Source organism: Syngnathus floridae, unplaced genomic scaffold (assembly GCF_059516105.1).
Source record: "Syngnathus floridae isolate MCC-2025c unplaced genomic scaffold, RoL_Sflo_1.0 HiC_scaffold_56, whole genome shotgun sequence".
In the NCBI taxonomy this organism is placed as follows: Eukaryota; Metazoa; Chordata; class Actinopteri; order Syngnathiformes; family Syngnathidae; genus Syngnathus; species Syngnathus floridae.
The window spans coordinates 181754-251440 of NW_028284085.1; the positions used below are offsets into that span (position 1 = coordinate 181754).

The window sequence follows — 69687 nt, forward strand, 5'->3', positions numbered from 1 at the left end:
CATAAATGTTATGGCTACTCACCATTGTAGCTCGCTCCTGGTCAATGATATGAGCCTCTTCTTGCAGTGGAAAACTTGCAGCCAACAAACACCGTGGAACCTAAAGGAATGAAATTAAACATTAACATTTCGCCCGGACCAACATTCACACGTACAACGCAACGCGGCTACACTTCTGCTATTACAAACGTAAATCTCCTTAAACACAACGAGTGTTACTTACCGTGTACGCTCTAGGCAAAATTGGATGTGATGCAATTCCAAATCTATCTGAAACGGCAGTTAAAAGTAGAGTTACATCAAGTTTTCTTTTTTAATCAACACAATCATTTACAACCGTTGACCAGAAAGAATCGTCGAAATTCGACGTCCCCCACAAACGCCACGCTCACTCGCTTTTCAGGGCAACAAAAGTACTTCTTTTTAAAAACGATGAGTTGTACTTACCGTGTACGCTCTGGACGGTCCAGTTGCAAGCAGAAAATAAAAATATTTCTCTTGTTAGTCGTATGTTACCATCCGCTGTGTCTTTGTCAACATCGCCGCCATTTTCCTACTTCCTGCTGCGAGCCACGCCCACGGATTTAAATTTGGGCGGAAGCTCTTTCCATTGGCGTCGTTTTCGCGTATAGCAAATCCGATTGGTTGGGAAGGGGGCACGGTTATGCAGCCGAGGAGTCCTGTGATCGGTGGGATGTAAAGTAGGCGTCGACGTCACGTCCGCGTCACGTGACCACGACGTGGCAGACGTCAAATAGCAACCGCTGTTTTGTTTAGTAGACTTACAGTTGTTATGCATTGACATAATGGCGCACACACCAAATAGATTTAAATAAATTAAATAATTCTTCTGCCCACTCTCTTTTAAACAAGTTAACTCTCCCCGCGGATTTGAATTCCGGCGAAAGTTACGCCCATCGACGTCACGTATGTCACGTGACCACGACGTGGCAGATGTCATATAGCAACCGCTGTTTTGTTTAGTAGATTTACAGTTGTTATGCATTGGCATAATGGTGTGCACTCAAAATAGATTTAAATAAATTAAATATTTCTTCTGCCTACTCCCTTTTAAACAAGTTAACTCTGCCCACGTCCATTGACGTCTTGTCTGCGTCACGTGACCACGACGTAGCGACGTCATATAGTAACCGCTGTTTTGACCAGTAGACTTAGTTATTATGCGTTGACATAATGGCGCACTGGTTAGCATGGCCACCTCTTAAGCATGATGATGCGGGTTCGACGCCTGATCAATGTTAGCATGGAGTGAGCTGAAGTGCATGGCGCTGAAGATTTGAATCTTTGAAATGCGCTGAGGTCTGACATATCAGGCAGAATGGTTTGCCATCACGTTCAACAAAAAATAGAAACTTTCCCACTCTGATTAAAACGTCCTGTGTTCATCTACGTATTTTCGTTTTGCTGTGCATCTTTTCCCTGCCATTTCGAGAGCCCAATTGACACTCATAGTTTAAAGAAATGTGTTTGCCCATCCTACTTTGTGGAATTTCACCACATGCGCTTTTGACCAAAATACCAAATTGAACTCAAGTGAAGCCAACACGCACAACCCCCCCCCCCCCCCCCCCCCCACACACACACACACAAATGTTGATATGAACATAAAAGAGCCGCATGCGGTTCGGGAGTTGCGGCTTGGCCAAACCTGTACTATACAACTTTATTTGTATAAAATTTTCACAACAGCTGTCACACAAACAAAGCGGGAAAAACCGAAGACGTGCGTGTTCCGCCCACGCTGGATTTATTTGCACCTTTGAAAAGACACCGTATTGCCGCAGATGTGGCAAAGAGTACTTTTGGGCATCTGAGACGGAAGGATGTCCAAAGCATCACGTCACCTGCTCTGGTAGGCATGGTGGTGGGACGTTGAGGTCAACCGCTTTGGGGTTGGCTGACTCTTTGATCGCAGGATGCCACACACTTGAAGACAGAAGCAGAAAAGCAGAGCTAAATGCAAAATGTACTCACCGGTGACTCCAATTTTTTTCCCCCCTGAAGAAACAGCTGGACGGGTGGCCCCGGCTGGCCAGTGGGACTCTTGTTATTCTGACCCTTTTTAGTGCGCGTTTGGGGCAACAACCGTTTTTTGTGGCGCTCTCTTCTGGTTCAAAAGTGCCCTGCATGTGAATTTGCTTTTCCTGCCTTCTGATTGGATGAGCGCCGGTGTGACGCGGTGCCTCTGTCACCGTGGCGGGGGGTATACGTTGGCATCGGAGCGTCTGCCAACGTCTGAGACCGGCTGGCAGTGTATCGGAGGTGTCGAGTGCGGTGCCGCTGGAGCTCACTCACCAGCTGGTGTTAGGGCCACAGAATGAAGGCCAAGGAGAAGAATAGAAAGAGAAACAGAAACTTCTCCTCCAATTGTTTGATTTGTCTCTTCTGAGCTTCGATGAATTCTTTCAGCTCTTTGTTCCTCTAGGACGGACAAATGGAAAGTGGCATTCAAAAGCCAGTAAGCGTGCAAGTAAGTGCCGGGCTGGCTTTGGGCCCTTACCTGTTGCGCGCTGTGCAGCAGATCCATTCTCTCTTGGAGGATGCAAGCGTCGCGCTCCCTCAACTCGCACATCAGGGCTCGCTTCCATTGGTCCACGGCGCTCCTAAGCTCTTCTCTCTGATCCGCCGTCAGCACGTCATTCACGCCAGCGTGGCTGGCTTTTTCGCCGTCCGTGGCGGGGCAGTCCCGCTGCGGTAGCGCCTCGTACAACATGGCCTCCAGCTCCAGGATCCTCTGGGCCGCAATCCTCGTCCATCAGTGGTCCGGCGGGAGATTTGAGGGCGGCTTACCTTATGAGCCTGGTCCATGGAACACTTCCTGAAGTCCAACTCTTCATCCAGGTAGCCCTTCTGCTTGCAGAACATATCCTAGCACAGCTCAAGGTCAGAATTGTTGGGGCACATTGCCGGAGTTCCCCTTGGCTGATGTCGCGTGTCTGTCTACCTTCTCACTTTCAATGTCCAACATCTTCTGTTGAAGTGCTGACTTGGTCACTTTGATGTATTCTAACCACTGAGGAAAGGCTGCTGTCACATAAGCAGAATGCGAGAGCGTGCGTGGACGTGCGCGTTACCTTCTCGGCTAGGGTGAGAAGGGTCCTGGCGTGAATCACGACCACCTGCTCCTCGTTGGTGAGATTCTGCAAGAGCCCAAAGGCACAGCGTCAACAAGCTTCTTTCAGCGCAAAGCCTTCCAAAAGTCACATTTGAGCCGCCGAGTCTCGTGGAGTGCGAACATAAGGAGTTCGACATACACTTACGGCGTTATAGCCCAGGATGTCCAGCTTCTTCATCAGATCACTGATGACGATGTCCGGGGGAAAGGCGCAAGGAGCAATGTAAGGTGTTCTGGGACCTCGGGTTAAGGTTAGGGTTGCGAGGGACGCCTTACGTACGCTCACGCCCTCGGCCTCGCAGTAAATCTGCAAAGGGCTGAGGCCGTCTGGGAAACGGACTTGCAGAAACTTCAAGACGGGGGAGCGCCACTCCCTCTCCTGAAAGGCAGAGGCATGCATCCGTCCGTCCGTCCGTCCGTCCGTCCGTCACATCTCTGGCCTCAACACGCTTGTGCGAGTCTTCCCACCTCCAGCTCCAGGATGCGGAACTCAAGCAGTTCGTTTTGGTCTCGGATATCCTGGATGTGCTCTTTCAGACGCGCTTCTTCCGCCTCCATCCGCCTGACCTGAAAAGACAGTCAGACCTCATCTGCGGGGCTTCCCGACAGGTGTGACGCCAAGCGACTCCGCCCAGCGCCTTTCTTTCCGTCACCTTTTCGGCCAACTGCTGATTGCTCTGACGCAGCAGCTGCTTCTCCTCCACCCACTTGACATTCTAGAAGAGACAAACGCGTGGACAGCTTTGGAATGTTGTGTCATTTTCATCCACAAATTCTTTGGTTGACTGGAAAATGACATTTGCTTTTCATCAGCGCTGACTCCAGATCTGCTACTCTGCTTTGATAGTGACCCATTTCTACCATCAGCTTTTCTCTGGTCTGAAAGGAGGAGGAGGGAGGCTCCTCCTCCTCCTTTCAGACCAGAGAACACCCGAGGCTGGGTGAGAACGGGGAGGCTGCGACCCGGCCGGGGGTTGCGGGAAGGGGCGCCACCTTGATCTCCTTCTCGGCGTCGTAGTCCCCTTTCGCTGGTCTGGGCTAGCAGAGCGTAGGCTCGTTGCAGCGCTTGATATTCTTGCGTCAGCTGGCGGTAGCGAAGCTCCGCCTCTTCATGCACACACCAATGCAACACAGCACTAGTACCAGAATCAGTCAGACCGGCGACAAAGCACCCGCGACGCAAAGACGAGTCCGATTCCAGGCTGAAGAGGAATGTTTGGTGCCAATACGCTGGCAGAAATGGCGGGCTACCTCTTCGGGTTCCGTGTCGGGGGTTCTGTCGGTGTGAAAAGACAAGGACGATCCGTCCGAGTCCACCAACACGTCTTCGTCGTAGCCGTAAAATGTTTCGATGACCTGCGGGCGCGGAAGCAAACATCTCTCTGAACAAACTGAAGCGACACCTCACGATGAATCGACGAGAGGAACGATAGCGAGAAAAAGGCCATTTCATCTTGCGCAACACCAAGCAGCCGCAAACAAACAGACTCACCTTGCAGGACCTCACGCTTTGTTCCTCCTCAGAGATTCTCGACGTCGGTATCGTGGCAGCAAATCTCTCTCCTGTCGACACAAATAATCCGCCTTTGAGATTCTTTGGATGCAAAGGGAACGAACGGCTCCGGCGCAGAAACAAACGCGACTCACAATGACATTTCTGACATGAGCTCCTGTCTCCAGAGCCTGAAAAACACGTCACCGGCGATGATTGGAGGGACGCTCGTCTTTTCCAAAAGTGACAACTACAGGGTGTGTCAGGGTTTTCCAGATTATCTTTATCGTATCATTGTGTTGCTTTGACTTTGACTGCGACCTGTAATAAATAATATTATTTATCCCTTATTTATCCCTATCGCTTATCCCTTCCTACACAAAGTCGTAAAACACCCCTTGCTATGTTTTGACTAGAGGTCAAGGGCTTCCTCTATTCAATCCACTCTTACACCCACCCTGTTTCTCTTAATTAAAATGCTCGTGCAGGAGCCGAGAGTCAGACTTCATTCGTACAACGGATGGACTCTCCACCTGCAGGTGTCCAAAAGAACTTACTTGTCTCCCGTGTGGTTCTTGCAAAATAAGTTGGAGCGAGCGCAACTCTAACAGGGTGCATTTTGCCACTAGCTGCCTACGGACAATGACGTCGCGCTCGCGGCTCATGGTTGACGGGCTGAGCAGCCGGGCAAGTCCGTCGTTTTCAGCGCACAGCGAGTGGCAAAGGCGCTGACAAAACGGGAGCTTTGAGCTGCTGAAAACGGCAAAACAAGTCTAAAGCGTGTTCAAACGCGTGCGCACAATGCTCCTGCTTGAAAGGTCGGAATTTAAGGGGCCAATTTTTTGGATGGCGGCCGCCGGCCAAGCTTTGGACGGAAAAGGTTTCCTGGCGACAGCGAGCGAGCGCGGCGCTGCCGTACGTGAACCGAGTCGCCTGCCTGAAGACCTTGGACAAGTCGTCGATGATGTGCCGCTGCTCCACAACTTGAAGAAACTCCATTTCACCGTCCTGCTGGCCGCAACCGCGGTCCAGGTCATTGAGCGAACTAGGCCTTCTCTGTGGAACACAAATGCAGTGGACTCTGTTGGCACGCCGCCGTTGTCCGCGTCGACTTACCAAGCTTGCCATCTCCTCGTTCTCCTGGGTGACAAAGCGCACTTTGTTTTCAAGGCGACACAGCACCAGCGAGAGTTCTTCATTCTTCCTGCTCAGGCGTTTGTTTTTGTACAGGAGTGGCAGAAACTGGCTTTCTGTTTCTCTCAGTCGCTTTAGCTGCAAGCATGAAGTGCGGGATGTGAAAGACGCACAACACGCGGGCCAGAACGTATCCATTCCTTTTGCATCGGTTTGAACGGAATCATGGCTTTGGCTCCCAATAAAAGACATCTACCAGGCAACCGACTCGCCGCGCCGCTCAACTAATAAGCAAGCGCAATGGGTGCCTCGCTGGATGGCGCGCATCAAACGTAGCGCAAACCTTCAAGCGTGCCGTCAATAAATTACCAGTTCATTGCGCTCTTCAGAAAGCAGGGCGTTTCGATCCTCCAGTTTCCTGATGACTGCGCTGAGCTCAGCGATTTTCAGATGAAACCGTCGCGTGTCCCGATCCTCCTGAGACTGAAAACGCCCCGCAACACACACACACGAGCACTCGTTCAAAGTTCAAAACTGTTTTTGTGCTACCTTCCTCCAGCAACGAACTAAGTCATGCGTACTGCAAGTGTGTGATGAGGTGGCTTACGCAATGAAGAGGATTGCTAGTAGCGGCGTTGACCCCACTTCCAGGGTAGTTTAGGCCCGCCCTTTGGGAATCCCTCAGGGCAGCGATCTGCTGCTCGGCAGCCTGAGTCTGCAGCTGAAGGCGGTGGACGTGGCCGGCCCCAAGGCTTCATCCAAAACACTAACCGCTCTGTCTTTCAGCTTGATCTCATCCGTCTGGATGTACAAACGGGGAGCGCTCAGGCAGGCGGGCAAACTCATTTGCCAGAATTGTGACAAAAACAAAGAGAGCAACCGGCCAATTTTTTTCTGGAATCGACTAGAACACCTTTGCTGTGACAAAAGCGAAGCGAGCAACCGGACATTTTCTTCTTGTGAAATAGAATAGAATAGAATGCCTTAGGTGTCATTGCACTGCAGGTATACAACGAAATTGGGAACATAGCCACGCACCGCGCATCTGATCAGTCCTACCAGTCGGCGGATCTCCCTCTCGCAGTCTCTCTTGGTTCGGCTCAGCTCCTCCCGATGCTGGTGATGAGCCGATCGGAGCTCGGCCGCTCGGGACTGCCAGGCCGCTGCCAGGGCTTCTTCCGCGCTCCTGGTGGAGGCGACACCGCTCGGTCTCCCGACACCGCCGCGTCTCCTCCACCTCCGCCAGCAAAGCGCCCCCCCTCCTCACCTGAGCAGACATTGCGCCACACCGGGCCGTTGAGACCGCAACGGAGCGCCGCGACGCTTACTGGGGACAAGCTACACAATACGGTAGCGGCCGCATCGAAGCCCGACGTGGCGTGCGGATAGTCAGACACGGATAGAGCGGATCACCTTGTCCATGGAGCCGTCCCTCAGGCTGAGGACCAAGGCATTCAGTCGCTGGATCTCTCCATCTTTGATTTTGATCACTCTCATCAGCTCCATTTCATGCTGCCGCAGTAATGTCTCCCTGGTAATGGCTAACTCTTTCTGCTTCTCCTCATGGAGTTTGCTTTTGAGTTCCGTCATGGCGGCGGTGGCACGGTGGTGCTCCGCCCGCAGGTCCTGACTTCTCTCTCTCTCCAGACAGCTGACCTGACATGACTTAGACTTAGACAAACTTTATTGTCATCTTGTCTGCACATGGTGCATACAAAACGAAATTCCGTTGCATACGTCTTACAACAAAGTAGTGATATTGCAGTTGAATAGAAGTAACATATCCTATGAAAATATATATATATACATATATACTATATATATATATATATATATATATTAAAAATAAGTATAAAGTGCAGCAGTGATAATTATGCAATAGTGCAAGTAGGCAAAACAGTATTCAAGAGTGTGCAGAGGAATGCTAAACCATGTATTAAACTTCTATTTAAAGGGTTTATACAAGTTCAGTAAAGTTGGTAGTGCGAGATAGTGCAAGATAGAGGTCCGTAGTGTCATAAAGTACAGTTCTGTGAATGTGTGATGCAGAGTTCAGTTTAGAGCTCAACAGTTCTAGTGTTCAACAGTCTGATGACAGCAGGGAAAAAGCTGTTGCAGAACCTGGTGGACCTGCAGCGGATGCTGCAAACCTCTTCCCAGAGGGCAGCAGGGAGAACAGTCCATGGTGGGGGTGTGATGGGTCATTGATGATGTTACGGGCACGGGACATGCAGCGCTGAGATGAAATGTCCTGAATGGAGGGAAGAGGAGCCCCTATGATCCTCTCTGCTGTCCTCACCACTCTCCTCACGTTCTTCCAATCGGAGGCGGTGCAGCCTCCACACCACACAGAGAGACAGCTTGTCAGAATGCTCTCTATGGTGCTCCTGTAGAACGTCCTCATGATGGGTGGGGGCAGGTGGGCTCTCCTCATCCTCCGCAGGAAGTACAAGCGCTTCTGTGCCCTCTTGACCAGTGCCGTAGTGTTCATAGTCCAGGTGAGGTCTTCTGTGATGTGGACCCCCAGGAATTTGGTGGTGCTGACCACCTCCACAGCTGAGCTGTTGATGATCAGTGGAGCGTGGTGAGGCTGTTTTTTCCTGAAGTCGACGATGATCTCCTTCATCTTCTCCTCATTCAGGATCAGGCTGTTTTCTCTGCACCAGCCCACCAGCTGCTCCACCTCCTCTCTGTAGTCCAGGTCGTTGTTGTCTCTGATGAGCCCCACCACCGTTGTGTCGTCTGCTGACTTCACGATGTGATTGGTGGTGAACCTGAGGACGCAGTCGTGTGTCATCAGGGTGCACAGCAGGGGGCTCAGGACGCAGCCCTGAAGGGAGCCTGTGCTGAGGGTGATGACATCAGAGGTGTTCTGTCCGACCCGGACTGACTGAGGTCTGTTGGTGAGGAAGTCTAGCAGCCAGTTGCGAAGGGGGGTGTTGAAGCCCAGGTGTTCCAATTTTCCTACCAGATGCTGTGGGATGATGGTGTTAAACGCTGAGCTGAAGTCCAGGAACAGCCTCCGCACATGGGTGTTCTTCTCCTCCAGGTGAGCCAGGCTCAGGTGAAGAACGGAGGAGATGGCGTCCTGAGTGGAGCGGTTTTGCCGGTCGGCAAACTGGAACGGGTCAAATAATAGGGGGAGTCTGGAAACGATGTGACCTTTAAGCAGCCTTTCGAAGCACTTCATCATAACCGGAGTCAGTGCAACAAGCCGGTAATCATTAAATGAGGTGATTTGAGGTTTCTTCGGCACCGGAATGATGGAGGCAGTCTTAAAGCACGCCGGCACTGTGGCTTGGCCCAGCGAGGTGTTAAAAATGTCTGTGATGACCCCAGCCAGATGACTTGCACATTCCCTGAACACACGCCCAGGAATGTTGTCGGGGCCAGGGGCCTTACAGGGGTTGACTCTCCTCAGGGTCTTCAACACATCGGCGGAGTCAAGGCAGAGTACCTCCTCTTCCTGATGGGGGACAGTTTTAACTGCTGGAGTGCCGTTTAGTGCCTCGAACCTCCCAAAGAAGTTATTTAGACCATTTAGAAAGTCAGCATCAACTACACCCACCGGGGGGGGGGGAGGGTGAGTTGTAGTCTGTAATCGCCCGTATGCCTTGCCACATACTCCTGATGTTTTTGACGTCGTGGAAACGATCCTGAAATTTTCGACTGCGGTCTCGCTTCGCTATCCTGATGGCACGGTTCAAGTTGGCTCTCGCTGTCCTCAGTGTCTCCTTGTCGCCAGACTTGAAGGCAGAGTTCCGCGCTCGTAGCGTTTGACGTACCTCCTCAGTCATCCAGGGTCGTTGGTTGCCCCGGGTGATGATATTCTTAGTGGTGCTGACGTCCTCGGTGCATTTGTTGATGTAGGCTGACACAGTCATGGCACACGCATGTCTAATCTACATCGGGAAAACTGGGAGGGAGGGAGGCAGGCAGGGAGGCAGGCAGGGAGGCAGGCAGTGTCTGTCTGTTGAGGTTTTCACCTTGTTCTTCTCCTGCTGAAGTTCTAACTGGACGTCCATCAGTTTGGTTCTCAGCTCGTCATTGGCGGCCTGAAGGGCGTCCGTTCGCTCCGCCTTGGCCCGCCCTGCCGGAGCTCGTTTGGACATCTCTTACTCGAGTCTCGCCCGGTCGTCAGTCAGAGATCACAACATTTGTACCTGGAGAGCACAAACGCAGCGCTGTTTTCCACTGGCTTCGAACTCAACTTCAATCGGTACCGTAACTTACAACATCATAAACATAGAACTAGCTTGACTTATTCATTGAATAAATGCATTTGGTTCTTCAAAACTGCATCACGCAACATAGCGTGACCGAGACGGCCGTTATCCACCTGCGTGAAGTTATTTGGTGAAATGAATGAGATGTTTAAGACACCATCGTTCTGTCTCTATGTAGATGAAGGTAAATAATCGATTGCTGAAGGTCCAAAGGTGTTGTGATAAACAAATAAACATATTAGTGATTAGTGACATATTTGTGATAAACATATTAGGCAGGATAATCACATATGTTAACGTGACTGCCCACACTGTATTTATTTATGGTTATTTGTTAAATCGAGTACTGTTAGACATGAAATAGGAAGTGTTTAACATAAATGGAAGACGAAAGGGGTACTCACCATTGTAGCTCCTGCTGGTCAATGATACGAGCCTCTTCTTGCAGTGGAAAACATACAGCCAACAAACACCGTGGAACCTAAAGGAATGAAATTAAACATTAACATTTAGCCTCAACCAACATTCACAGATACAACGCAACGCAAACTACACAAACGTAAATCTTTTTAAACACAATGAGTTGTACTTACCGTGTACGCTCTAGACGGTCCACTTGCAAGCGGAAAATAAAGATATTTCTGTTGATAATCGTCGTGTTTGTATCCGGTGTCTCGCTCAAGGCCATTGCGCCCACAGATTTGAATTTTGGCGAGAGTTCAGCCTATTGACGTCATTTCCGCGGTGTAATACCCGCATATCTGAAACGGCAAAGTTAAGAGTAGAGTTAAATAAAGTTTTTAGTCAACGCAATAATTTACAACCGTTGACCAGTCGAAATAATCGTCGAAATTTGGCGTCTGTGGCTGGAAGCAGACGCCGAGTTCGACATTCCTCCCAAACGCCACACTCCCTTGCTTTTCAGGGCTAAAAAAAAACAGTTGTAATTACCTTGTACGCTCTAGACGGTCAAGTTGCAAGCTGAAAACAAAAATATTTGCCTTGTTAGTCATCGTGTTACTAACAGCTGTGTCTTGTTTGCCAGAACTGCCGCTTTCCTACTTCCTGTTGCAAGCCACGCCCACAGATTATAATTTTGCCGTGAGTTCCGCCTATTGACGTCATGTCCGCGTCACATGACTGCGACGTAATATTATCTAAAACTGTTTGTGCGGTATTGTGTTGTTCTGTGCGGTATTGTGTTATTCTGTGCGGCGTCGTGTTGTTCTGTGCGGCGTCGTGTTGTTCAGTGCGACGTCGTGTTGTTCAGTGCGGCATGGTGTTGTTCAGTGCGGCATGGTGTTGTTCAGTGCGGCATGGTGTTGTTCAGTGCGGCATAATGTTGTTCAGTGCGGCATAATGTTGTTCAGTGCGGCATGGTGTTGTTCAGTGCGGCATGGTGTTGTTCAGTGCGGCATGGTGTTGTTCAGTGCGGCATAATGTTGTTCAGTGCGCCATAATGTTGTTCAGTGCGGCATGGTGTTGTTCAGTGCGGGATGGTGTTGTTCAGTGCAGGATGGTGTTGTTCAGTGCGGCATGGTGTTGTTCAATGCGGCATGGTGTTGTTCAGTGCGGGATGGTGTTGTTCAGTGCGGCATGGTGTTGTTCAGTGCGGCATAATGTTGTTCAGTGCGGCATGGTGTTGTTCAGTGCGGCATGGTGTTGTTCAGTGCGGCATGGTGTTGTTCAGTGCGGAATGGTGTTGTTCAGTGCGGCATGGTGTTGTTCAGTCCGGGATGGTGTTGTTCAATGCGGGATCGTGTTGTTCAGTGCGGGGTGGTGTTGTTCAGTGCGGGATGGTGTTGTTCAGTGCGGCATGGTGTTGTTCAATGCGGCATGGTGTTGTTCAGTGCGGGATGGTGTTGTTCATTGCGGCATGGTGTTGTTCAGTGCGGCATGGTGTTGTTCAGTGCGGCATGGTGTTGTTCAGTGCGGCATGGTGTTGTTCAGTGCGGCATAATGTTGTTCAGTGCGGCATGGTGTTGTTCAGTGTGGAAAGGTGTTGTTCAGTGCAGGATGGTGTTGTTCAGTGCGGCATGGTGTTGTTCAATGCAGGATCGTGTTGTTCAGTGCAGCATAATGTTGTTCAGTGCAGCATGGTGTTGTTCAGTGCGGCATGGTGTTGTTCAATGCGGCATGGTGTTGTTCACTGCGGGATGGTGTTGTTCAATGCGGGATCGTGTTGTTCAGTGCGGCATAATGTTGTTCAGTGCAGCATGGTGTTGTTCAGTGCGGCATGGTGTTGTTCAGTGCGACATAATGTTGTTTAGTGCGGCATAATGTTGTTCAGTGCGGCATAATGTTGTTCAGTGCGGCATGGTGTTGTTCAGTGCGGCATGGTGTTTTTCAGTGCGGCATGGTGTTGTTCAGTGCAGGATGGTGTTGTTCAGTGCGGCATGGTGTTGTTCAATGCGGCATGGTGTTGTTCAGTGCGGGATGGTGTTGTTCAGTGCAGGATGGTGTTGTTCAGTGCGGCATGGTGTTGTTCAGTGCGGAATGGTGTTGTTCAGTGCGGCATGGTGTTGTTCAGTGCGGCATGGTGTTGTTCAGTGCAGGATGGTGTTGTTCAATGCGGGATCGTGTTGTTCAGTGCGGCATGGTGTTGTTCAGTGCGGCATGGTGTTGTTCAGTGCGGCATAATGTTGTTCAGTGCGGCATGGTGTTGTTCAGTGCGGCATGGTGTTGTTCAGTGCGGCATGGTGTTGTTCAGTGCGGCATGGTGTTGTTCAGTGCGGCATAATGTTGTCCAGTGCGCCATAATGTTGTTCAGTGCGGCATGGTGTTGTTTAGTGCGGGATGGTGTTGTTCAGTGCAGGATGGTGTTGTTCAGTGCGGCATGGTGTTGTTCAATGCGGCATGGTGTTGTTCAGTGCGGGATGGTGTTGTTCAGTGCGGCATGGTGTTGTTCAGTGCGGCATAATGTTGTTCAGTGCGGCATGGTGTTGTTCAGTGCAGCATGGTGTTGTTCAGTGCGGCATGGTGTTGTTCAGTGCGGCATGGTGTTGTTCAGTGCGGAATGGTGTTGTTCAGTGCGGCATGGTGTTGTTCAGTGCGGGATGGTGTTGTTCAATGCGGGATCGTGTTGTTCAGTGCGGGGTGGTGTTGTTCAGTGCAGGATGGTGTTGTTCAGTGCAGGATGGTGTTGTTCAGTGCGGCATGGTGTTGTTCAATGCAGGATCGTGTTGTTCAGTGCAGCATAATGTTGTTCAGTGCAGCATGGTGTTGTTCAGTGCGGCATGGTGTTGTTAAATGCGGCATGGTGTTGTTCAGTGCGGGATGGTGTTGTTCAGTGCGGCATGGTGTTTTTCAGTGTGGCATAATGTTGTTCAGTGCGGCATGGTGTTGTTCAGTGCGGCATGGTGTTGTTCAGTGCAGGATGGTGTTGTTCAGTGCGGCATGGTGTTGTTCAATGCAGGATCGTGTTGTTCAGTGCAGCATAATGTTGTTCAGTGCAGCATGGTGTTGTTCAGTGCGGCATGGTGTTGTTCAATGCGGCATGGTGTTGTTCACTGCGGGATGGTGTTGTTCAATGCGGGATCGTGTTGTTCAGTGCGGCATAATGTTGTTCAGTGCAGCATGGTGTTGTTCAGTGCGGCATGGTGTTGTTCAGTGCGACATAATGTTGTTTAGTGCGGCATAATGTTGTTCAGTGCGGCATGGTGTTGTTCAGTGCGGCATGGTGTTGTTCAGTGCGGCATGGTGTTGTTCAGTGCGGCATGGTGTTGTTCAGTGCAGGATGGTGTTGTTCAGTGCGGCATGGTGTTGTTTAATGCGGCATGGTGTTGTTCAGTGCGGGATGGTGTCGTTCAGTGCAGGATGGTGTCGTTCAGTGCGGCATGGTGTTGTTCAGTGCGGAATGGTGTTGTTCAGTGCGGCATGGTGTTGTTCAGTGCGGCATGGTGTTGTTCAGTGCAGGATGGTGTTGTTCAATGCGGGATCGTGTTGTTCAGTGCGGCATGGTGTTGTTCAGTGCGGCATGGTGTTGTTCAGTGCGGCATAATGTTGTTCAGTGCGGCATGGTGTTGTTCAGTGCGGCATGGTGTTGTTCAGTGCGGCATGGTGTTGTTCAGTGCGGCATGGTGTTGTTCAGTGCGGCATAATGTTGTCCAGTGCGCCATAATGTTGTTCAGTGCGGCATGGTGTTGTTTAGTGCGGGATGGTGTTGTTCAGTGCAGGATGGTGTTGTTCAGTGCGGCATGGTGTTGTTCAATGCGGCATGGTGTTGTTCAGTGCGGGATGGTGTTGTTCAGTGCGGCATGGTGTTGTTCAGTGCGGCATAATGTTGTTCAGTGCGGCATGGTGTTGTTCAGTGCGGCATGGTGTTGTTCATTGCGGCATGGTGTTGTTCAGTGCGGCATGGTGTTGTTCAGTGCGGAATGGTGTTGTTCAGTGCGGCATGGTGTTGTTCAGTGCGGGATGGTGTTCAATGCGGGATCGTGTTGTTCAGTGCGGGGTGGTGTTGTTCAGTGCAGGATGGTGTTGTTCAGTGCAGGATGGTGTTGTTCAGTGGGGCATGGTGTTGTTCAATGCAGGATCGTGTTGTTCAGTGCAGCATAATGTTGTTCAGTGCAGCATGGTGTTGTTCAGTGCGGCATGGTGTTGTTCAATGCGGCATGGTGTTGTTCAGTGCGGGATGGTGTTGTTCAGTGCGGCATGGTGTTTTTCAGTGCGGCATAATGTTGTTCAGTGCGGCATGGTGTTGTTCAGTGCGGCATGGTGTTGTTCAGTGCGACATAATGTTGTTCAGTGCGGCATAATGTTGTTCAGTGCGGCATGGTGTTGTTCAGTGCGGCATGGTGTTGTTCAGTGCGGCATGGTGTTGTTCAGTGCGGCATGGTGTTGTTCAGTGCAGGATGGTGTTGTTCAGTGCAGGATGGTGTTGTTCAATGCGGCATGGTGTTGTTCAGTGCGGGATGGTGTTGTTCAGTGCAGGATGGTGTTGTTCAGTGCGGCATGGTGTTGTTCAGTGCGGAATGGTGTTGTTCAGTGCGGCATGGTGTTGTTCAGTGCGGCATGGTGTTGTTCAGTGCAGGATGGTGTTGTTCAATGCGGGATGGTGTTGTTCAGTGCGGGATGGTGTTGTTCAGTGCAGGATGGTGTTGTTCAGTGCGGCATGGTGTTGTTCAATGCGGCATGGTGTTGTTCAGTGCAGGATGGTGTTGTTCAGTGCGGCATGGTGTTGTTCAATGCGGCATGGTGTTGTTCAATGCGGCATGGTGTTGTTCAGTGCGGCATGGTGTTGTTCAGTGCGGCATGGTGTTGTTCAGTGCAGCGTAATGTTGTTCAGTGCGGCATGGTGTTGTTCAGTGCGGAATGGTGTTGTTCAGTGCGGCATGGTGTTGTTCAGTGCAGGATGGTGTTGTTCAGTGCGGCATGGTGTTGCTCAGTGCGGCATGGTGTTGTTCAGTGCGGGATGGTGTTGTTCATTGCGGCATGGTGTTGTTCAGTGCGGCATGGTGTTGTTCAGTGCGGCATGGTGTTGTTCAGTGCGGCATAATGTTGTTCAGTGCGCCATAATGTTGTTCAGTGCGGCATGGTGTTGTTCAGTGCGGGATGGTGTTGTTCAGTGCAGGATGGCGTTGTTCAGTGCGGCATGGTGTTGTTCAGTGCGGCATGGTGTTGTTCAGTGCGGCATAATGTTGTTCAGTGCGGCATAATGTTGTTCAGTGCGGGATGGTGTTGTTCATTGCGGCATGGTGTTGTTCAGTGCGGCATGGTGTTGTTCAGTGCGGGATGGTGTTGTTCAGTGCAGGATGGTGTTGTTCAGTGCGGCATGGTGTTGTTCAGTGCGGCATGGTGTTGTTCATTTCGGCATAATGTTGTTCAGTGCGGCATAATGTTGTTCAGTGCGGCATAATGTTGTTCAGTGCGGCATAATGTTGTTCAGTGCGGGATGGTGTTGTTCATTGCGGCATGGTGTTGTTCAGTGCGGCATGGTGTTGTTCAGTGCGGCATGGTGTTGTTCAGTGCGGCATAATGTTGTTCAGTGCGGCATAATGTTGTTCAGTGCGGCATGGTGTTGTTCAGTGCGGGATGGTGTTGTTCAGTGCGGGATGGTGTTGTTCAGTGCGGCATGGTGTTCAATGCGGAATGGTGTTGTTCAGTGCAGGATGGTGTTGTTCAGTGCGGCATGGTGTTGTTCAGTGCGGCATAATGTTGTTCAGTGCGGCATGGTGTTGTTCAGTGCGGCATGGTGTTGTTCAGTGCGGCATGGTGTTGTTCAGTGCGGCATAATGTTGTTCAGTGCGGCATGGTGTTGTTCAGTGCGGCATGGTGTTGTTCAGTGCGGCATGGTGTTGTTCAGTGCGGCATGGTGTTGTTCAGTGCGGGATGGTGTTGTTCAGTGCGGCATGGTGTTGTTCAGTGCGGCATGGTGTTGTTCAGTGCGGCATGGTGTTGTTCAGTGCGGGATGGTGTTGTTCAGTGCAGGATGGTGTTGTTCAGTGCGGCATGGTGTTGTTCAGTGCGGCATGGTGTTGTTCATTTCGGCATAATGTTGTTCAGTGCGGCATAATGTTGTTTAGTGCGGCATGGTGATGTTCAGTGCGGGATGGTGTTGTTCAGTGCGTTATAATGTTGTTCAGTGCGGCATGGTGTTGTTCAGTGCGGCATGGTGTTGTTCAGTGCGGCATGGTGTTGTTCAGTGCGGCATAATGTTGTTCAGTGCGGCATAATGTTGTTCAGTGCGGCATGGTGTTGTTCAGTGCGGGATGGTGTTGTTCAGTGCGGGATGGTGTTGTTCAGTGCGGCATGGTGTTCAATGCGGAATGGTGTTGTTCAGTGCAGGATGGTGTTGTTCAGTGCGGCATGGTGTTGTTCAGTGCGGCATAATGTTGTTCAGTGCGGCATGGTGTTGTTCAGTGCGGCATGGTGTTGTTCAGTGCGGCATGGTGTTGTTCAGTGCGGCATAATGTTGTTCAGTGCGGCATGGTGTTGTTCAGTGCGGCATGGTGTTGTTCAGTGCGGCATAATGTTCAGTGCGGCATAATGTTGTTCAGTGCGGCATAATGTTGTTCAGTGCGGCATGGTGTTGTTCAGTGCGGGATGGTGTTGTTCAGTGCAGGATGGTGTTGTTCAGTGCGGCATGGTGTCTTTCAGTGCGGCATGGTGTCGTTCAGTGCGGCATGGTGTCTTTCAGTGCGGCATGGTGTCGTTCAGTGAGGCATGGTGTTGTTCAGTGCGGCATGGTGTTGTTTAGTGCGGCATGGTGTTGTTCAGTGCGGGATGGTGTTGTTCAGTGTGGCATGGTGTTCAGTGCGGCATGGTGTTGTTCAGTGCGGTATCGTGTTGTTCAGTGCGGTATCGTGTTTCTCAGTGCGGTATCGTGTTGTTCAGTGCAGTATCGTTGTGTTGTTCGTATTGTGTTTAACACTTAGCCTCTAACACTTAGCCTCTAACACTTAGCCTCTAGCATCTAGAAGGTAAATAAATAGGAAGGAAGGACTCACCGGTGACGTCTTCGCCCACGTCCAAGCGTTGTACTTTGTATTTTCATCCTTCTGACAGTGGAAAACATAGCCAACAAACACCGTGGTACCTAAACGAATGAAAGAAAACTATCATTTGGCCACAACCAACATTCACAGATACAACACAATGTGACGTGCGGGGTTGAGGTTAAAGGTTGAGTGAAGGGCCCTCGTTTTAAACTACTTTTTTGAAAAGGATTGGGAACAAGTAAGACGTATTTAATTTATTTAATGGGAAGTAGTAAGAGCTATTGAATTTAATCTATGTATTATATTCTATTGTATTGTATTCTGTTGTATTCTTTTGGATTGTATTCACACTAACCCCACTAAAACTTCAGCCCACAAAAACTCGCCTCTGGCGCCTAGCCTCTGGCACTTAGCCTCTAACACTTAGCCTTTAACACTTAGCCTTTAACACTTAGCCTTTAACACTTAGCCTAGAAGGTGAATAAATAGGGTTAAAGGTTGAGTGAAGGGACCTCGTTTTAAACTACTTTTTTGTAAAGGAGTGGGAACAAGTAAGACGTATTTAATTTATTTAATGGGAAGTAGTAAGACTTATTAAATTTATTTAATCTACTTTTCTTCCCAGGCAAAATTTGATGTGCTGCAATTCCAAATTTCCAAAGTGAATGAAGGAATGAAGTCCTTTAAATTATGATTTTGTATAAATACTAGGCATTAACACAAAATCGACGGCACAAAATGGGCAGACTTTACTTGTTTGAAAAGGACTGGTTACAAGACAGACTTTTTTAATTTATTTAATGGGAAGAAGACTTATTTAGTTTAATTGATCTATTTTTGTTCCCTGGCAAAATTCGATTTGCTGCAATTCCAAATTTCCAAAGTGAATGAAGGAAAGAAGTCGTTTAAATTATGATTTTGTTTAAATACTAGGCATAGACACAAAATCTACGGCACAAAATGGGCAGACTTTACTTGTTTGAAGAGGACTGGTTACAAGACAGACTTTTCTGATTTATTTAATGGGAAGAAGACTTATTTAGTTTATTTAATCTATTTTTGTTCCCTGGCAAAATTGGATTTGCTGAAATTGTATTTTGCCAAATCTTGCCTTGAGACCTGATAGGAAGTATTAAACGCTTAGTTAAATCAATACAAGTTGGTAATAAGAGCGAGTAATGTTGGTTGAACCGATGAATGAAGGTTGAAAGCAATTTAAATTATGACTTTGTATAAATACTAGATATTAACAGAACATCTACTGCGCGAAATGGGCAGAGTTTACTTGTTTGAGAAGGAGTGGCTTATTCAAAACTAAGATTTATTTAATCTGTTTGTTCCCAGGCAAAATTGGATGTGATGCAATTCCAAATTTCACCACATGATGGTGCCCAATTTTGACTTCATAGGACATATTAAACACTTAGCTTGTTATTATGTTCAAGGTAATCAGATTTGTTTATTATTCTAATGGCCTCTTCAAAACTATTCTGGATTACTACTTTGGATCTATTCTACATTACTTGGCAACAACATACTCTGTAACAGATTAGGCAGTATAATCATATCTGTTAACTTGAGAGTGCCCACACTCAATCTACTTATCGTGATGTGTTAAATCAATTACTGTTAGACATTATTTGTCTGATAATCTACCAAATCTTTGAATTGAAGAATTTGTGATTTAATTAATAGCTTGTTGTTATGTTAAGGGTAATCAGACTTGTATATAATTCTAATGGCCTTCTTTTGAAAACTATTCTGAATTACAACTTTGGATCTTATATTACTTTGCAACAATCTACTCCGTGACAGATTAGGCAGTATAATCACATATGTTACCTTCAGTGCCCACACTGTATTTATTTATGGTTATTTGTTAAATCAAGTACTGTTAGACATGAAATAGGAAGTGTTTAACATAAATGTTATGGCTACTCACCATTGTAGCTCGCTCCTGGTCAATGATACGAGCCTCTTCTTGCAGTGGAAAACTTGCAGCCAACAAACACCGTGGAACCTAAAGGAATGAAATTAAACAGTAACATTTCGCCTCGACCAATTTTCACACGTACAACGCAACGCGGCTACACTTCTGCTATTACAAACGTAAATCTCCTTAAACACAATGAGTGTTACTTACCGTGTACGCTCTAGACGGTCCAGTTGCAAGCAGAAAATAAAGATATTTCTGTTGATAATCGTCGCTGCTCAGTGGCTCACGGCCATCGCGCCAACAGATTTGAATTTTGGCGGAGGTTCGGGCAATTACGTCATATCCACGGCACATGACTGCGACGTAATACCCGCTTATCTGAAACGGCAGTTAAAAGTAGAGTTACATCAAGTTTTCTTGGAACCTAAACGAATGAAAGAAAACTATCATTTGGCCACAACCAACATTCACAGATACAACACAACGTGCGGGGTTGGGGTTAAAGATTGAGTGAAGGGCCCTCGTTTTAAACTACTGTTTTGAAAAGGAGTGGGAACAAGTAAGACGTATTTAATTTATTTAATGGGAAGTAGTAAGACTTATTAAATTTATTTAATCTACTTTTCTTCCCAGGCAAAATTTGATGTGCTGCAATTCCAAATTTCCAAAGTGAATGAAGGAATGAAGTCCTTTAAATTATGATTTTGTATAAATACTAGGCATTAACACAAAATCGACGGCACAAAATGGGCAGACTTTACTTGTTTGAAAAGGACTGGTTACAAGACAGACTTTTTTAATTTATTTAATGGGAAGAAGACTTATTTAGTTTAATTGATCTATTTTTGTTCCCTGCCAAAATTCGATTTGCTGCAATTCCAAATTTCCAAAGTGAATGAAGGAAAGAAGTCGTTTAAATTATGATTTTGTTTAAATACTAGGCATAGACACAAAATCTACGGCACAAAATGGGCAGACTTTACTTGTTTGAAGAGGACTGGTTACAAGACAGACTTTTCTGATTTATTTAATGGGAAGAGGACTTATTTAGTTTATTTAATCTATTTTTGTTCCCTGGCAAAATTGGATTTGCTGAAATTGTATTTTGCCAAATCTCGATTTGAGACCTGATAGGAAGTATTAAACGCTTAGTTAAATCAATACAAGTTGGTAATAAGAGTAATGTTGGTTGAACCGATGAATGAAGGTTGAAAGCAATTTAAATTATGACTTTGTATAAATACTAGATATTAACAGAACATCTACTGCGCAAAATGGGCAGAGTTTACTTGTTTGAGAAGGAGTGGCTTATTCAAAACTAAGATTTATGTAATCTGTTTGTTCCCAGGCAAAATTGGATGTGATGCAATTCCAAATTTCACCACATGATGGTGCCCAATTTTGACTTCATAGGACATATTAAACACTTAGCTTGTTATTATGTTCAAGGTAATCAGATTTGTTTATCATTCTAATGGCCTCTTCAAAACTATTCTGGATTACTACTTTGGATCTATTCTACATTACTTGGCAACAACATACTCTGTAACAGATTAGGCAGTATAATCACATATGTTAACTTGAGAGTGCCCACACTCAATCTACTTATCGTGATGTGTTAAATCAATTACTGTTAGACATTATTTGTCTGATAATCTACCAAATCTTTGAATTGAAGAATTTGTGATTTAATTAATAGCTTGTTCAGGGTAATCAGACTTGTATATAATTCTAATGGCCTTCTTTTGAAAACTATTCTGAATTACAACTTTGGATCTTATATTACTTTGCAACAATCTACTCCGTGACAGATTAGGCAGTATAATCACATATGTTAACTTCAGTGCCCACACTGTATTTATTTATGGTTATTTGTTAAATCAAGTACTGTTAGACATGAAATAGGAAGTGTTTAACATAAATGTTATGGCTACTCACCATTGTAGCTCGCTCCTGGTCAATGATACGAGCCTCTTCTTGCAGTGGAAAACTTGCAGCCAACAAACACCGTGGAACCTAAAGGAATGAAATTAAACATTAACATTTCGCCTCGACCAATTTTCACACGTACAACGCAACGCGGCTACACTTCTGCTATTACAAACGTAAATCTCCTTAAACACAATGAGTGTTACTTACCGTGTACGCTCTAGACGGTCCAGTTGCAAGCAGAAAATAAAGATATTTCTGTTGATAATCGTCGCTGCTCAGTGGCTCACGGCCATCGCGCCAACAGATTTGAATTTTGGCGGAGGTTCGGGCAATTACGTCATATCCGCGGCATTTGACTGCGACGTAATACCCGCTTATCTGAAACGGCAGTTAAAAGTAGAGTTACATCAAGTTTTCTTGGAACCTAAACGAATGAAAGAAAACTATCATTTGGCCACAACCAACATTCACAGATACAACACAACGTGCGGGGTTGAGGTTAAAGATTGAGTGAAGGGCCCTCGTTTTAAACTACTGTTTTGAAAAGGAGTGGGAACAAGTAAGACGTATTTAATTTATTTAATGGGAAGTAGTAAGACTTATTAAATTTATTTAATCTACTTTTCTTCCCAGGCAAAATTTGATGTGCTGCAATTCCAAATTTCCAAAGTGAATGAAGGAATGAAGTCCTTTAAATTATGATTTTGTATAAATACTAGGCATTAACACAAAATCGACGGCACAAAATGGGCAGACTTTACTTGTTTGAAAAGGACTGGTTACAAGACAGACTTTTTTAATTTATTTAATGGGAAGAAGACTTATTTAGTTTAATTGATCTATTTTTGTTCCCTGCCAAAATTCGATTTGCTGCAATTCCAAATTTCCAAAGTGAATGAAGGAAAGAAGTCGTTTAAATTATGATTTTGTTTAAATACTAGGCATAGACACAAAATCTACGGCACAAAATGGGCAGACTTTACTTGTTTGAAGAGGACTGGTTACAAGACAGACTTTTCTGATTTATTTAATGGGAAGAGGACTTATTTAGTTTATTTAATCTATTTTTGTTCCCTGGCAAAATTGGATTTGCTGAAATTGTATTTTGCCAAATCTCGATTTGAGACCTGATAGGAAGTATTAAACGCTTAGTTAAATCAATACAAGTTGGTAATAAGAGCGAGTAATGTTGGTTGAACCGATGAATGAAGGTTGAAAGCAATTTAAATTATGACTTTGTATAAATACTAGATATTAACAGAACATCTACTGCGCAAAATGGGCAGAGTTTACTTGTTTGAGAAGGAGTGGCTTATTCAAAACTAAGATTTATGTAATCTGTTTGTTCCCAGGCAAAATTGGATGTGATGCAATTCCAAATTTCACCACATGATGGTGCCCAATTTTGACTTCATAGGACATATTAAACACTTAGCTTGTTATTATGTTCAAGGTAATCAGATTTGTTTATCATTCTAATGGCCTCTTCAAAACTATTCTGGATTACTACTTTGGATCTATTCTACATTACTTGGCAACAACATACTCTGTAACAGATTAGGCAGTATAATCACATATGTTAACTTGAGAGTGCCCACACTCAATCTACTTATCGTGATGTGTTAAATCAATTACTGTTAGACATTATTTGTCTGATAATCTACCAAATCTTTGAATTGAAGAATTTGTGATTTAATTAATAGCTTGTTCAGGGTAATCAGACTTGTATATAATTCTAATGGCCTTCTTTTGAAAACTATTCTGAATTACAACTTTGGATCTTATATTACTTTGCAACAATCTACTCCGTGACAGATTAGGCAGTATAATCACATATGTTAACTTCAGTGCCCACACTGTATTTATTTATGGTTATTTGTTAAATCAAGTACTGTTAGACATGAAATAGGAAGTGTTTAACATAAATGTTATGGCTACTCACCATTGTAGCTCGCTCCTGGTCAATGATATGAGCCTCTTCTTGCAGTGGAAAACTTGCAGCCAACAAACACCGTGGAACCTAAAGGAATGAAATTAAACATTAACATTTCGCCCGGACCAACATTCACACGTACAACGCAACGCGGCTACACTTCTGCTATTACAAACGTAAATCTCCTTAAACACAACGAGTGTTACTTACCGTGTACGCTCTAGGCAAAATTGGATGTGATGCAATTCCAAATCTATCTGAAACGGCAGTTAAAAGTAGAGTTACATCAAGTTTTCTTTTTTAATCAACACAATCATTTACAACCGTTGACCAGAAAGAATCGTCGAAATTCGACGTCCCCCACAAACGCCACGCTCACTCGCTTTTCAGGGCAACAAAAGTACTTCTTTTTAAAAACGATGAGTTGTACTTACCGTGTACGCTCTGGACGGTCCAGTTGCAAGCAGAAAATAAAAATATTTCTCTTGTTAGTCGTATGTTACCATCCGCTGTGTCTTTGTCAACATCGCCGCCATTTTCCTACTTCCTGCTGCGAGCCACGCCCACGGATTTAAATTTGGGCGGAAGCTCTTTCCATTGGCGTCGTTTTCGCGTATAGCAAATCCGATTGGTTGGGAAGGGGGCACGGTTATGCAGCCGAGGAGTCCTGTGATCGGTGGGATGTAAAGTAGGCGTCGACGTCACGTCCGCGTCACGTGACCACGACGTGGCAGACGTCAAATAGCAACCGCTGTTTTGTTTAGTAGACTTACAGTTGTTATGCATTGACATAATGGCGCACACACCAAATAGATTTAAATAAATTAAATAATTCTTCTGCCCACTCTCTTTTAAACAAGTTAACTCTCCCCGCGGATTTGAATTCCGGCGAAAGTTACGCCCATCGACGTCACGTATGTCACGTGACCACGACGTGGCAGATGTCATATAGCAACCGCTGTTTTGTTTAGTAGATTTACAGTTGTTATGCATTGGCATAATGGTGTGCACTCAAAATAGATTTAAATAAATTAAATATTTCTTCTGCCTACTCCCTTTTAAACAAGTTAACTCTGCCCACGTCCATTGACGTCTTGTCTGCGTCACGTGACCACGACGTAGCGACGTCATATAGTAACCGCTGTTTTGACCAGTAGACTTAGTTATTATGCGTTGACATAATGGCGCACTGGTTAGCATGGCCACCTCTTAAGCATGATGATGCGGGTTCGACGCCTGATCAATGTTAGCATGGAGTGAGCTGAAGTGCATGGCGCTGAAGATTTGAATCTTTGAAATGCGCTGAGGTCTGACATATCAGGCAGAATGGTTTGCCATCACGTTCAACAAAAAATAGAAACTTTCCCACTCTGATTAAAACGTCCTGTGTTCATCTACGTATTTTCGTTTTGCTGTGCATCTTTTCCCTGCCATTTCGAGAGCCCAATTGACACTCATAGTTTAAAGAAATGTGTTTGCCCATCCTACTTTGTGGAATTTCACCACATGCGCTTTTGACCAAAATACCAAATTGAACTCAAGTGAAGCCAACACGCACAAACCCCCCCCCCCCCCCCCACACACACACACACACACACACACAAATGTTGATATGAACATAAAAGAGCCGCATGCGGTTCGGGAGTTGCGGCTTGGCCAAACCTGTACTATACAACTTTATTTGTATAAAATTTTCACAACAGCTGTCACACAAACAAAGCGGGAAAAACCGAAGACGTGCGTGTTCCGCCCACGCTGGATTTATTTGCACCTTTGAAAAGACACCGTATTGCCGCAGATGTGGCAAAGAGTACTTTTGGGCATCTGAGACGGAAGGATGTCCAAAGCATCACGTCACCTGCTCTGGTAGGCATGGTGGTGGGACGTTGAGGTCAACCGCTTTGGGGTTGGCTGACTCTTTGATCGCAGGATGCCACACACTTGAAGACAGAAGCAGAAAAGCAGAGCTAAATGCAAAATGTACTCACCGGTGACTCCAATTTTTTTCCCCCCTGAAGAAACAGCTGGACGGGTGGCCCCGGCTGGCCAGTGGGACTCTTGTTATTCTGACCCTTTTTAGTGCGCGTTTGGGGCAACAACCGTTTTTTGTGGCGCTCTCTTCTGGTTCAAAAGTGCCCTGCATGTGAATTTGCTTTTCCTGCCTTCTGATTGGATGAGCGCCGGTGTGACGCGGTGCCTCTGTCACCGTGGCGGGGGGTATACGTTGGCACTTCCTGAAGTCCAACTCTTCATCCAGGTAGCCCTTCTGCTTGCAGAACATATCCTAGCACAGCTCAAGGTCAGAATTGTTGGGGCACATTGCCGGAGTTCCCCTTGGCTGATGTCGCGTGTCTGTCTACCTTCTCACTTTCAATGTCCAACATCTTCTGTTGAAGTGCTGACTTGGTCACTTTGATGTATTCTAACCACTGAGGAAAGGCTGCTGTCACATAAGCAGAATGCGAGAGCGTGCGTGGACGTGCGCGTTACCTTCTCGGCTAGGGTGAGAAGGGTCCTGGCGTGAATCACGACCACCTGCTCCTCGTTGGTGAGATTCTGCAAGAGCCCAAAGGCACAGCGTCAACAAGCTTCTTTCAGCGCAAAGCCTTCCAAAAGTCACATTTGAGCCGCCGAGTCTCGTGGAGTGCGAACATAAGGAGTTCGACATACACTTACGGCGTTATAGCCCAGGATGTCCAGCTTCTTCATCAGATCACTGATGACGATGTCCGGGGGAAAGGCGCAAGGAGCAATGTAAGGTGTTCTGGGACCTCGGGTTAAGGTTAGGGTTGCGAGGGACGCCTTACGTACGCTCACGCCCTCGGCCTCGCAGTAAATCTGCAAAGGGCTGAGGCCGTCTGGGAAACGGACTTGCAGAAACTTCAAGACGGGGGAGCGCCACTCCCTCTCCTGAAAGGCAGAGGCATGCATCCGTCCGTCCGTCCGTCCGTCCGTCCGTCACATCTCTGGCCTCAACACGCTTGTGCGAGTCTTCCCACCTCCAGCTCCAGGATGCGGAACTCAAGCAGTTCGTTTTGGTCTCGGATATCCTGGATGTGCTCTTTCAGACGCGCTTCTTCCGCCTCCATCCGCCTGACCTGAAAAGACAGTCAGACCTCATCTGCGGGGCTTCCCGACAGGTGTGACGCCAAGCGACTCCGCCCAGCGCCTTTCTTTCCGTCACCTTTTCGGCCAACTGCTGATTGCTCTGACGCAGCAGCTGCTTCTCCTCCACCCACTTGACATTCTAGAAGAGACAAACGCGTGGACAGCTTTGGAATGTTGTGTCATTTTCATCCACAAATTCTTTGGTTGACTGGAAAATGACATTTGCTTTTCTCCGCATTTTCCCAGCCACGTTCGGGGGGGGGGGGGGGGGGGTTGGTCCAGTAATGCCAGACGGATGAGTGACTGAAGAATGTAGCTATTTTGTCTGAGAAAAAGGTGTGCTCATTGATGAGCTTACCTGTCCTTGTTGCTTCAGCGCTGACTCCAGATCTGCTACTCTGCTTTGATAGTGACCCATTTCTACCATCAGCTTTTCTCTGGTCTGAAAGGAGGAGGAGGGAGGCTCCTCCTCCTCCTTTCAGACCAGAGAACACCCGAGGCTGGGTGAGAACGGGGAGGCTGCGACCCGGCCGGGGGTTGCGGGAAGGGGCGCCACCTTGATCTCCTTCTCGGCGTCGTAGTCCCCTTTCGCTGGTCTGGGCTAGCAGAGCGTAGGCTCGTTGCAGCGCTTGATATTCTTGCGTCAGCTGGCGGTAGCGAAGCTCCGCCTCTTCATGCACACACCAATGCAACACAGCACTAGTACCAGAATCAGTCAGACCGGCGACAAAGCACCCGCGACGCAAAGACGAGTCCGATTCCAGGCTGAAGAGGAATGTTTGGTGCCAATACGCTGGCAGAAATGGCGGGCTACCTCTTCGGGTTCCGTGTCGGGGGTTCTGTCGGTGTGAAAAGACAAGGACGATCCGTCCGAGTCCACCAACACGTCTTCGTCGTAGCCGTAAAATGTTTCGATGACCTGCGGGCGCGGAAGCAAACATCTCTCTGAACAAACTGAAGCGACACCTCACGATGAATCGACGAGAGGAACGATAGCGAGAAAAAGGCCATTTCATCTTGCGCAACACCAAGCAGCCGCAAACAAACAGACTCACCTTGCAGGACCTCACGCTTTGTTCCTCCTCAGAGATTCTCGACGTCGGTATCGTAGCAGCAAATCTCTCTCCTGTCGACACAAATAATCCGCCTTTGAGATTCTTTGGATGCAAAGGGAACGAACGGCTCCGGCGCAGAAACAAACGCGACTCACAATGACATTTCTGACATGAGCTCCTGTCTCCAGAGCCTGAAAAACACGTCACCGGCGATGATTGGAGGGACGCTCGTCTTTTCCAAAAGTGACAACTACAGGGTGTGTCAGGGTTTTCCAGATTATCTTTATCGTATCATTGTGTTGCTTTGACTTTGACTGCGACCTGTAATAAATAATATTATTTATCCCTTATTTATCCCTATCGCTTATCCCTTCCTACACAAAGTCGTAAAACACCCCTTGCTATGTTTTGACTAGAGGTCAAGGGCTTCCTCTATTCAATCCACTCTTACACCCACCCTGTTTCTCTTAATTAAAATGCTCGTGCAGGAGCCGAGAGTCAGACTTCATTCGTACAACGGATGGACTCTCCACCTGCAGGTGTCCAAAAGAACTTACTTGTCTCCCGTGTGGTTCTTGCAAAATAAGTTGGAGCGAGCGCAACTCTAACAGGGTGCATTTTGCCACTAGCTGCCTACGGACAATGACGTCGCGCTCGCGGCTCATGGTTGACGGGCTGAGCAGCCGGGCAAGTCCGTCGTTTTCAGCGCACAGCGAGTGGCAAAGGCGCTGACAAAACGGGAGCTTTGAGCTGCTGAAAACGGCAAAACAAGTCTAAAGCGTGTTCAAACGCGTGCGCACAATGCTCCTGCTTGAAAGGTCGGAATTTAAGGGGCCAATTTTTTGGATGGCGGCCGCCGGCCAAGCTTTGGACGGAAAAGGTTTCCTGGCGACAGCGAGCGAGCGCGGCGCTGCCGTACGTGCACCGAGTCGCCTGCCTGAAGACCTTGGACAAGTCGTCGATGATGTGCCGCTGCTCCACAACTTGAAGGAACTCCATTTCACCGTCCTGCTGGCCGCAACCGCGGTCCAGGTCATTGAGCGAACTAGGCCTTCTCTGTGGAACACAAATGCAGTGGACTCTGTTGGCACGCCGCCGTTGTCCGCGTCGACTTACCAAGCTTGCCATCTCCTCGTTCTCCTGGGTGACAAAGCGCACTTTGTTTTCAAGGCGACACAGCACCAGCGAGAGTTCTTCATTCTTCCTGCTCAGGCGTTTGTTTTTGTACAGGAGTGGCAGAAACTGGCTTTCTGTTTCTCTCAGTCGCTTTAGCTGCAAGCATGAAGTGCGGGATGTGAAAGACGCACAACACGCGGGCCAGAACGTATCCATTCCTTTTGCATCGGTTTGAACGGAATCGTGGCTTTGGCTCCCAATAAAAGACATCTACCAGGCAACCGACTCGCCGCGCCGCTCAACTAATAAGCAAGCGCAATGGGTGCCTCGCTGGATGGCGCGCATCAAACGTAGCGCAAACCTTCAAGCGTGCCGTCAATAAATTACCAGTTCATTGCGCTCTTCAGAAAGCAGGGCGTTTCGATCCTCCAGTTTCCTGATGACTGCGCTGAGCTCAGCGATTTTCAGATGAAACCGTCGCGTGTCCCGATCCTCCTGAGACTGAAAACGCCCCGCAACACACACACACAAGCACTCGTTCAAAGTTCAAAACTGTTTTTGTGCTACCTTCCTCCAGCAACGAACTAAGTCATGCGTACTGCAAGTGTGTGATGAGGTGGCTTACGCAATGAAGAGGATTGCTAGTAGCGGCGTTGACCCCACTTCCAGGGTAGTTTAGGCCCGCCCTTTGGGAATCCCTCAGGGCAGCGATCTGCTGCTCGGCAGTCTGCAGCTGAAGGCGGTGGACGTGGCCGGCCCCAGGGCTTCATCCAAAACACTAACCGCTCTGTCTTTCAGCTTGATCTCATCCGTCTGGATGTACAAACGGGGAGCGCTCAGGCAGGCGGGCAAACTCATTTGCCAGAATTGTGACAAAAACAAAGAGAGCAACCGGCCAATTTTTTTCTGGAATCGACTAGAACACCTTTGCTGTGACAAAAGCGAAGCGAGCAACCGGACATTTTCTTCTTGTGAAATAGAATAGAATAGAATGCCTTAGGTGTCATTGCACTGCAGGTATACAACGAAATTGGGAACATAGCCACGCACCGCGCATCTGATCAGTCCTACCAGTCGGCGGATCTCCCTCTCGCAGTCTCTCTTGGTTCGGCTCAGCTCCTCCCGATGCTGGTGATGAGCCGATCGGAGCTCGGCCGCTCGGGACTGCCAGGCCTGCTGGGCCGCTGCCAGGGCTTCTTCCGCGCTCCTGGTGGAGGCGACACCGCTCGGTCTCCCGACACCGCCGCGTCTCCTCCACCTCCGCCAGCAAAGCGCCCCCCCTCCTCACCTGAGCAGACATTGCGCCACACCGGGCCGTTGAGACCGCAACGGAGCGCCGCGACGCTTACTGGGGACAAGCTACACAATACGGTAGCGGCCGCATCGAAGCCCGACGTGGCGTGCGGATAGTCAGACACGGATAGAGCGGATCACCTTGTCCATGGAGCCGTCCCTCAGGCTGAGGACCAAGGCATTCAGTCGCTGGATCTCTCCATCTTTGATTTTGATCACTCTCATCAGCTCCATTTCATGCTGCCGCAGTAATGTCTCCCTGGTAATGGCTAACTCTTTCTGCTTCTCCTCATGGAGTTTGCTTTTGAGTTCCGTCATGGCGGCGGTGGCACGGTGGTGCTCCGCCCGCAGGTCCTGACTTCTCTCTCTCTCCAGACAGCTGACCTGACATGACTTAGACTTAGACAAACTTTATTGTCATCTTGTCTGCACATGGTGCATACAAAACGAAATTCCGTTGCATACGTCTTACAACAAAGTAGTGATATTGCAGTTGAATAGAAGTAACATATCCTATGAAAATATATATATATACATATATACTATATATATATATATATATATATATTAAAAATAAGTATAAAGTGCAGCAGTGATAATTATGCAATAGTGCAAGTAGGCAAAACAGTATTCAAGAGTGTGCAGAGGAATGCTAACCCATGTATTAAACTTCTATTTAAAGGGTTTATACAAGTTCAGTAAAGTTGGTAGTGCGAGATAGTGCAAGATAGAGGTCCGTAGTGTCATAAAGTACAGTTCTGTGAATGTGTGATGCAGAGTTCAGTTTAGAGCTCAACAGTTCTAGTGTTCAACAGTCTGATGACAGCAGGGAAAAAGCTGTTGCAGAACCTGGTGGACCTGCAGCGGATGCTGCAAACCTCTTCCCAGAGGGCAGCAGGGAGAACAGTCCATGGTGGGGGTGTGATGGGTCATTGATGATGTTACGGGCACGGGACATGCAGCGCTGAGATGAAATGTCCTGAATGGAGGGAAGAGGAGCCCCTATGATCCTCTCTGCTGTCCTCACCACTCTCCTCACGTTCTTCCAATCGGAGGCGGTGCAGCCTCCACACCACACAGAGAGACAGCTTGTCAGAATGCTCTCTATGGTGCTCCTGTAGAACGTCCTCATGATGGGTGGGGGCAGGTGGGCTCTCCTCATCCTCCGCAGGAAGTACAAGCGCTTCTGTGCCCTCTTGACCAGTGCCGTAGTGTTCATAGTCCAGGTGAGGTCTTCTGTGATGTGGACCCCCAGGAATTTGGTGGTGCTGACCACCTCCACAGCTGAGCTGTTGATGATCAGTGGAGCGTGGTGAGGCTGTTTTTTCCTGAAGTCGACGATGATCTCCTTCATCTTCTCCTCATTCAGGATCAGGCTGTTTTCTCTGCACCAGCCCACCAGCTGCTCCACCTCCTCTCTGTAGTCCAGGTCGTTGTTGTCTCTGATGAGCCCCACCACCGTTGTGTCGTCTGCTGACTTCACGATGTGATTGGTGGTGAACCTGAGGACGCAGTCGTGTGTCATCAGGGTGCACAGCAGGGGGCTCAGGACGCAGCCCTGAAGGGAGCCTGTGCTGAGGGTGATGACATCAGAGGTGTTCTGTCCGACCCGGACTGACTGAGGTCTGTTGGTGAGGAAGTCTAGCAGCCAGTTGCGAAGGGGGGTGTTGAAGCCCAGGTGTTCCAATTTTCCTACCAGATGCTGTGGGATGATGGTGTTAAACGCTGAGCTGAAGTCCAGGAACAGCCTCCGCACATGGGTGTTCTTCTCCTCCAGGTGAGCCAGGCTCAGGTGAAGAACGGAGGAGATGGCGTCCTGAGTGGAGCGGTTTTGCCGGTCGGCAAACTGGAACGGGTCAAATAATAGGGGGAGTCTGGAAACGATGTGACCTTTAAGCAGCCTTTCGAAGCACTTCATCATAACCGGAGTCAGTGCAACAAGCCGGTAATCATTAAATGAGGTGATTTGAGGTTTCTTCGGCACCGGAATGATGGAGGCAGTCTTAAAGCACGCCGGCACTGTGGCTTGGCCCAGCGAGGTGTTAAAAATGTCTGTGATGACCCCAGCCAGATGACTTGCACATTCCCTGAACACACGCCCAGGAATGTTGTCGGGGCCAGGGGCCTTACAGGGGTTGACTCTCCTCAGGGTCTTCAACACATCGGCGGAGTCAAGGCAGAGTACCTCCTCTTCCTGATGGGGGACAGTTTTAACTGCTGGAGTGCCGTTTAGTGCCTCGAACCTCCCAAAGAAGTTATTTAGACCATTTAGAAAGTCAGCATCAACTACACCCACCGGGGGGGGGGGAGGGTGAGTTGTAGTCTGTAATCGCCCGTATGCCTTGCCACATACTCCTGATGTTTTTGACGTCGTGGAAACGATCCTGAAATTTTCGACTGCGGTCTCGCTTCGCTATCCTGATGGCACGGTTCAAGTTGGCTCTCGCTGTCCTCAGTGTCTCCTTGTCGCCAGACTTGAAGGCAGAGTTCCGCGCTCGTAGCGTTTGACGTACCTCCTCAGTCATCCAGGGTCGTTGGTTGCCCCGGGTGATGATATTCTTAGTGGTGCTGACGTCCTCGGTGCATTTGTTGATGTAGGCTGACACAGTCATGGCACACGCATGTCTAATCTACATCGGGAAAACTGGGAGGGAGGGAGGCAGGCAGGGAGGCAGGCAGGGAGGCAGGCAGGGAGGCAGGCAGTGTCTGTCTGTTGAGGTTTTCACCTTGTTCTTCTCCTGCTGAAGTTCTAACTGGACGTCCATCAGTTTGGTTCTCAGCTCGTCATTGGCGGCCTGAAGGGCGTCCGTTCGCTCCGCCTTGGCCCGCCCTGCCGGAGCTCGTTTGGACATCTCTTACTCGAGTCTCGCCCGGTCGTCAGTCAGAGATCACAACATTTGTACCTGGAGAGCACAAACGCAGCGCTGTTTTCCACTGGCTTCGAACTCAACTTCAATCGGTACCGTAACTTACAACATCATAAACATAGAACTAGCTTGACTTATTCATTGAATAAATGCATTTGGTTCTTCAAAACTGCATCACGCAACATAGCGTGACCGAGACGGCCGTTATCCACCTGCGTGAAGTTATTTGGTGAAATGAATGAGATGTTTAAGACACCATCGTTCTGTCTCTATGTAGATGAAGGTAAATAATCGATTGCTGAAGGTCCAAAGGTGTTGTGATAAACAAATAAACATATTAGTGATTAGTGACATATTTGTGATAAACATATTAGGCAGGATAATCACATATGTTAACGTGACTGCCCACACTGTATTTATTTATGGTTATTTGTTAAATCGAGTACTGTTAGACATGAAATAGGAAGTGTTTAACATAAATGGAAGACGAAAGGGGTACTCACCATTGTAGCTCCTGCTGGTCAATGATACGAGCCTCTTCTTGCAGTGGAAAACATACAGCCAACAAACACCGTGGAACCTAAAGGAATGAAATTAAACATTAACATTTAGCCTCAACCAACATTCACAGATACAACGCAACGCAAACTACACAAACGTAAATCTTTTTAAACACAATGAGTTGTACTTACCGTGTACGCTCTAGACGGTCCACTTGCAAGCGGAAAATAAAGATATTTCTGTTGATAATCGTCGTGTTTGTATCCGGTGTCTCGCTCAAGGCCATTGCGCCCACAGATTTGAATTTTGGCGAGAGTTCAGCCTATTGACGTCATTTCCGCGGTGTAATACCCGCATATCTGAAACGGCAAAGTTAAGAGTAGAGTTAAATAAAGTTTTTAGTCAACGCAATAATTTACAACCGTTGACCAGTCGAAATAATCGTCGAAATTTGGCGTCTGTGGCTGGAAGCAGACGCCGAGTTCGACATTCCTCCCAAACGCCACACTCCCTTGCTTTTCAGGGCTAAAAAAAAACAGTTGTAATTACCTTGTACGCTCTAGACGGTCAAGTTGCAAGCTGAAAACAAAAATATTTGCCTTGTTAGTCATCGTGTTACTAACAGCTGTGTCTTGTTTGCCAGAACTGCCGCTTTCCTACTTCCTGTTGCAAGCCACGCCCACGGATTATAATTTTGCCGTGAGTTCCGCCTATTGACGTCATGTCCGCGTCACATGACTGCGACGTAATATTATCTAAAACTGTTTGTGCGGTATTGTGTTGTTCTGTGCGGTATTGTGTTATTCTGTGCGGCGTCGTGTTGTTCTGTGCGGCGTCGTGTTGTTCAGTGCGACGTCGTGTTGTTCAGTGCGGCATGGTGTTGTTCAGTGCGGCATGGTGTTGTTCAGTGCGGCATGGTGTTGTTCAGTGCGGCATAATGTTGTTCAGTGCGGCATAATGTTGTTCAGTGCGGCATGGTGTTGTTCAGTGCGGCATGGTGTTGTTCAGTGCGGCATGGTGTTGTTCAGTGCGGCATAATGTTGTTCAGTGCGCCATAATGTTGTTCAGTGCGGCATGGTGTTGTTCAGTGCGGGATGGTGTTGTTCAGTGCAGGATGGTGTTGTTCAGTGCGGCATGGTGTTGTTCAATGCGGCATGGTGTTGTTCAGTGCGGGATGGTGTTGTTCAGTGCGGCATGGTGTTGTTCAGTGCGGCATAATGTTGTTCAGTGCGGCATGGTGTTGTTCAGTGCGGCATGGTGTTGTTCAGTGCGGCATGGTGTTGTTCAGTGCGGAATGGTGTTGTTCAGTGCGGCATGGTGTTGTTCAGTCCGGGATGGTGTTGTTCAATGCGGGATCGTGTTGTTCAGTGCGGGGTGGTGTTGTTCAGTGCGGGATGGTGTTGTTCAGTGCGGCATGGTGTTGTTCAATGCGGCATGGTGTTGTTCAGTGCGGGATGGTGTTGTTCATTGCGGCATGGTGTTGTTCAGTGCGGCATGGTGTTGTTCAGTGCGGCATGGTGTTGTTCAGTGCGGCATGGTGTTGTTCAGTGCGGCATAATGTTGTTCAGTGCGGCATGGTGTTGTTCAGTGTGGAAAGGTGTTGTTCAGTGCAGGATGGTGTTGTTCAGTGCGGCATGGTGTTGTTCAATGCAGGATCGTGTTGTTCAGTGCAGCATAATGTTGTTCAGTGCAGCATGGTGTTGTTCAGTGCGGCATGGTGTTGTTCAATGCGGCATGGTGTTGTTCACTGCGGGATGGTGTTAATCAATGCGGGATCGTGTTGTTCAGTGCGGCATAATGTTGTTCAGTGCAGCATGGTGTTGTTCAGTGCGGCATGGTGTTGTTCAGTGCGACATAATGTTGTTTAGTGCGGCATAATGTTGTTCAGTGCGGCATAATGTTGTTCAGTGCGGCATGGTGTTGTTCAGTGCGGCATGGTGTTGTTCAGTGCGGCATGGTGTTGTTCAGTGCAGGATGGTGTTGTTCAGTGCGGCATGGTGTTGTTCAATGCGGCATGGTGTTGTTCAGTGCGGGATGGTGTTGTTCAGTGCAGGATGGTGTTGTTCAGTGCGGCATGGTGTTGTTCAGTGCGGAATGGTGTTGTTCAGTGCGGCATGGTGTTGTTCAGTGCGGCATGGTGTTGTTCAGTGCAGGATGGTGTTGTTCAATGCGGGATCGTGTTGTTCAGTGCGGCATGGTGTTGTTCAGTGCGGCATGGTGTTGTTCAGTGCGGCATAATGTTGTTCAGTGCGGCATGGTGTTGTTCAGTGCGGCATGGTGTTGTTCAGTGCGGCATGGTGTTGTTCAGTGCGGCATGGTGTTGTTCAGTGCGGCATAATGTTGTCCAGTGCGCCATAATGTTGTTCAGTGCGGCATGGTGTTGTTTAGTGCGGGATGGTGTTGTTCAGTGCAGGATGGTGTTGTTCAGTGCGGCATGGTGTTGTTCAATGCGGCATGGTGTTGTTCAGTGCGGGATGGTGTTGTTCAGTGCGGCATGGTGTTGTTCAGTGCGGCATAATGTTGTTCAGTGCGGCATGGTGTTGTTCAGTGCAGCATGGTGTTGTTCAGTGCGGCATGGTGTTGTTCAGTGCGGCATGGTGTTGTTCAGTGCGGAATGGTGTTGTTCAGTGCGGCATGGTGTTGTTCAGTGCGGGATGGTGTTGTTCAATGCGGGATCGTGTTGTTCAGTGTGGGGTGGTGTTGTTCAGTGCAGGATGGTGTTGTTCAGTGCAGGATGGTGTTGTTCAGTGCGGCATGGTGTTGTTCAATGCAGGATCGTGTTGTTCAGTGCAGCATAATGTTGTTCAGTGCAGCATGGTGTTGTTCAGTGCGGCATGGTGTTGTTAAATGCGGCATGGTGTTGTTCAGTGCGGGATGGTGTTGTTCAGTGCGGCATGGTGTTTTTCAGTGTGGCATAATGTTGTTCAGTGCGGCATGGTGTTGTTCAGTGCGGCATGGTGTTGTTCAGTGCAGGATGGTGTTGTTCAGTGCGGCATGGTGTTGTTCAATGCAGGATCGTGTTGTTCAGTGCAGCATAATGTTGTTCAGTGCAGCATGGTGTTGTTCAGTGCGGCATGGTGTTGTTCAATGCGGCATGGTGTTGTTCACTGCGGGATGGTGTTGTTCAATGCGGGATCGTGTTGTTCAGTGCGGCATAATGTTGTTCAGTGCAGCATGGTGTTGTTCAGTGCGGCATGGTGTTGTTCAGTGCGACATAATGTTGTTTAGTGCGGCATAATGTTGTTCAGTGCGGCATGGTGTTGTTCAGTGCGGCATGGTGTTGTTCAGTGCGGCATGGTGTTGTTCAGTGCGGCATGGTGTTGTTCAGTGCAGGATGGTGTTGTTCAGTGCGGCATGGTGTTGTTTAATGCGGCATGGTGTTGTTCAGTGCGGGATGGTGTCGTTCAGTGCAGGATGGTGTCGTTCAGTGCGGCATGGTGTTGTTCAGTGCGGAATGGTGTTGTTCAGTGCGGCATGGTGTTGTTCAGTGCGGCATGGTGTTGTTCAGTGCAGGATGGTGTTGTTCAATGCGGGATCGTGTTGTTCAGTGCGGCATGGTGTTGTTCAGTGCGGCATGGTGTTGTTCAGTGCGGCATAATGTTGTTCAGTGCGGCATGGTGTTGTTCAGTGCGGCATGGTGTTGTTCAGTGCGGCATGGTGTTGTTCAGTGCGGCATGGTGTTGTTCAGTGCGGCATAATGTTGTCCAGTGCGCCATAATGTTGTTCAGTGCGGCATGGTGTTGTTTAGTGCGGGATGGTGTTGTTCAGTGCAGGATGGTGTTGTTCAGTGCGGCATGGTGTTGTTCAATGCGGCATGGTGTTGTTCAGTGCGGGATGGTGTTGTTCAGTGCGGCATGGTGTTGTTCAGTGCGGCATAATGTTGTTCAGTGCGGCATGGTGTTGTTCAGTGCGGCATGGTGTTGTTCATTGCGGCATGGTGTTGTTCAGTGCGGCATGGTGTTGTTCAGTGCGGAATGGTGTTGTTCAGTGCGGCATGGTGTTGTTCAGTGCGGGATGGTGTTCAATGCGGGATCGTGTTGTTCAGTGCGGGGTGGTGTTGTTCAGTGCAGGATGGTGTTGTTCAGTGCAGGATGGTGTTGTTCAGTGGGGCATGGTGTTGTTCAATGCAGGATCGTGTTGTTCAGTGCAGCATAATGTTGTTCAGTGCAGCATGGTGTTGTTCAGTGCGGCATGGTGTTGTTCAATGCGGCATGGTGTTGTTCAGTGCGGGATGGTGTTGTTCAGTGCGGCATGGTGTTTTTCAGTGCGGCATAATGTTGTTCAGTGCGGCATGGTGTTGTTCAGTGCGGCATGGTGTTGTTCAGTGCGACATAATGTTGTTCAGTGCGGCATAATGTTGTTCAGTGCGGCATGGTGTTGTTCAGTGCGGCATGGTGTTGTTCAGTGCGGCATGGTGTTGTTCAGTGCGGCATGGTGTTGTTCAGTGCAGGATGGTGTTGTTCAGTGCAGGATGGTGTTGTTCAATGCGGCATGGTGTTGTTCAGTGCGGGATGGTGTTGTTCAGTGCAGGATGGTGTTGTTCAGTGCGGCATGGTGTTGTTCAGTGCGGAATGGTGTTGTTCAGTGCGGCATGGTGTTGTTCAGTGCGGCATGGTGTTGTTCAGTGCAGGATGGTGTTGTTCAATGCGGGATGGTGTTGTTCAGTGCGGGATGGTGTTGTTCAGTGCAGGATGGTGTTGTTCAGTGCGGCATGGTGTTGTTCAATGCGGCATGGTGTTGTTCAGTGCAGGATGGTGTTGTTCAGTGCGGCATGGTGTTGTTCAATGCGGCATGGTGTTGTTCAATGCGGCATGGTGTTGTTCAGTGCGGCATGGTGTTGTTCAGTGCGGCATGGTGTTGTTCAGTGCAGCGTAATGTTGTTCAGTGCGGCATGGTGTTGTTCAGTGCGGAATGGTGTTGTTCAGTGCGGCATGGTGTTGTTCAGTGCAGGATGGTGTTGTTCAGTGCGGCATGGTGTTGCTCAGTGCGGCATGGTGTTGTTCAGTGCGGGATGGTGTTGTTCATTGCGGCATGGTGTTGTTCAGTGCGGCATGGTGTTGTTCAGTGCGGCATGGTGTTGTTCAGTGCGGCATAATGTTGTTCAGTGCGCCATAATGTTGTTCAGTGCGGCATGGTGTTGTTCAGTGCGGGATGGTGTTGTTCAGTGCAGGATGGCGTTGTTCAGTGCGGCATGGTGTTGTTCAGTGCGGCATGGTGTTGTTCAGTGCGGCATAATGTTGTTCAGTGCGGCATAATGTTGTTCAGTGCGGGATGGTGTTGTTCATTGCGGCATGGTGTTGTTCAGTGCGGCATGGTGTTGTTCAGTGCGGGATGGTGTTGTTCAGTGCAGGATGGTGTTGTTCAGTGCGGCATGGTGTTGTTCAGTGCGGCATGGTGTTGTTCATTTCGGCATAATGTTGTTCAGTGCGGCATAATGTTGTTCAGTGCGGCATAATGTTGTTCAGTGCGGCATAATGTTGTTCAGTGCGGGATGGTGTTGTTCATTGCGGCATGGTGTTGTTCAGTGCGGCATGGTGTTGTTCAGTGCGGCATGGTGTTGTTCAGTGCGGCATAATGTTGTTCAGTGCGGCATAATGTTGTTCAGTGCGGCATGGTGTTGTTCAGTGCGGGATGGTGTTGTTCAGTGCGGGATGGTGTTGTTCAGTGCGGCATGGTGTTCAATGCGGAATGGTGTTGTTCAGTGCAGGATGGTGTTGTTCAGTGCGGCATGGTGTTGTTCAGTGCGGCATAATGTTGTTCAGTGCGGCATGGTGTTGTTCAGTGCGGCATGGTGTTGTTCAGTGCGGCATGGTGTTGTTCAGTGCGGCATAATGTTGTTCAGTGCGGCATGGTGTTGTTCAGTGCGGCATGGTGTTGTTCAGTGCGGCATGGTGTTGTTCAGTGCGGCATGGTGTTGTTCAGTGCGGGATGGTGTTGTTCAGTGCAGGATGGTGTTGTTCAGTGCGGCATGGTGTTGTTCAGTGCGGCATGGTGTTGTTCATTTCGGCATAATGTTGTTCAGTGCGGCATAATGTTGTTTAGTGCGGCATGGTGATGTTCAGTGCGGGATGGTGTTGTTCAGTGCGTTATAATGTTGTTCAGTGCGGCATGGTGTTGTTCAGTGCGGCATGGTGTTGTTCAGTGCGGCATGGTGTTGTTCAGTGCGGCATAATGTTGTTCAGTGCGGCATAATGTTGTTCAGTGCGGCATGGTGTTGTTCAGTGCGGGATGGTGTTGTTCAGTGCGGGATGGTGTTGTTCAGTGCGGCATGGTGTTCAATGCGGAATGGTGTTGTTCAGTGCAGGATGGTGTTGTTCAGTGCGGCATGGTGTTGTTCAGTGCGGCATAATGTTGTTCAGTGCGGCATGGTGTTGTTCAGTGCGGCATGGTGTTGTTCAGTGCGGCATGGTGTTGTTCAGTGCGGCATAATGTTGTTCAGTGCGGCATGGTGTTGTTCAGTGCGGCATGGTGTTGTTCAGTGCGGCATAATGTTCAGTGCGGCATAATGTTGTTCAGTGCGGCATAATGTTGTTCAGTGCGGCATGGTGTTGTTCAGTGCGGGATGGTGTTGTTCAGTGCAGGATGGTGTTGTTCAGTGCGGCATGGTGTCTTTCAGTGCGGCATGGTGTCGTTCAGTGCGGCATGGTGTCTTTCAGTGCGGCATGGTGTCGTTCAGTGAGGCATGGTGTTGTTCAGTGCGGCATGGTGTTGTTTAGTGCGGCATGGTGTTGTTCAGTGCGGGATGGTGTTGTTCAGTGTGGCATGGTGTTCAGTGCGGCATGGTGTTGTTCAGTGCGGTATCGTGTTGTTCAGTGCGGTATCGTGTTTCTCAGTGCGGTATCGTGTTGTTCAGTGCAGTATCGTTGTGTTGTTCGTATTGTGTTTAACACTTAGCCTCTAACACTTAGCCTCTAACACTTAGCCTCTAGCATCTAGAAGGTAAATAAATAGGAAGGAAGGACTCACCGGTGACGTCTTCGCCCACGTCCAAGCGTTGTACTTTGTATTTTCATCCTTCTGACAGTGGAAAACATAGCCAACAAACACCGTGGTACCTAAACGAATGAAAGAAAACTATCATTTGGCCACAACCAACATTCACAGATACAACACAATGTGACGTGCGGGGTTGAGGTTAAAGGTTGAGTGAAGGGCCCTCGTTTTAAACTACTTTTTTGAAAAGGATTGGGAACAAGTAAGACGTATTTAATTTATTTAATGGGAAGTAGTAAGAGCTATTGAATTTAATCTATGTATTATATTCTATTGTATTGTATTCTGTTGTATTCTTTTGGATTGTATTCACACTAACCCCACTAAAACTTCAGCCCACAAAAACTCGCCTCTGGCGCCTAGCCTCTGGCACTTAGCCTCTAACACTTAGCCTTTAACACTTAGCCTTTAACACTTAGCCTTTAACACTTAGCCTAGAAGGTGAATAAATAGGGTTAAAGGTTGAGTGAAGGGACCTCGTTTTAAACAACTTTTTTGTAAAGGAGTGGGAACAAGTAAGACGTATTTAATTTATTTAATGGGAAGTAGTAAGACTTATTAAATTTATTTAATCTACTTTTCTTCCCAGGCAAAATTTGATGTGCTGCAATTCCAAATTTCCAAAGTGAATGAAGGAATGAAGTCCTTTAAATTATGATTTTGTATAAATACTAGGCATTAACACAAAATCGACGGCACAAAATGGGCAGACTTTACTTGTTTGAAAAGGACTGGTTACAAGACAGACTTTTTTAATTTATTTAATGGGAAGAAGACTTATTTAGTTTAATTGATCTATTTTTGTTCCCTGGCAAAATTCGATTTGCTGCAATTCCAAATTTCCAAAGTGAATGAAGGAAAGAAGTCGTTTAAATTATGATTTTGTTTAAATACTAGGCATAGACACAAAATCTACGGCACAAAATGGGCAGACTTTACTTGTTTGAAGAGGACTGGTTACAAGACAGACTTTTCTGATTTATTTAATGGGAAGAAGACTTATTTAGTTTATTTAATCTATTTTTGTTCCCTGGCAAAATTGGATTTGCTGAAATTGTATTTTGCCAAATCTTGCCTTGAGACCTGATAGGAAGTATTAAACGCTTAGTTAAATCAATACAAGTTGGTAATAAGAGCGAGTAATGTTGGTTGAACCGATGAATGAAGGTTGAAAGCAATTTAAATTATGACTTTGTATAAATACTAGATATTAACAGAACATCTACTGCGCGAAATGGGCAGAGTTTACTTGTTTGAGAAGGAGTGGCTTATTCAAAACTAAGATTTATTTAATCTGTTTGTTCCCAGGCAAAATTGGATGTGATGCAATTCCAAATTTCACCACATGATGGTGCCCAATTTTGACTTCATAGGACATATTAAACACTTAGCTTGTTATTATGTTCAAGGTAATCAGATTTGTTTATTATTCTAATGGCCTCTTCAAAACTATTCTGGATTACTACTTTGGATCTATTCTACATTACTTGGCAACAACATACTCTGTAACAGATTAGGCAGTATAATCATATCTGTTAACTTGAGAGTGCCCACACTCAATCTACTTATCGTGATGTGTTAAATCAATTACTGTTAGACATTATTTGTCTGATAATCTACCAAATCTTTGAATTGAAGAATTTGTGATTTAATTAATAGCTTGTTGTTATGTTAAGGGTAATCAGACTTGTATATAATTCTAATGGCCTTCTTTTGAAAACTATTCTGAATTACAACTTTGGATCTTATATTACTTTGCAACAATCTACTCCGTGACAGATTAGGCAGTATAATCACATATGTTAACTTCAGTGCCCACACTGTATTTATTTATGGTTATTTGTTAAATCAAGTACTGTTAGACATGAAATAGGAAGTGTTTAACATAAATGTTATGGCTACTCACCATTGTAGCTCGCTCCTGGTCAATGATACGAGCCTCTTCTTGCAGTGGAAAACTTGCAGCCAACAAACACCGTGGAACCTAAAGGAATGAAATTAAACAGTAACATTTCGCCTCGACCAATTTTCACACGTACAACGCAACGCGGCTACACTTCTGCTATTACAAACGTAAATCTCCTTAAACACAATGAGTGTTACTTACCGTGTACGCTCTAGACGGTCCAGTTGCAAGCAGAAAATAAAGATATTTCTGTTGATAATCGTCGCTGCTCAGTGGCTCACGGCCATCGCGCCAACAGATTTGAATTTTGGCGGAGGTTCGGGCAATTACGTCATATCCACGGCACATGACTGCGACGTAATACCCGCTTATCTGAAACGGCAGTTAAAAGTAGAGTTACATCAAGTTTTCTTGGAACCTAAACGAATGAAAGAAAACTATCATTTGGCCACAACCAACATTCACAGATACAACACAACGTGCGGGGTTGGGGTTAAAGATTGAGTGAAGGGCCCTCGTTTTAAACTACTGTTTTGAAAAGGAGTGGGAACAAGTAAGACGTATTTAATTTATTTAATGGGAAGTAGTAAGACTTATTAAATTTATTTAATCTACTTTTCTTCCCAGGCAAAATTTGATGTGCTGCAATTCCAAATTTCCAAAGTGAATGAAGGAATGAAGTCCTTTAAATTATGATTTTGTATAAATACTAGGCATTAACACAAAATCGACGGCACAAAATGGGCAGACTTTACTTGTTTGAAAAGGACTGGTTACAAGACAGACTTTTTTAATTTATTTAATGGGAAGAAGACTTATTTAGTTTAATTGATCTATTTTTGTTCCCTGCCAAAATTCGATTTGCTGCAATTCCAAATTTCCAAAGTGAATGAAGGAAAGAAGTCGTTTAAATTATGATTTTGTTTAAATACTAGGCATAGACACAAAATCTACGGCACAAAATGGGCAGACTTTACTTGTTTGAAGAGGACTGGTTACAAGACAGACTTTTCTGATTTATTTAATGGGAAGAGGACTTATTTAGTTTATTTAATCTATTTTTGTTCCCTGGCAAAATTGGATTTGCTGAAATTGTATTTTGCCAAATCTCGATTTGAGACCTGATAGGAAGTATTAAACGCTTAGTTAAATCAATACAAGTTGGTAATAAGAGCGAGTAATGTTGGTTGAACCGATGAATGAAGGTTGAAAGCAATTTAAATTATGACTTTGTATAAATACTAGATATTAACAGAACATCTACTGCGCAAAATGGGCAGAGTTTACTTGTTTGAGAAGGAGTGGCTTATTCAAAACTAAGATTTATGTAATCTGTTTGTTCCCAGGCAAAATTGGATGTGATGCAATTCCAAATTTCACCACATGATGGTGCCCAATTTTGACTTCATAGGACATATTAAACACTTAGCTTGTTATTATGTTCAAGGTAATCAGATTTGTTTATCATTCTAATGGCCTCTTCAAAACTATTCTGGATTACTACTTTGGATCTATTCTACATTACTTGGCAACAACATACTCTGTAACAGATTAGGCAGTATAATCACATATGTTAACTTGAGAGTGCCCACACTCAATCTACTTATCGTGATGTGTTAAATCAATTACTGTTAGACATTATTTGTCTGATAATCTACCAAATCTTTGAATTGAAGAATTTGTGATTTAATTAATAGCTTGTTCAGGGTAATCAGACTTGTATATAATTCTAATGGCCTTCTTTTGAAAACTATTCTGAATTACAACTTTGGATCTTATATTACTTTGCAACAATCTACTCCGTGACAGATTAGGCAGTATAATCACATATGTTAACTTCAGTGCCCACACTGTATTTATTTATGGTTATTTGTTAAATCAAGTACTGTTAGACATGAAATAGGAAGTGTTTAACATAAATGTTATGGCTACTCACCATTGTAGCTCGCTCCTGGTCAATGATACGAGCCTCTTCTTGCAGTGGAAAACTTGCAGCCAACAAACACCGTGGAACCTAAAGGAATGAAATTAAACATTAACATTTCGCCTCGACCAATTTTCACACGTACAACGCAACGCGGCTACACTTCTGCTATTACAAACGTAAATCTCCTTAAACACAATGAGTGTTACTTACCGTGTACGCTCTAGACGGTCCAGTTGCAAGCAGAAAATAAAGATATTTCTGTTGATAATCGTCGCTGCTCAGTGGCTCACGGCCATCGCGCCAACAGATTTGAATTTTGGCGGAGGTTCGGGCAATTACGTCATATCCGCGGCATTTGACTGCGACGTAATACCCGCTTATCTGAAACGGCAGTTAAAAGTAGAGTTACATCAAGTTTTCTTGGAACCTAAACGAATGAAAGAAAACTATCATTTGGCCACAACCAACATTCACAGATACAACACAACGTGCGGGGTTGAGGTTAAAGATTGAGTGAAGGGCCCTCGTTTTAAACTACTGTTTTGAAAAGGAGTGGGAACAAGTAAGACGTATTTAATTTATTTAATGGGAAGTAGTAAGACTTATTAAATTTATTTAATCTACTTTTCTTCCCAGGCAAAATTTGATGTGCTGCAATTCCAAATTTCCAAAGTGAATGAAGGAATGAAGTCCTTTAAATTATGATTTTGTATAAATACTAGGCATTAACACAAAATCGACGGCACAAAATGGGCAGACTTTACTTGTTTGAAAAGGACTGGTTACAAGACAGACTTTTTTAATTTATTTAATGGGAAGAAGACTTATTTAGTTTAATTGATCTATTTTTGTTCCCTGCCAAAATTCGATTTGCTGCAATTCCAAATTTCCAAAGTGAATGAAGGAAAGAAGTCGTTTAAATTATGATTTTGTTTAAATACTAGGCATAGACACAAAATCTACGGCACAAAATGGGCAGACTTTACTTGTTTGAAGAGGACTGGTTACAAGACAGACTTTTCTGATTTATTTAATGGGAAGAGGACTTATTTAGTTTATTTAATCTATTTTTGTTCCCTGGCAAAATTGGATTTGCTGAAATTGTATTTTGCCAAATCTCGATTTGAGACCTGATAGGAAGTATTAAACGCTTAGTTAAATCAATACAAGTTGGTAATAAGAGCGAGTAATGTTGGTTGAACCGATGAATGAAGGTTGAAAGCAATTTAAATTATGACTTTGTATAAATACTAGATATTAACAGAACATCTACTGCGCAAAATGGGCAGAGTTTACTTGTTTGAGAAGGAGTGGCTTATTCAAAACTAAGATTTATGTAATCTGTTTGTTCCCAGGCAAAATTGGATGTGATGCAATTCCAAATTTCACCACATGATGGTGCCCAATTTTGACTTCATAGGACATATTAAACACTTAGCTTGTTATTATGTTCAAGGTAATCAGATTTGTTTATCATTCTAATGGCCTCTTCAAAACTATTCTGGATTACTACTTTGGATCTATTCTACATTACTTGGCAACAACATACTCTGTAACAGATTAGGCAGTATAATCACATATGTTAACTTGAGAGTGCCCACACTCAATCTACTTATCGTGATGTGTTAAATCAATTACTGTTAGACATTATTTGTCTGATAATCTACCAAATCTTTGAATTGAAGAATTTGTGATTTAATTAATAGCTTGTTCAGGGTAATCAGACTTGTATATAATTCTAATGGCCTTCTTTTGAAAACTATTCTGAATTACAACTTTGGATCTTATATTACTTTGCAACAATCTACTCGGTGACAGATTAGGCAGTATAATCACATATGTTAACTTCAGTGCCCACACTGTATTTATTTATGGTTATTTGTTAAATCAAGTACTGTTAGACATGAAATAGGAAGTGTTTAACATAAATGTTATGGCTACTCACCATTGTAGCTCGCTCCTGGTCAATGATATGAGCCTCTTCTTGCAGTGGAAAACTTGCAGCCAACAAACACCGTGGAACCTAAAGGAATGAAATTAAACATTAACATTTCGCCCGGACCAACATTCACACGTACAACGCAACGCGGCTACACTTCTGCTATTACAAACGTAAATCTCCTTAAACACAACGAGTGTTACTTACCGTGTACGCTCTAGGCAAAATTGGATGTGATGCAATTCCAAATCTATCTGAAACGGCAGTTAAAAGTAGAGTTACATCAAGTTTTCTTTTTTAATCAACACAATCATTTACAACCGTTGACCAGAAAGAATCGTCGAAATTCGACGTCCCCCACAAACGCCACGCTCACTCGCTTTTCAGGGCAACAAAAGTACTTATTTTTAAAAACGATGAGTTGTACTTACCGTGTACGCTCTGGACGGTCCAGTTGCAAGCAGAAAATAAAAATATTTCTCTTGTTAGTCGTATGTTACCATCCGCTGTGTCTTTGTCAACATCGCCGCCATTTTCCTACTTCCTGCTGCGAGCCACGCCCACGGATTTAAATTTGGGCGGAAGCTCTTTCCATTGGCGTCGTTTTCGCGTATAGCAAATCCGATTGGTTGGGAAGGGGGCACGGTTATGCAGCCGAGGAGTCCTGTGATCGGTGGGATGTAAAGTAGGCGTCGACGTCACGTCCGCGTCACGTGACCACGACGTGGCAGACGTCAAATAGCAACCGCTGTTTTGTTTAGTAGACTTACAGTTGTTATGCATTGACATAATGGCGCACACACCAAATAGATTTAAATAAATTAAATAATTCTTCTGCCCACTCTCTTTTAAACAAGTTAACTCTCCCCGCGGATTTGAATTCCGGCGAAAGTTACGCCCATCGACGTCACGTATGTCACGTGACCACGACGTGGCAGATGTCATATAGCAACCGCTGTTTTGTTTAGTAGATTTACAGTTGTTATGCATTGGCATAATGGTGTGCACTCAAAATAGATTTAAATAAATTAAATATTTCTTCTGCCTACTCCCTTTTAAACAAGTTAACTCTGCCCACGTCCATTGACGTCTTGTCTGCGTCACGTGACCACGACGTAGCGACGTCATATAGTAACCGCTGTTTTGACCAGTAGACTTAGTTATTATGCGTTGACATAATGGCGCACTGGTTAGCATGGCCACCTCTTAAGCATGATGATGCGGGTTCGACGCCTGATCAATGTTAGCATGGAGTGAGCTGAAGTGCATGGCGCTGAAGATTTGAATCTTTGAAATGCGCTGAGGTCTGACATATCAGGCAGAATGGTTTGCCATCACGTTCAACAAAAAATAGAAACTTTCCCACTCTGATTAAAACGTCCTGTGTTCATCTACGTATTTTCGTTTTGCTGTGCATCTTTTCCCTGCCATTTCGAGAGCCCAATTGACACTCATAGTTTAAAGAAATGTGTTTGCCCATCCTACTTTGTGGAATTTCACCACATGCGCTTTTGACCAAAATACCAAATTGAACTCAAGTGAAGCCAACACGCACAACCCCCCCCCCCCCCCCCCCACACACACACACACACACAAATGTTGATATGAACATAAAAGAGCCGCATGCGGTTCGGGAGTTGCGGCTTGGCCAAACCTGTACTATACAACTTTATTTGTATAAAATTTTCACAACAGCTGTCACACAAACAAAGCGGGAAAAACCGAAGACGTGCGTGTTCCGCCCACGCTGGATTTATTTGCACCTTTGAAAAGACACCGTATTGCCGCAGATGTGGCAAAGAGTACTTTTGGGCATCTGAGACGGAAGGATGTCCAAAGCATCACGTCACCTGCTCTGGTAGGCATGGTGGTGGGACGTTGAGGTCAACCGCTTTGGGGTTGGCTGACTCTTTGATCGCAGGATGCCACACACTTGAAGACAGAAGCAGAAAAGCAGAGCTAAATGCAAAATGTACTCACCGGTGACTCCAATTTTTTTCCCCCCTGAAGAAACAGCTGGACGGGTGGCCCCGGCTGGCCAGTGGGACTCTTGTTATTCTGACCCTTTTTAGTGCGCGTTTGGGGCAACAACCGTTTTTTGTGGCGCTCTCTTCTGGTTCAAAAGTGCCCTGCATGTGAATTTGCTTTTCCTGCCTTCTGATTGGATGAGCGCCGGTGTGACGCGGTGCCTCTGTCACCGTGGCGGGGGGTATACGTTGGCATCGGAGCGTCTGCCAACGTCTGAGACCGGCTGGCAGTGTATCGGAGGTGTCGAGTGCGGTGCCGCTGGAGCTCACTCACCAGCTGGTGTTAGGGCCACAGAATGAAGGCCAAGGAGAAGAATAGAAAGAGAAACAGAAACTTCTCCTCCAATTGTTTGATTTGTCTCTTCTGAGCTTCGATGAATTCTTTCAGCTCTTTGTTCCTCTAGGACGGACAAATGGAAAGTGGCATTCAAAAGCCAGTAAGCGTGCAAGTAAGTGCCGGGCTGGCTTTGGGCCCTTACCTGTTGCGCGCTGTGCAGCAGATCCATTCTCTCTTGGAGGATGCAAGCGTCGCGCTCCCTCAACTCGCACATCAGGGCTCGCTTCCATTGGTCCACGGCGCTCCTAAGCTCTTCTCTCTGATCCGCCGTCAGCACGTCATTCACGCCAGCGTGGCTGGCTTTTTCGCCGTCCGTGGCGGGGCAGTCCCGCTGCGGTAGCGCCTCGTACAACATGGCCTCCAGCTCCAGGATCCTCTGGGCCGCAATCCTCGTCCATCAGTGGTCCGGCGGGAGATTTGAGGGCGGCTTACCTTATGAGCCTGGTCCATGGAACACTTCCTGAAGTCCAACTCTTCATCCAGGTAGCCCTTCTGCTTGCAGAACATATCCTAGCACAGCTCAAGGTCAGAATTGTTGGGGCACATTGCCGGAGTTCCCCTTGGCTGATGTCGCGTGTCTGTCTACCTTCTCACTTTCAATGTCCAACATCTTCTGTTGAAGTGCTGACTTGGTCACTTTGATGTATTCTAACCACTGAGGAAAGGCTGCTGTCACATAAGCAGAATGCGAGAGCGTGCGTGGACGTGCGCGTTACCTTCTCGGCTAGGGTGAGAAGGGTCCTGGCGTGAATCACGACCACCTGCTCCTCGTTGGTGAGATTCTGCAAGAGCCCAAAGGCACAGCGTCAACAAGCTTCTTTCAGCGCAAAGCCTTCCAAAAGTCACATTTGAGCCGCCGAGTCTCGTGGAGTGCGAACATAAGGAGTTCGACATACACTTACGGCGTTATAGCCCAGGATGTCCAGCTTCTTCATCAGATCACTGATGACGATGTCCGGGGGAAAGGCGCAAGGAGCAATGTAAGGTGTTCTGGGACCTCGGGTTAAGGTTAGGGTTGCGAGGGACGCCTTACGTACGCTCACGCCCTCGGCCTCGCAGTAAATCTGCAAAGGGCTGAGGCCGTCTGGGAAACGGACTTGCAGAAACTTCAAGACGGGGGAGCGCCACTCCCTCTCCTGAAAGGCAGAGGCATGCATCCGTCCGTCCGTCCGTCCGTCCGTCCGTCACATCTCTGGCCTCAACACGCTTGTGCGAGTCTTCCCACCTCCAGCTCCAGGATGCGGAACTCAAGCAGTTCGTTTTGGTCTCGGATATCCTGGATGTGCTCTTTCAGACGCGCTTCTTCCGCCTCCATCCGCCTGACCTGAAAAGACAGTCAGACCTCATCTGCGGGGCTTCCCGACAGGTGTGACGCCAAGCGACTCCGCCCAGCGCCTTTCTTTCCGTCACCTTTTCGGCCAACTGCTGATTGCTCTGACGCAGCAGCTGCTTCTCCTCCACCCACTTGACATTCTAGAAGAGACAAACGCGTGGACAGCTTTGGAATGTTGTGTCATTTTCATCCACAAATTCTTTGGTTGACTGGAAAATGACATTTGCTTTTCATCAGCGCTGACTCCAGATCTGCTACTCTGCTTTGATAGTGACCCATTTCTACCATCAGCTTTTCTCTGGTCTGAAAGGAGGAGGAGGGAGGCTCCTCCTCCTCCTTTCAGACCAGAGAACACCCGAGGCTGGGTGAGAACGGGGAGGCTGCGACCCGGCCGGGGGTTGCGGGAAGGGGCGCCACCTTGATCTCCTTCTCGGCGTCGTAGTCCCCTTTCGCTGGTCTGGGCTAGCAGAGCGTAGGCTCGTTGCAGCGCTTGATATTCTTGCGTCAGCTGGCGGTAGCGAAGCTCCGCCTCTTCATGCACACACCAATGCAACACAGCACTAGTACCAGAATCAGTCAGACCGGCGACAAAGCACCCGCGACGCAAAGACGAGTCCGATTCCAGGCTGAAGAGGAATGTTTGGTGCCAATACGCTGGCAGAAATGGCGGGCTACCTCTTCGGGTTCCGTGTCGGGGGTTCTGTCGGTGTGAAAAGACAAGGACGATCCGTCCGAGTCCACCAACACGTCTTCGTCGTAGCCGTAAAATGTTTCGATGACCTGCGGGCGCGGAAGCAAACATCTCTCTGAACAAACTGAAGCGACACCTCACGATGAATCGACGAGAGGAACGATAGCGAGAAAAAGGCCATTTCATCTTGCGCAACACCAAGCAGCCGCAAACAAACAGACTCACCTTGCAGGACCTCACGCTTTGTTCCTCCTCAGAGATTCTCGACGTCGGTATCGTGGCAGCAAATCTCTCTCCTGTCGACACAAATAATCCGCCTTTGAGATTCTTTGGATGCAAAGGGAACGAACGGCTCCGGCGCAGAAACAAACGCGACTCACAATGACATTTCTGACATGAACTCCTGTCTCCAGAGCCTGAAAAACACGTCACCGGCGATGATTGGAGGGACGCTCGTCTTTTCCAAAAGTGACAACTACAGGGTGTGTCAGGGTTTTCCAGATTATCTTTATCGTATCATTGTGTTGCTTTGACTTTGACTGCGACCTGTAATAAATAATATTATTTATCCCTTATTTATCCCTATCGCTTATCCCTTCCTACACAAAGTCGTAAAACACCCCTTGCTATGTTTTGACTAGAGGTCAAGGGCTTCCTCTATTCAATCCACTCTTACACCCACCCTGTTTCTCTTAATTAAAATGCTCGTGCAGGAGCCGAGAGTCAGACTTCATTCGTACAACGGATGGACTCTCCACCTGCAGGTGTCCAAAAGAACTTACTTGTCTCCCGTGTGGTTCTTGCAAAATAAGTTGGAGCGAGCGCAACTCTAACAGGGTGCATTTTGCCACTAGCTGCCTACGGACAATGACGTCGCGCTCGCGGCTCATGGTTGACGGGCTGAGCAGCCGGGCAAGTCCGTCGTTTTCAGCGCACAGCGAGTGGCAAAGGCGCTGACAAAACGGGAGCTTTGAGCTGCTGAAAACGGCAAAACAAGTCTAAAGCGTGTTCAAACGCGTGCGCACAATGCTCCTGCTTGAAAGGTCGGAATTTAAGGGGCCAATTTTTTGGATGGCGGCCGCCGGCCAAGCTTTGGACGGAAAAGGTTTCCTGGCGACAGCGAGCGAGCGCGGCGCTGCCGTACGTGCACCGAGTCGCCTGCCTGAAGACCTTGGACAAGTCGTCGATGATGTGCCGCTGCTCCACAACTTGAAGAAACTCCATTTCACCGTCCTGCTGGCCGCAACCGCGGTCCAGGTCATTGAGCGAACTAGGCCTTCTCTGTGGAACACAAATGCAGTGGACTCTGTTGGCACGCCGCCGTTGTCCGCGTCGACTTACCAAGCTTGCCATCTCCTCGTTCTCCTGGGTGACAAAGCGCACTTTGTTTTCAAGGCGACACAGCACCAGCGAGAGTTCTTCATTCTTCCTGCTCAGGCGTTTGTTTTTGTACAGGAGTGGCAGAAACTGGCTTTCTGTTTCTCTCAGTCGCTTTAGCTGCAAGCATGAAGTGCGGGATGTGAAAGACGCACAACACGCGGGCCAGAACGTATCCATTCCTTTTGCATCGGTTTGAACGGAATCATGGCTTTGGCTCCCAATAAAAGACATCTACCAGGCAACCGACTCGCCGCGCCGCTCAACTAATAAGCAAGCGCAATGGGTGCCTCGCTGGATGGCGCGCATCAAACGTAGCGCAAACCTTCAAGCGTGCCGTCAATAAATTACCAGTTCATTGCGCTCTTCAGAAAGCAGGGCGTTTCGATCCTCCAGTTTCCTGATGACTGCGCTGAGCTCAGCGATTTTCAGATGAAACCGTCGCGTGTCCCGATCCTCCTGAGACTGAAAACGCCCCGCAACACACACACACGAGCACTCGTTCAAAGTTCAAAACTGTTTTTGTGCTACCTTCCTCCAGCAACGAACTAAGTCATGCGTACTGCAAGTGTGTGATGAGGTGGCTTACGCAATGAAGAGGATTGCTAGTAGCGGCGTTGACCCCACTTCCAGGGTAGTTTAGGCCCGCCCTTTGGGAATCCCTCAGGGCAGCGATCTGCTGCTCGGCAGCCTGAGTCTGCAGCTGAAGGCGGTGGACGTGGCCGGCCCCAAGGCTTCATCCAAAACACTAACCGCTCTGTCTTTCAGCTTGATCTCATCCGTCTGGATGTACAAACGGGGAGCGCTCAGGCAGGCGGGCAAACTCATTTGCCAGAATTGTGACAAAAACAAAGAGAGCAACCGGCCAATTTTTTTCTGGAATCGACTAGAACACCTTTGCTGTGACAAAAGCGAAGCGAGCAACCGGACATTTTCTTCTTGTGAAATAGAATAGAATAGAATGCCTTAGGTGTCATTGCACTGCAGGTATACAACGAAATTGGGAACATAGCCACGCACCGCGCATCTGATCAGTCCTACCAGTCGGCGGATCTCCCTCTCGCAGTCTCTCTTGGTTCGGCTCAGCTCCTCCCGATGCTGGTGATGAGCCGATCGGAGCTCGGCCGCTCGGGACTGCCAGGCCGCTGCCAGGGCTTCTTCCGCGCTCCTGGTGGAGGCGACACCGCTCGGTCTCCCGACACCGCCGCGTCTCCTCCACCTCCGCCAGCAAAGCGCCCCCCCTCCTCACCTGAGCAGACATTGCGCCACACCGGGCCGTTGAGACCGCAACGGAGCGCCGCGACGCTTACTGGGGACAAGCTACACAATACGGTAGCGGCCGCATCGAAGCCCGACGTGGCGTGCGGATAGTCAGACACGGATAGAGCGGATCACCTTGTCCATGGAGCCGTCCCTCAGGCTGAGGACCAAGGCATTCAGTCGCTGGATCTCTCCATCTTTGATTTTGATCACTCTCATCAGCTCCATTTCATGCTGCCGCAGTAATGTCTCCCTGGTAATGGCTAACTCTTTCTGCTTCTCCTCATGGAGTTTGCTTTTGAGTTCCGTCATGGCGGCGGTGGCACGGTGGTGCTCCGCCCGCAGGTCCTGACTTCTCTCTCTCTCCAGACAGCTGACCTGACATGACTTAGACTTAGACAAACTTTATTGTCATCTTGTCTGCACATGGTGCATACAAAACGAAATTCCGTTGCATACGTCTTACAACAAAGTAGTGATATTGCAGTTGAATAGAAGTAACATATCCTATGAAAATATATATATATACATATATACTATATATATATATATATATATATATTAAAAATAAGTATAAAGTGCAGCAGTGATAATTATGCAATAGTGCAAGTAGGCAAAACAGTATTCAAGAGTGTGCAGAGGAATGCTAAACCATGTATTAAACTTCTATTTAAAGGGTTTATACAAGTTCAGTAAAGTTGGTAGTGCGAGATAGTGCAAGATAGAGGTCCGTAGTGTCATAAAGTACAGTTCTGTGAATGTGTGATGCAGAGTTCAGTTTAGAGCTCAACAGTTCTAGTGTTCAACAGTCTGATGACAGCAGGGAAAAAGCTGTTGCAGAACCTGGTGGACCTGCAGCGGATGCTGCAAACCTCTTCCCAGAGGGCAGCAGGGAGAACAGTCCATGGTGGGGGTGTGATGGGTCATTGATGATGTTACGGGCACGGGACATGCAGCGCTGAGATGAAATGTCCTGAATGGAGGGAAGAGGAGCCCCTATGATCCTCTCTGCTGTCCTCACCACTCTCCTCACGTTCTTCCAATCGGAGGCGGTGCAGCCTCCACACCACACAGAGAGACAGCTTGTCAGAATGCTCTCTATGGTGCTCCTGTAGAACGTCCTCATGATGGGTGGGGGCAGGTGGGCTCTCCTCATCCTCCGCAGGAAGTACAAGCGCTTCTGTGCCCTCTTGACCAGTGCCGTAGTGTTCATAGTCCAGGTGAGGTCTTCTGTGATGTGGACCCCCAGGAATTTGGTGGTGCTGACCACCTCCACAGCTGAGCTGTTGATGATCAGTGGAGCGTGGTGAGGCTGTTTTTTCCTGAAGTCGACGATGATCTCCTTCATCTTCTCCTCATTCAGGATCAGGCTGTTTTCTCTGCACCAGCCCACCAGCTGCTCCACCTCCTCTCTGTAGTCCAGGTCGTTGTTGTCTCTGATGAGCCCCACCACCGTTGTGTCGTCTGCTGACTTCACGATGTGATTGGTGGTGAACCTGAGGACGCAGTCGTGTGTCATCAGGGTGCACAGCAGGGGGCTCAGGACGCAGCCCTGAAGGGAGCCTGTGCTAAGGGTGATGACATCAGAGGTGTTCTGTCCGACCCGGACTGACTGAGGTCTGTTGGTGAGGAAGTCTAGCAGCCAGTTGCGAAGGGGGGTGTTGAAGCCCAGGTGTTCCAATTTTCCTACCAGATGCTGTGGGATGATGGTGTTAAACGCTGAGCTGAAGTCCAGGAACAGCCTCCGCACATGGGTGTTCTTCTCCTCCAGGTGAGCCAGGCTCAGGTGAAGAACGGAGGAGATGGCGTCCTGAGTGGAGCGGTTTTGCCGGTCGGCAAACTGGAACGGGTCAAATAATAGGGGGAGTCTGGAAACGATGTGACCTTTAAGCAGCCTTTCGAAGCACTTCATCATAACCGGAGTCAGTGCAACAAGCCGGTAATCATTAAATGAGGTGATTTGAGGTTTCTTCGGCACCGGAATGATGGAGGCAGTCTTAAAGCACGCCGGCACTGTGGCTTGGCCCAGCGAGGTGTTAAAAATGTCTGTGATGACCCCAGCCAGATGACTTGCACATTCCCTGAACACACGCCCAGGAATGTTGTCGGGGCCAGGGGCCTTACAGGGGTTGACTCTCCTCAGGGTCTTCAACACATCGGCGGAGTCAAGGCAGAGTACCTCCTCTTCCTGATGGGGGACAGTTTTAACTGCTGGAGTGCCGTTTAGTGCCTCGAACCTCCCAAAGAAGTTATTTAGACCATTTAGAAAGTCAGCATCAACTACACCCACCGGGGGGGGGGGAGGGTGAGTTGTAGTCTGTAATCGCCCGTATGCCTTGCCACATACTCCTGATGTTTTTGACGTCGTGGAAACGATCCTGAAATTTTCGACTGCGGTCTCGCTTCGCTATCCTGATGGCACGGTTCAAGTTGGCTCTCGCTGTCCTCAGTGTCTCCTTGTCGCCAGACTTGAAGGCAGAGTTCCGCGCTCGTAGCGTTTGACGTACCTCCTCAGTCATCCAGGGTCGTTGGTTGCCCCGGGTGATGATATTCTTAGTGGTGCTGACGTCCTCGGTGCATTTGTTGATGTAGGCTGACACAGTCATGGCACACGCATGTCTAATCTACATCGGGAAAACTGGGAGGGAGGGAGGCAGGCAGGGAGGCAGGCAGGGAGGCAGGCAGGGAGGCAGGCAGTGTCTGTCTGTTGAGGTTTTCACCTTGTTCTTCTCCTGCTGAAGTTCTAACTGGACGTCCATCAGTTTGGTTCTCAGCTCGTCATTGGCGGCCTGAAGGGCGTCCGTTCGCTCCGCCTTGGCCCGCCCTGCCGGAGCTCGTTTGGACATCTCTTACTCGAGTCTCGCCCGGTCGTCAGTCAGAGATCACAACATTTGTACCTGGAGAGCACAAACGCAGCGCTGTTTTCCACTGGCTTCGAACTCAACTTCAATCGGTACCGTAACTTACAACATCATAAACATAGAACTAGCTTGACTTATTCATTGAATAAATGCATTTGGTTCTTCAAAACTGCATCACGCAACATAGCGTGACCGAGACGGCCGTTATCCACCTGCGTGAAGTTATTTGGTGAAATGAATGAGATGTTTAAGACACCATCGTTCTGTCTCTATGTAGATGAAGGTAAATAATCGATTGCTGAAGGTCCAAAGGTGTTGTGATAAACAAATAAACATATTAGTGATTAGTGACATATTTGTGATAAACATATTAGGCAGGATAATCACATATGTTAACGTGACTGCCCACACTGTATTTATTTATGGTTATTTGTTAAATCGAGTACTGTTAGACATGAAATAGGAAGTGTTTAACATAAATGGAAGACGAAAGGGGTACTCACCATTGTAGCTCCTGCTGGTCAATGATACGAGCCTCTTCTTGCAGTGGAAAACATACAGCCAACAAACACCGTGGAACCTAAAGGAATGAAATTAAACATTAACATTTAGCCTCAACCAACATTCACAGATACAACGCAACGCAAACTACACAAACGTAAATCTTTTTAAACACAATGAGTTGTACTTACCGTGTACGCTCTAGACGGTCCACTTGCAAGCGGAAAATAAAGATATTTCTGTTGATAATCGTCGTGTTTGTATCCGGTGTCTCGCTCAAGGCCATTGCGCCCACAGATTTGAATTTTGGCGAGAGTTCAGCCTATTGACGTCATTTCCGCGGTGTAATACCCGCATATCTGAAACGGCAAAGTTAAGAGTAGAGTTAAATAAAGTTTTTAGTCAACGCAATAATTTACAACCGTTGACCAGTCGAAATAATCGTCGAAATTTGGCGTCTGTGGCTGGAAGCAGACGCCGAGTTCGACATTCCTCCCAAACGCCACACTCCCTTGCTTTTCAGGGCTAAAAAAAAACAGTTGTAATTACCTTGTACGCTCTAGACGGTCAAGTTGCAAGCTGAAAACAAAAATATTTGCCTTGTTAGTCATCGTGTTACTAACAGCTGTGTCTTGTTTGCCAGAACTGCCGCTTTCCTACTTCCTGTTGCAAGCCACGCCCACGGATTATAATTTTGCCGTGAGTTCCGCCTATTGACGTCATGTCCGCGTCACATGACTGCGACGTAATATTATCTAAAACTGTTTGTGCGGTATTGTGTTGTTCTGTGCGGTATTGTGTTATTCTGTGCGGCGTCGTGTTGTTCTGTGCGGCGTCGTGTTGTTCAGTGCGACGTCGTGTTGTTCAGTGCGGCATGGTGTTGTTCAGTGCGGCATGGTGTTGTTCAGTGCGGCATGGTGTTGTTCAGTGCGGCATAATGTTGTTCAGTGCGGCATAATGTTGTTCAGTGCGGCATGGTGTTGTTCAGTGCGGCATGGTGTTGTTCAGTGCGGCATGGTGTTGTTCAGTGCGGCATAATGTTGTTCAGTGCGCCATAATGTTGTTCAGTGCGGCATGGTGTTGTTCAGTGCGGGATGGTGTTGTTCAGTGCAGGATGGTGTTGTTCAGTGCGGCATGGTGTTGTTCAATGCGGCATGGTGTTGTTCAGTGCGGGATGGTGTTGTTCAGTGCGGCATGGTGTTGTTCAGTGCGGCATAATGTTGTTCAGTGCGGCATGGTGTTGTTCAGTGCGGCATGGTGTTGTTCAGTGCGGCATGGTGTTGTTCAGTGCGGAATGGTGTTGTTCAGTGCGGCATGGTGTTGTTCAGTCCGGGATGGTGTTGTTCAATGCGGGATCGTGTTGTTCAGTGCGGGGTGGTGTTGTTCAGTGCGGGATGGTGTTGTTCAGTGCGGCATGGTGTTGTTCAATGCGGCATGGTGTTGTTCAGTGCGGGATGGTGTTGTTCATTGCGGCATGGTGTTGTTCAGTGCGGCATGGTGTTGTTCAGTGCGGCATGGTGTTGTTCAGTGCGGCATGGTGTTGTTCAGTGCGGCATAATGTTGTTCAGTGCGGCATGGTGTTGTTCAGTGTGGAAAGGTGTTGTTCAGTGCAGGATGGTGTTGTTCAGTGCGGCATGGTGTTGTTCAATGCAGGATCGTGTTGTTCAGTGCAGCATAATGTTGTTCAGTGCAGCATGGTGTTGTTCAGTGCGGCATGGTGTTGTTCAATGCGGCATGGTGTTGTTCACTGCGGGATGGTGTTGTTCAATGCGGGATCGTGTTGTTCAGTGCGGCATAATGTTGTTCAGTGCAGCATGGTGTTGTTCAGTGCGGCATGGTGTTGTTCAGTGCGACATAATGTTGTTTAGTGCGGCATAATGTTGTTCAGTGCGGCATAATGTTGTTCAGTGCGGCATGGTGTTGTTCAGTGCGGCATGGTGTTGTTCAGTGCGGCATGGTGTTGTTCAGTGCAGGATGGTGTTGTTCAGTGCGGCATGGTGTTGTTCAATGCGGCATGGTGTTGTTCAGTGCGGGATGGTGTTGTTCAGTGCAGGATGGTGTTGTTCAGTGCGGCATGGTGTTGTTCAGTGCGGAATGGTGTTGTTCAGTGCGGCATGGTGTTGTTCAGTGCGGCATGGTGTTGTTCAGTGCAGGATGGTGTTGTTCAATGCGGGATCGTGTTGTTCAGTGCGGCATGGTGTTGTTCAGTGCGGCATGGTGTTGTTCAGTGCGGCATAATGTTGTTCAGTGCGGCATGGTGTTGTTCAGTGCGGCATGGTGTTGTTCAGTGCGGCATGGTGTTGTTCAGTGCGGCATGGTGTTGTTCAGTGCGGCATAATGTTGTCCAGTGCGCCATAATGTTGTTCAGTGCGGCATGGTGTTGTTTAGTGCGGGATGGTGTTGTTCAGTGCAGGATGGTGTTGTTCAGTGCGGCATGGTGTTGTTCAATGCGGCATGGTGTTGTTCAGTGCGGGATGGTGTTGTTCAGTGCGGCATGGTGTTGTTCAGTGCGGCATAATGTTGTTCAGTGCGGCATGGTGTTGTTCAGTGCAGCATGGTGTTGTTCAGTGCGGCATGGTGTTGTTCAGTGCGGCATGGTGTTGTTCAGTGCGGAATGGTGTTGTTCAGTGCGGCATGGTGTTGTTCAGTGCGGGATGGTGTTGTTCAATGCGGGATCGTGTTGTTCAGTGCGGGGTGGTGTTGTTCAGTGCAGGATGGTGTTGTTCAGTGCAGGATGGTGTTGTTCAGTGCGGCATGGTGTTGTTCAATGCAGGATCGTGTTGTTCAGTGCAGCATAATGTTGTTCAGTGCAGCATGGTGTTGTTCAGTGCGGCATGGTGTTGTTAAATGCGGCATGGTGTTGTTCAGTGCGGGATGGTGTTGTTCAGTGCGGCATGGTGTTTTTCAGTGTGGCATAATGTTGTTCAGTGCGGCATGGTGTTGTTCAGTGCGGCATGGTGTTGTTCAGTGCAGGATGGTGTTGTTCAGTGCGGCATGGTGTTGTTCAATGCAGGATCGTGTTGTTCAGTGCAGCATAATGTTGTTCAGTGCAGCATGGTGTTGTTCAGTGCGGCATGGTGTTGTTCAATGCGGCATGGTGTTGTTCACTGCGGGATGGTGTTGTTCAATGCGGGATCGTGTTGTTCAGTGCGGCATAATGTTGTTCAGTGCAGCATGGTGTTGTTCAGTGCGGCATGGTGTTGTTCAGTGCGACATAATGTTGTTTAGTGCGGCATAATGTTGTTCAGTGCGGCATGGTGTTGTTCAGTGCGGCATGGTGTTGTTCAGTGCGGCATGGTGTTGTTCAGTGCGGCATGGTGTTGTTCAGTGCAGGATGGTGTTGTTCAGTGCGGCATGGTGTTGTTTAATGCGGCATGGTGTTGTTCAGTGCGGGATGGTGTCGTTCAGTGCAGGATGGTGTCGTTCAGTGCGGCATGGTGTTGTTCAGTGCGGAATGGTGTTGTTCAGTGCGGCATGGTGTTGTTCAGTGCGGCATGGTGTTGTTCAGTGCAGGATGGTGTTGTTCAATGCGGGATCGTGTTGTTCAGTGCGGCATGGTGTTGTTCAGTGCGGCATGGTGTTGTTCAGTGCGGCATAATGTTGTTCAGTGCGGCATGGTGTTGTTCAGTGCGGCATGGTGTTGTTCAGTGCGGCATGGTGTTGTTCAGTGCGGCATGGTGTTGTTCAGTGCGGCATAATGTTGTCCAGTGCGCCATAATGTTGTTCAGTGCGGCATGGTGTTGTTTAGTGCGGGATGGTGTTGTTCAGTGCAGGATGGTGTTGTTCAGTGCGGCATGGTGTTGTTCAATGCGGCATGGTGTTGTTCAGTGCGGGATGGTGTTGTTCAGTGCGGCATGGTGTTGTTCAGTGCGGCATAATGTTGTTCAGTGCGGCATGGTGTTGTTCATTGCGGCATGGTGTTGTTCATTGCGGCATGGTGTTGTTCAGTGCGGCATGGTGTTGTTCAGTGCGGAATGGTGTTGTTCAGTGCGGCATGGTGTTGTTCAGTGCGGGATGGTGTTCAATGCGGGATCGTGTTGTTCAGTGCGGGGTGGTGTTGTTCAGTGCAGGATGGTGTTGTTCAGTGCAGGATGGTGTTGTTCAGTGGGGCATGGTGTTGTTCAATGCAGGATCGTGTTGTTCAGTGCAGCATAATGTTGTTCAGTGCAGCATGGTGTTGTTCAGTGCGGCATGGTGTTGTTCAATGCGGCATGGTGTTGTTCAGTGCGGCATGGTGTTGTTCAGTGCGGCATGGTGTTTTTCAGTGCGGCATAATGTTGTTCAGTGCGGCATGGTGTTGTTCAGTGCGGCATGGTGTTGTTCAGTGCGACATAATGTTGTTCAGTGCGGCATAATGTTGTTCAGTGCGGCATGGTGTTGTTCAGTGCGGCATGGTGTTGTTCAGTGCGGCATGGTGTTGTTCAGTGCGGCATGGTGTTGTTCAGTGCAGGATGGTGTTGTTCAGTGCAGGATGGTGTTGTTCAATGCGGCATGGTGTTGTTCAGTGCGGGATGGTGTTGTTCAGTGCAGGATGGTGTTGTTCAGTGCGGCATGGTGTTGTTCAGTGCGGAATGGTGTTGTTCAGTGCGGCATGGTGTTGTTCAGTGCGGCATGGTGTTGTTCAGTGCAGGATGGTGTTGTTCAATGCGGGATGGTGTTGTTCAGTGCGGGATGGTGTTGTTCAGTGCAGGATGGTGTTGTTCAGTGCGGCATGGTGTTGTTCAATGCGGCATGGTGTTGTTCAGTGCAGGATGGTGTTGTTCAGTGCAGCATGGTGTTGTTCAATGCGGCATGGTGTTGTTCAATGCGGCATGGTGTTGTTCAGTGCGGCATGGTGTTGTTCAGTGCGGCATGGTGTTGTTCAGTGCAGCGTAATGTTGTTCAGTGCGGCATGGTGTTGTTCAGTGCGGAATGGTGTTGTTCAGTGCGGCATGGTGTTGTTCAGTGCAGGATGGTGTTGTTCAGTGCGGCATGGTGTTGCTCAGTGCGGCATGGTGTTGTTCAGTGCGGGATGGTGTTGTTCATTGCGGCATGGTGTTGTTCAGTGCGGCATGGTGTTGTTCAGTGCGGCATGGTGTTGTTCAGTGCGGCATAATGTTGTTCAGTGCGCCATAATGTTGTTCAGTGCGGCATGGTGTTGTTCAGTGCGGGATGGTGTTGTTCAGTGCAGGATGGCGTTGTTCAGTGCGGCATGGTGTTGTTCAGTGCGGCATGGTGTTGTTCAGTGCGGCATAATGTTGTTCAGTGCGGCATAATGTTGTTCAGTGCGGGATGGTGTTGTTCATTGCGGCATGGTGTTGTTCAGTGCGGCATGGTGTTGTTCAGTGCGGGATGGTGTTGTTCAGTGCAGGATGGTGTTGTTCAGTGCGGCATGGTGTTGTTCAGTGCGGCATGGTGTTGTTCATTTCGGCATAATGTTGTTCAGTGCGGCATAATGTTGTTCAGTGCGGCATAATGTTGTTCAGTGCGGCATAATGTTGTTCAGTGCGGGATGGTGTTGTTCATTGCGGCATGGTGTTGTTCACTGCGGCATGGTGTTGTTCAGTGCGGCATGGTGTTGTTCAGTGCGGCATAATGTTGTTCAGTGCGGCATAATGTTGTTCAGTGCGGCATGGTGTTGTTCAGTGCGGGATGGTGTTGTTCAGTGCGGGATGGTGTTGTTCAGTGCGGCATGGTGTTCAATGCGGAATGGTGTTGTTCAGTGCAGGATGGTGTTGTTCAGTGCGGCATGGTGTTGTTCAGTGCGGCATAATGTTGTTCAGTGCGGCATGGTGTTGTTCAGTGCGGCATGGTGTTGTTCAGTGCGGCATGGTGTTGTTCAGTGCGGCATAATGTTGTTCAGTGCGGCATGGTGTTGTTCAGTGCGGCATGGTGTTGTTCAGTGCGGCATGGTGTTGTTCAGTGCGGCATGGTGTTGTTCAGTGCGGGATGGTGTTGTTCAGTGCAGGATGGTGTTGTTCAGTGCGGCATGGTGTTGTTCAGTGCGGCATGGTGTTGTTCATTTCGGCATAATGTTGTTCAGTGCGGCATAATGTTGTTTAGTGCGGCATGGTGATGTTCAGTGCGGGATGGTGTTGTTCAGTGCGTTATAATGTTGTTCAGTGCGGCATGGTGTTGTTCAGTGCGGCATGGTGTTGTTCAGTGCGGCATGGTGTTGTTCAGTGCGGCATAATGTTGTTCAGTGCGGCATAATGTTGTTCAGTGCGGCATGGTGTTGTTCAGTGCGGGATGGTGTTGTTCAGTGCGGGATGGTGTTGTTCAGTGCGGCATGGTGTTCAATGCGGAATGGTGTTGTTCAGTGCAGGATGGTGTTGTTCAGTGCGGCATGGTGTTGTTCAGTGCGGCATAATGTTGTTCAGTGCGGCATGGTGTTGTTCAGTGCGGCATGGTGTTGTTCAGTGCGGCATGGTGTTGTTCAGTGCGGCATAATGTTGTTCAGTGCGGCATGGTGTTGTTCAGTGCGGCATGGTGTTGTTCAGTGCGGCATAATGTTCAGTGCGGCATAATGTTGTTCAGTGCCGCATAATGTTGTTCAGTGCGGCATGGTGTTGTTCAGTGCGGGATGGTGTTGTTCAGTGCAGGATGGTGTTGTTCAGTGCGGCATGGTGTCTTTCAGTGCGGCATGGTGTCGTTCAGTGCGGCATGGTGTCTTTCAGTGCGGCATGGTGTCGTTCAGTGAGGCATGGTGTTGTTCAGTGCGGCATGGTGTTGTTTAGTGCGGCATGGTGTTGTTCAGTGCGGGATGGTGTTGTTCAGTGTGGCATGGTGTTCAGTGCGGCATGGTGTTGTTCAGTGCGGTATCGTGTTGTTCAGTGCGGTATCGTGTTTCTCAGTGCGGTATCGTGTTGTTCAGTGCAGTATCGTTGTGTTGTTCGTATTGTGTTTAACACTTAGCCTCTAACACTTAGCCTCTAACACTTAGCCTCTAGCATCTAGAAGGTAAATAAATAGGAAGGAAGGACTCACCGGTGACGTCTTCGCCCACGTCCAAGCGTTGTACTTTGTATTTTCATCCTTCTGACAGTGGAAAACATAGCCAACAAACACCGTGGTACCTAAACGAATGAAAGAAAACTATCATTTGGCCACAACCAACATTCACAGATACAACACAATGTGACGTGCGGGGTTGAGGTTAAAGGTTGAGTGAAGGGCCCTCGTTTTAAACTACTTTTTTGAAAAGGATTGGGAACAAGTAAGACGTATTTAATTTATTTAATGGGAAGTAGTAAGAGCTATTGAATTTAATCTATGTATTATATTCTATTGTATTGTATTCTGTTGTATTCTTTTGGATTGTATTCACACTAACCCCACTAAAACTTCAGCCCACAAAAACTCGCCTCTGGCGCCTAGCCTCTGGCACTTAGCCTCTAACACTTAGCCTTTAACACTTAGCCTTTAACACTTAGCCTTTAACACTTAGCCTAGAAGGTGAATAAATAGGGTTAAAGGTTGAGTGAAGGGACCTCGTTTTAAACTACTTTTTTGTAAAGGAGTGGGAACAAGTAAGACGTATTTAATTTATTTAATGGGAAGTAGTAAGACTTATTAAATTTATTTAATCTACTTTTCTTCCCAGGCAAAATTTGATGTGCTGCAATTCCAAATTTCCAAAGTGAATGAAGGAATGAAGTCCTTTAAATTATGATTTTGTATAAATACTAGGCATTAACACAAAATCGACGGCACAAAATGGGCAGACTTTACTTGTTTGAAAAGGACTGGTTACAAGACAGACTTTTTTAATTTATTTAATGGGAAGAAGACTTATTTAGTTTAATTGATCTATTTTTGTTCCCTGGCAAAATTCGATTTGCTGCAATTCCAAATTTCCAAAGTGAATGAAGGAAAGAAGTCGTTTAAATTATGATTTTGTTTAAATACTAGGCATAGACACAAAATCTACGGCACAAAATGGGCAGACTTTACTTGTTTGAAGAGGACTGGTTACAAGACAGACTTTTCTGATTTATTTAATGGGAAGAAGACTTATTTAGTTTATTTAATCTATTTTTGTTCCCTGGCAAAATTGGATTTGCTGAAATTGTATTTTGCCAAATCTTGCCTTGAGACCTGATAGGAAGTATTAAACGCTTAGTTAAATCAATACAAGTTGGTAATAAGAGCGAGTAATGTTGGTTGAACCGATGAATGAAGGTTGAAAGCAATTTAAATTATGACTTTGTATAAATACTAGATATTAACAGAACATCTACTGCGCGAAATGGGCAGAGTTTACTTGTTTGAGAAGGAGTGGCTTATTCAAAACTAAGATTTATTTAATCTGTTTGTTCCCAGGCAAAATTGGATGTGATGCAATTCCAAATTTCACCACATGATGGTGCCCAATTTTGACTTCATAGGACATATTAAACACTTAGCTTGTTATTATGTTCAAGGTAATCAGATTTGTTTATTATTCTAATGGCCTCTTCAAAACTATTCTGGATTACTACTTTGGATCTATTCTACATTACTTGGCAACAACATACTCTGTAACAGATTAGGCAGTATAATCATATCTGTTAACTTGAGAGTGCCCACACTCAATCTACTTATCGTGATGTGTTAAATCAATTACTGTTAGACATTATTTGTCTGATAATCTACCAAATCTTTGAATTGAAGAATTTGTGATTTAATTAATAGCTTGTTGTTATGTTAAGGGTAATCAGACTTGTATATAATTCTAATGGCCTTCTTTTGAAAACTATTCTGAATTACAACTTTGGATCTTATATTACTTTGCAACAATCTACTCCGTGACAGATTAGGCAGTATAATCACATATGTTAACTTCAGTGCCCACACTGTATTTATTTATGGTTATTTGTTAAATCAAGTACTGTTAGACATGAAATAGGAAGTGTTTAACATAAATGTTATGGCTACTCACCATTGTAGCTCGCTCCTGGTCAATGATACGAGCCTCTTCTTGCAGTGGAAAACTTGCAGCCAACAAACACCGTGGAACCTAAAGGAATGAAATTAAACAGTAACATTTCGCCTCGACCAATTTTCACACGTACAACGCAACGCGGCTACACTTCTGCTATTACAAACGTAAATCTCCTTAAACACAATGAGTGTTACTTACCGTGTACGCTCTAGACGGTCCAGTTGCAAGCAGAAAATAAAGATATTTCTGTTGATAATCGTCGCTGCTCAGTGGCTCACGGCCATCGCGCCAACAGATTTGAATTTTGGCGGAGGTTCGGGCAATTACGTCATATCCACGGCACATGACTGCGACGTAATACCCGCTTATCTGAAACGGCAGTTAAAAGTAGAGTTACATCAAGTTTTCTTGGAACCTAAACGAATGAAAGAAAACTATCATTTGGCCACAACCAACATTCACAGATACAACACAACGTGCGGGGTTGGGGTTAAAGATTGAGTGAAGGGCCCTCGTTTTAAACTACTGTTTTGAAAAGGAGTGGGAACAAGTAAGACGTATTTAATTTATTTAATGGGAAGTAGTAAGACTTATTAAATTTATTTAATCTACTTTTCTTCCCAGGCAAAATTTGATGTGCTGCAATTCCAAATTTCCAAAGTGAATGAAGGAATGAAGTCCTTTAAATTATGATTTTGTATAAATACTAGGCATTAACACAAAATCGACGGCACAAAATGGGCAGACTTTACTTGTTTGAAAAGGACTGGTTACAAGACAGACTTTTTTAATTTATTTAATGGGAAGAAGACTTATTTAGTTTAATTGATCTATTTTTGTTCCCTGCCAAAATTCGATTTGCTGCAATTCCAAATTTCCAAAGTGAATGAAGGAAAGAAGTCGTTTAAATTATGATTTTGTTTAAATACTAGGCATAGACACAAAATCTACGGCACAAAATGGGCAGACTTTACTTGTTTGAAGAGGACTGGTTACAAGACAGACTTTTCTGATTTATTTAATGGGAAGAGGACTTATTTAGTTTATTTAATCTATTTTTGTTCCCTGGCAAAATTGGATTTGCTGAAATTGTATTTTGCCAAATCTCGATTTGAGACCTGATAGGAAGTATTAAACGCTTAGTTAAATCAATACAAGTTGGTAATAAGAGTAATGTTGGTTGAACCGATGAATGAAGGTTGAAAGCAATTTAAATTATGACTTTGTATAAATACTAGATATTAACAGAACATCTACTGCGCAAAATGGGCAGAGTTTACTTGTTTGAGAAGGAGTGGCTTATTCAAAACTAAGATTTATGTAATCTGTTTGTTCCCAGGCAAAATTGGATGTGATGCAATTCCAAATTTCACCACATGATGGTGCCCAATTTTGACTTCATAGGACATATTAAACACTTAGCTTGTTATTATGTTCAAGGTAATCAGATTTGTTTATCATTCGAATGGCCTCTTCAAAACTATTCTGGATTACTACTTTGGATCTATTCTACATTACTTGGCAACAACATACTCTGTAACAGATTAGGCAGTATAATCACATATGTTAACTTGAGAGTGCCCACACTCAATCTACTTATCGTGATGTGTTAAATCAATTACTGTTAGACATTATTTGTCTGATAATCTACCAAATCTTTGAATTGAAGAATTTGTGATTTAATTAATAGCTTGTTCAGGGTAATCAGACTTGTATATAATTCTAATGGCCTTCTTTTGAAAACTATTCTGAATTACAACTTTGGATCTTATATTACTTTGCAACAATCTACTCCGTGACAGATTAGGCAGTATAATCACATATGTTAACTTCAGTGCCCACACTGTATTTATTTATGGTTATTTGTTAAATCAAGTACTGTTAGACATGAAATAGGAAGTGTTTAACATAAATGTTATGGCTACTCACCATTGTAGCTCGCTCCTGGTCAATGATACGAGCCTCTTCTTGCAGTGGAAAACTTGCAGCCAACAAACACCGTGGAACCTAAAGGAATGAAATTAAACATTAACATTTCGCCTCGACCAATTTTCACACGTACAACGCAACGCGGCTACACTTCTGCTATTACAAACGTAAATCTCCTTAAACACAATGAGTGTTACTTACCGTGTACGCTCTAGACGGTCCAGTTGCAAGCAGAAAATAAAGATATTTCTGTTGATAATCGTCGCTGCTCAGTGGCTCACGGCCATCGCGCCAACAGATTTGAATTTTGGCGGAGGTTCGGGCAATTACGTCATATCCGCGGCATTTGACTGCGACGTAATACCCGCTTATCTGAAACGGCAGTTAAAAGTAGAGTTACATCAAGTTTTCTTGGAACCTAAACGAATGAAAGAAAACTATCATTTGGCCACAACCAACATTCACAGATACAACACAACGTGCGGGGTTGAGGTTAAAGATTGAGTGAAGGGCCCTCGTTTTAAACTACTGTTTTGAAAAGGAGTGGGAACAAGTAAGACGTATTTAATTTATTTAATGGGAAGTAGTAAGACTTATTAAATTTATTTAATCTACTTTTCTTCCCAGGCAAAATTTGATGTGCTGCAATTCCAAATTTCCAAAGTGAATGAAGGAATGAAGTCCTTTAAATTATGATTTTGTATAAATACTAGGCATTAACACAAAATCGACGGCACAAAATGGGCAGACTTTACTTGTTTGAAAAGGACTGGTTACAAGACAGACTTTTTTAATTTATTTAATGGGAAGAAGACTTATTTAGTTTAATTGATCTATTTTTGTTCCCTGCCAAAATTCGATTTGCTGCAATTCCAAATTTCCAAAGTGAATGAAGGAAAGAAGTCGTTTAAATTATGATTTTGTTTAAATACTAGGCATAGACACAAAATCTACGGCACAAAATGGGCAGACTTTACTTGTTTGAAGAGGACTGGTTACAAGACAGACTTTTCTGATTTATTTAATGGGAAGAGGACTTATTTAGTTTATTTAATCTATTTTTGTTCCCTGGCAAAATTGGATTTGCTGAAATTGTATTTTGCCAAATCTCGATTTGAGACCTGATAGGAAGTATTAAACGCTTAGTTAAATCAATACAAGTTGGTAATAAGAGCGAGTAATGTTGGTTGAACCGATGAATGAAGGTTGAAAGCAATTTAAATTATGACTTTGTATAAATACTAGATATTAACAGAACATCTACTGCGCAAAATGGGCAGAGTTTACTTGTTTGAGAAGGAGTGGCTTATTCAAAACTAAGATTTATGTAATCTGTTTGTTCCCAGGCAAAATTGGATGTGATGCAATTCCAAATTTCACCACATGATGGTGCCCAATTTTGACTTCATAGGACATATTAAACACTTAGCTTGTTATTATGTTCAAGGTAATCAGATTTGTTTATCATTCTAATGGCCTCTTCAAAACTATTCTGGATTACTACTTTGGATCTATTCTACATTACTTGGCAACAACATACTCTGTAACAGATTAGGCAGTATAATCACATATGTTAACTTGAGAGTGCCCACACTCAATCTACTTATCGTGATGTGTTAAATCAATTACTGTTAGACATTATTTGTCTGATAATCTACCAAATCTTTGAATTGAAGAATTTGTGATTTAATTAATAGCTTGTTCAGGGTAATCAGACTTGTATATAATTCTAATGGCCTTCTTTTGAAAACTATTCTGAATTACAACTTTGGATCTTATATTACTTTGCAACAATCTACTCCGTGACAGATTAGGCAGTATAATCACATATGTTAACTTCAGTGCCCACACTGTATTTATTTATGGTTATTTGTTAAATCAAGTACTGTTAGACATGAAATAGGAAGTGTTTAACATAAATGTTATGGCTACTCACCATTGTAGCTCGCTCCTGGTCAATGATATGAGCCTCTTCTTGCAGTGGAAAACTTGCAGCCAACAAACACCGTGGAACCTAAAGGAATGAAATTAAACATTAACATTTCGCCCGGACCAACATTCACACGTACAACGCAACGCGGCTACACTTCTGCTATTACAAACGTAAATCTCCTTAAACACAACGAGTGTTACTTACCGTGTACGCTCTAGGCAAAATTGGATGTGATGCAATTCCAAATCTATCTGAAACGGCAGTTAAAAGTAGAGTTACATCAAGTTTTCTTTTTTAATCAACACAATCATTTACAACCGTTGACCAGAAAGAATCGTCGAAATTCGACGTCCCCCACAAACGCCACGCTCACTCGCTTTTCAGGGCAACAAAAGTACTTCTTTTTAAAAACGATGAGTTGTACTTACCGTGTACGCTCTGGACGGTCCAGTTGCAAGCAGAAAATAAAAATATTTCTCTTGTTAGTCGTATGTTACCATCCGCTGTGTCTTTGTCAACATCGCCGCCATTTTCCTACTTCCTGCTGCGAGCCACGCCCACGGATTTAAATTTGGGCGGAAGCTCTTTCCATTGGCGTCGTTT

General features: G+C 46.7%; 2 protein-coding genes and 6 long non-coding RNA genes across 10 annotated transcripts; all 8 read right to left on the reverse strand.

Moving 5' to 3' along the window:
• Positions 1-4141: 4141 nt before the first annotated feature.
• Positions 4142-4969, reverse strand: LOC148378251 (uncharacterized). 2 transcript variants are annotated; one of them, XR_015856045.1, is made up of 4 exons: positions 4784-4969; positions 4629-4699; positions 4388-4492; positions 4142-4243 (listed from the first exon to the last, which is right to left on the reverse strand). It is a non-coding gene; the product is annotated as an uncharacterized LOC148378251 (long non-coding RNA). The 2 variants fall into 2 exon arrangements; XR_015856044.1 differs by lacking the exon at positions 4784-4969 and having other exon boundaries at positions 4629-4731.
• Positions 4970-5205: 236 nt separating this feature from the next.
• On the reverse strand, positions 5206-7025 carry LOC148378252 (uncharacterized). Of its 2 annotated transcripts, XR_015856050.1 has the most exons (4): positions 6822-7025; positions 6370-6563; positions 6132-6245; positions 5206-5900 (listed from the first exon to the last, which is right to left on the reverse strand). It is a non-coding gene; the product is annotated as an uncharacterized LOC148378252 (long non-coding RNA). The 2 variants fall into 2 exon arrangements; XR_015856049.1 differs by having other exon boundaries at positions 5206-6245.
• A 2478-nt stretch (positions 7026-9503) lies between these two features.
• On the reverse strand, positions 9504-10745 carry LOC148378253 (uncharacterized). The gene is made up of 3 exons (XR_015856070.1): positions 10582-10745; positions 10393-10469; positions 9504-9925 (listed from the first exon to the last, which is right to left on the reverse strand). It is a non-coding gene; the product is annotated as an uncharacterized LOC148378253 (long non-coding RNA).
• Positions 10746-25144: 14399 nt separating this feature from the next.
• Positions 25145-26159, reverse strand: LOC148378254 (janus kinase and microtubule-interacting protein 3-like). The gene is made up of 4 exons (XM_088367959.1): positions 25905-26159; positions 25719-25784; positions 25589-25657; positions 25145-25512 (listed from the first exon to the last, which is right to left on the reverse strand). Exons 1-4 carry the CDS (start codon positions 26157-26159, stop codon positions 25213-25215), a joined length of 690 nt encoding a protein of 229 aa, XP_088224085.1. The 3' UTR covers positions 25145-25212.
• Positions 26160-32178: 6019 nt separating this feature from the next.
• Positions 32179-33523, reverse strand: LOC148378255 (uncharacterized). The gene is made up of 3 exons (XR_015856055.1): positions 33360-33523; positions 33171-33247; positions 32179-32703 (listed from the first exon to the last, which is right to left on the reverse strand). It is a non-coding gene; the product is annotated as an uncharacterized LOC148378255 (long non-coding RNA).
• Positions 33524-50062: 16539 nt separating this feature from the next.
• Positions 50063-50814, reverse strand: LOC148378256 (uncharacterized). The gene is made up of 3 exons (XR_015856048.1): positions 50547-50814; positions 50306-50410; positions 50063-50161 (listed from the first exon to the last, which is right to left on the reverse strand). It is a non-coding gene; the product is annotated as an uncharacterized LOC148378256 (long non-coding RNA).
• Positions 50815-50823: 9 nt separating this feature from the next.
• On the reverse strand, positions 50824-53415 carry LOC148378257 (janus kinase and microtubule-interacting protein 3-like). The gene is made up of 6 exons (XM_088367961.1): positions 53401-53415; positions 52468-52481; positions 52288-52432; positions 52050-52163; positions 51337-51818; positions 50824-50827 (listed from the first exon to the last, which is right to left on the reverse strand). The coding sequence occupies exons 1-6, from the start codon at positions 53413-53415 to the stop codon at positions 50824-50826; spliced, it is 774 nt and encodes a 257-aa protein (XP_088224087.1).
• Positions 53416-55330: 1915 nt separating this feature from the next.
• On the reverse strand, positions 55331-56675 carry LOC148378258 (uncharacterized). Its single transcript, XR_015856058.1, has 3 exons — positions 56512-56675; positions 56323-56399; positions 55331-55855 (listed from the first exon to the last, which is right to left on the reverse strand). It is a non-coding gene; the product is annotated as an uncharacterized LOC148378258 (long non-coding RNA).
• Positions 56676-69687: the final 13012 nt, after the last annotated feature.

Excerpts from the sequence above, each read along its gene's own strand:
- LOC148378254 (XM_088367959.1), bottom strand. The coding sequence starts at position 26,159 with ATGCATGCCTCTGCCTTTCAGGAGAGGGAGTGGCGCTCCCCCGTCTTG. Across the intron at positions 25,785-25,904 it reads ACATCCTGGGCTATAACGCC|AATCTCACCAACGAGGAGCA; the intron begins GTAAGTGTATGT and ends GGGCTCTTGCAG. Across the intron at positions 25,658-25,718 it reads TTCTCACCCTAGCCGAGAAG|TGGTTAGAATACATCAAAGT; the intron begins GTAACGCGCACG and ends GCCTTTCCTCAG.
- LOC148378257 (XM_088367961.1), bottom strand. Across the intron at positions 52,164-52,287 it reads CTAGCAATCCTCTTCATTGC|TCTCAGGAGGATCGGGACAC; the intron begins GTAAGCCACCTC and ends GGGCGTTTTCAG. Across the intron at positions 51,819-52,049 it reads CTGAAGAGCGCAATGAACTG|CTAAAGCGACTGAGAGAAAC; the intron begins GTAATTTATTGA and ends TCATGCTTGCAG.